Here is a 72,089-nt window from a genome sequence, read left to right on the forward strand (position 1 = left end):
TGTATGTGTGTATATATATATATATATATATATATATATATATATATATATATATATATATATATATATATATATATATATATATTTATTTATTTATTGATTTATTTATAGATTTTTTTCTTGCAGTAAATGTATTTAGACCCTATTATTTTTTTATGGAAATAGTGGCAGGTTTGGCTACATTATGAAAGCTATGCAAAATAAATCAATTAATTAATTAATCAATTAATTAAACAGTATGCAGTATTTGATTACACCGCATTGAATGTAAATTTGAGTATTAAATAGATGCTGCCTTACTAAAGGCAAAACAAAAATCTCTCTCTCTACCCAAGCCAATTTCTTATTAAATACAAATAATGCTTTATTTACACTTTTTGGCTTTATTTACACTTATTTCATTTTATTATTATTATTTTTTAATAAATGCCTTTGCAAACTGCTAAAGAAAGACAGATGAACAGAATTAAAAAAAAAAGTGGAATGGGTTTGACAAGAGGTGAAACCCATGCTGCTTTAACATTACAGAGTCAACCTCATGCTGATACAAAATTAATACACAATGCACAATGTTGTAATCGGTTGCGAGTGCATTATAATATTTCACAATTTTGCACTGGAGCAATTGTTTGCACCACAGGAACTGGCAATTTTAGTTTTAGAAATGACATTCTGAGAAATATCCCTGTTGGGTAAAAAGCTTGTTAGGTATGTTTTGAGGCATGGCTGCTGCTTTGCTTTCTGGTTTAAACTGGTCAAACTGGTCATCTGGTTCAAACTGGTCAGGACGATCAAGTTGCTTATGACTAGGGTCAGACAGAATCTGCAGACTTTTTTTTTGCTATTTCTGCACAAAGTTTTGTAAAATAATTGTGGATTTATGTGGAATGATTTTTGGGAGTATCGTAACTAAAAAACTTAATATATTAAACTAAAAAATAATGCCTTTTTAACTTGTATTTAATGTTTACAATGCAAGTCCAATTTGATCCACTTATTTGGTAAACAAATAAACAAATAAAGTGTTTTGGTAAACAAATCAACAAATAAAGCAAGTGTCTCATATAATATATCTAGTAAAAGACCGAAAATATTGCTTCACAAACTGTATTGTAAATAAATCATATGAACATTTTTATAGTAGACAATAATATTAATGAAATACATTTTAAAACTGAATAAATATAAATTTACACACATTTACACAAGTAAATAAAGAGACTCAATGATGGGCTAGAAATCTGCGGATTTCTGCATGTGCAGATTCCATGTGGGCCTACTTATGACCATCTTTATCCAGCTCATGACTAGTTAAGAAAGAGGTCAAGCTGCCATGCCCCAAAACATACCTAACCAGCTTATTCTGAAATTAAAACAGGGTAATTAGTTTCTACTTCAACGCAGGGTCTAATTCAACACAATATAGGACAGTGATGTAAGTGTAGCCTGGCTAGGTGAACACATACCATATCAATCATCGGCTCCTTATTTAAATTGTTACTAGCAAAACACATTTAAAAAGGCAATGTTAGCAACATTTATGTATTGTTTGTTGTATTCTTTTCCACAGCGTAGTCCTCCTTTTTTAAATGGCATAACTTCTACGACAATGTTGTATCTCCATCACCAAAGAACACACAACCTGCAATGAAAACACAGCTTTGATCCCAGTGTTTCCAACCTCTATTTGTTAATTTTGTTTAATACAGTGATTGATGTCACTGTCATCCAGCTTACAACACATCAGAGTTCCCACTGACAGTGTGAATGCGACCAGGGAAATGGTCAAGGGGGAAATTAATCCTCAGCAATCATGCCTTGCAGTTAGTTCCTATGACTGAGTTCCCGTAATTACCTGGTGAGAAAACCCTATAGTTGCAAAGGTGTTCTGAGAATGTTCTAAATGGTTTCCATGGCAGTGCCAAGTGGTTACTATGGTGTTTAATGTCCACCCTAAAGTCTGGTTATACCTTTGTCCCACCTCTTTCATACAAAGCAAGCACCACTAATAAATAAAATAACTGCCTAGCACTTTTGTTCCCCAATGTGTCTAAAGTGTGTTTTGATTGAAAATTGTGACCCCAAAGAAGGAAGCATGTGAAATAAAAATAAAAAATAAAAATTGCAGCTGCTTGGCTGGCACTAAGAATTAATTTTGAATACTATAAAAAGACAATTGCAATTTTTTTCTGCACCCTCTTTATTTACTGTCAAGTATTGCTGTCATGCTTGATTTCAGCCTTAAATCCAAGACTGCGCTCAAGGTTTTGCATTTAAATGATTTGTTAGCAATGTTTTCACTATCTTAACCACTGCAGTCAGATGATAAATGTCAAATATTTTATCATTATTGGCTTGATTGAGCACTAACAGCATCATTGTCATTTCAGCTATGACAGTGATTAGTTTGGTAATACTGGGAGATTAGTCTAACATTTCCACAGAATGTTCAGCCATTTATATCTCTAGTCAGAGTGAGTATCCATATATCATACAGTGTAAAATTATGTGTATGTGAGGTTGAAATTCCTTATCATGCGTCCTCCAAATATGCCACTATCCAATAGAAGAATTAATAACCAAAAATCACAAAATAATTTATTTGGAGTGGCTGTTTGAATGAAGTTAATTTTTTGAAAATGCTCTATTGCACTGGTTATACTATAATTCCTCTGTGAAGGACATCTTATGACTCCATTCTGCCACCCATCTCTCAGCTCCACACTGTGCTGTTCTGCCTGCATTCTGGCTGTCCACCAGTCTCTAGCTCCAGCTCCTGACCTGGATCCTCCCTCTATCTACTCTTCCCAGGCAATCTTTACTGCCAGTCCAACTCCAGTATCCCTCCTGGTTCTTCCCACTATCATCACCTCCATGGTCCTATCTATCACTTGTCTTGTCTCGCTAATAAAAGAATATGTCTGGACTGTGTTATGTGATTTCTCTGTGCATGTAATGGGTATTCCTGTATTCCCCCTTTATGATGCACATTCACTTAAATGTTTTTTGAAACAAAACAAAACAAAACAAAACAAAAAAAGCAGAGCGGTGCCTCTTCCTTTGGTATATTGAATGTATTGTATATTGGAAGATGGGTGTTGCGAACAAAATTGAAAATTTGAATGCCTGTTTATACTAGAATCACCATTGGCGCTCTGTCCTGCAGAATGTTTTCAGATGCTTGAGAATGAGTAGGTAGTTTTTGAAAATCATATTCACTCGAGCCACAGACACATACTGATAGCCCCAACACAATCTCACAGCAATTCGTAACTTTTTGATTTAGTGGCTAATTTGTATGAATTCGTACAATCTAATTCGTACATTTTAGTACAATTTGCTCATCCCCCAATGACGGTTAGGTTTAGGGGTGGGTTTAGGTGCCACGCCTCCTTTTTAAACACGTACAATTTTGTACGACTGAACTCTAAACTGCCACTAAACTGACAAAACATAAAATACTTAAGTTTTATCGTGAGATCAGGCTGGATAGCCCTGCCCTAAAGGCATTACATGTGACCATAAGTAAAAAAAAAAAAAAAAAAAAAAAAAAGTTATTTTTGTAAGAAGGGAAGGTTATGGTAATTGATTAAAGATTATGAGGGCAAATCATTTTTTTACAAAATAATGAAGTGCACAGATACATTGCACTTAAAAAGCACTGCTAATTACATATGAAACAAGAACAAGAGCAAGAAGAAAATTTTTTATTTCATGCTGACTTTAAGGATTGTTTAGTACCTTCAACTTGATCTAGTTTTCTGTTGTTCAACTGTCATGGGCTCTTTTTATGTTTGTGGGTTTCTCAACAGTGGATTCTTTATAGATGAGTAAACATAACACAGTGAATGGGAGAGTACAGTTTTGCATTCCTGTTTGCTCAAATGATAAAAGAAAACTCAATGACAGTGTTATCAAGACTTTTAGAAAAAGAAAAAAAAAAATTGTGTGAGACTGATAACGGCAGCCAGAAGAGAGAGCAATGTCAAATTTACTGCCCCTTCCATAAATGCTGTATTTGAAACACCTCGCATAAGCACTGCTTAGTTTGTTTGTAATTTGATGCAAAGATCATACAATACAACGTACATATGTTTTTTTTTAGGAATTAAGGTGATGATATCTGTACAAGGCATCTTGTGAACGGTCCATTAGATTTACCAGTTACAGTTGATTACCTGTGTTCATTTGGCTAATTACCTGTGTGTGTGTGTGTGTGTAAGTGCCTGTTTTGCCCATGTTCAGAGTCCATTACCATCTTTCTTATGTGTTGAAGCTGGATATGTGAGTTTGTCTACTCTGTTGTCTCATGGTGATTCAAGCTGAACATCTATGACAATAATTCTTGGACACCATACATGAAGTAATTGAAAATGGAAACTTCCAATTGTTACAAATTTGTGGTGACTCCTGATAAATAAGGAACAAAGGAGAATAAATGAATGAAAATTTAGACTTTAAACTTTTAATCTAGACATAATTCATTGCAGGGGCGTGCACAGTGGCTCAGTCGCAGGTTTGAGTCCCAGCTGGGTCAGTTGGCATTTCTGTGTGGAGTTTGCATGTTCTTCCTGTGTTCGCATGTGTTTACTCCAGGTGCTCTGGTTCCCCCAGTCCAAAGACATGAGCTTAAATTGAATAAACTTAATTGACTGTAGTGTATGTGTGTAAATGAGTGTGTAAAGATGTTTTCTAGTACTGGATTGCAGCTAAATGGGTATCTGCTGTGTAAAACATATACTGGATAAGTTGGTGGTTCATTCCGCTGTGGCGACCCCTGGTGAATAAATCGACTTAGCTGAAGGAAAATGAATGAATGATTCATTGCACCTTTTTTCAGTACATGAAAATGTCATGCACTTTTTATGAAAAGTACAGTAAAAAACTGTTTCAATTGGTGGAGCAGAACTGAATGTGTAATTAGGCTGTGTGGAAGTAATTTTATTTATTTTTCCTTTAAAATGGAAGTAGATGAGCATACAGAAATTTACATTCAAGCTTGACTCCATTTAATGACACCGCAGCCAACTACACCACCTGGGATACTAACCCAGCAATTGAAGTATAGAAAGCCCTCAAGATCACACAGATTCATTTCTCATATGTAAGAAGCAGGCAGAAGACACGAGTATCATATAAAAGTACAAATCTATTGACTAGATTTAAAACGAGATCACTTAAAGGTATCGAGGACAATGCACCTCTAGGGGCTCCCTTTTAAATGGCACTGAAAGACAGTAGATCTATTCAATACACAAAAACAAAACAAAACCTAAAACACATACCCAACATATTTGATATAGATAATGTAGATAAAATATGTAGAATTTATAAACTTTATAATTCTAGATGAAGTCCAATTGACAAGAACATTCATTTTGGATTCTTCTCATAACGTTACGATGATTATTCTAAATGTATAGTTACTGTAATATTAAGCTTAACCATTAAGAAGCAGCTAATCAAAAGTGACCTAGCCTCAAATAAGGTTCTGAAACCATTCAAATGCCATCCAGTGGGGCTGCTTTTTCCTTGGGTTGCTACGGTTACAGTGCATCGCTGTTAAGTCTGAATTAAAGTGGAATAGTGTTTCTCCCAGCTCCTGAAACTGTCAGATGAAAATGATTTGCACTTATTTACTACACTGGTTATCAGAATTTCAACTGTTAAGGGCAATAATTAATAACTTGTTTCAGAATGTGCCTTGTGCAAAAAAATTAAAAATTAAATAATAAAATAAATTAATTAATTAATTAAATAAATAAAAAAGATATAAATGGGACATTTGAGTGGACAAATGAATCGAAATCAATTTAAAAGAACAAGACAATAGACTCGGTAAGTGAACAGAAGTTGCCACAATTATGCAGTGGTCTTTTGGGAACAGGTTGTTTGATAATGCTTCAAATGAACCTATTCATGTTCATGTACCTTTTTTCAAGTGCATCAGAATGAATGCCATATACTATTTGAGCAAAATCCTGTTCATGAATGACACTTCAGACTACAGTAAAAATGAGAAGGTATAAACCAAGAGACTTTCATTGTGAAATGATGAGAAAGAAAAAACTGAAAAAAGGGCTTGAACCACAAAGGAACAAGAAATACTTATTGAGGGTAGATTTTTTTTACTTAAACCAATAATCAGTCTTACAGAAAACCTCATAGCAACCACTTTTACCTTAGCAACGCATCAATGTTATGTGAGACTTTTAAAAAAATTATTATTGTTAGGCTTGTACTTTTATTGCTATTGTATGTATTTATAGCTTATAGCAGTTCTCTCTCTCTCTCTCTCTCTCTCTCATCTCTCTCTCTCTCTATATATATATATATATATATATATATATATATATATATATATATATATATATATATATATATATATATATATATATATATATATATATATATATATTTTTTTTTTTTTTTTTTTATATATCCCCTTAAAGAGAATGGGCTCTCTTCTTTTATCCAGAAAGCAATAATCTCTGTAGAAAGCTTTGGTCTTGAGATTTCTCAGAATAAATCAATAAATGTATTCTTGAGTGCATTATATGTGAGTGCTAATGACTACAAACTAAGAACAGATAAATAAACCCACAATAAGATTTGCTTTTTAATGGCACTTACTCAATGCTAGTCATTTACGGAGAATTTAATGGTTAAAATGCAAGCATACAAACAGACATTTAATTCTGAGACTCCCCAGGAGCCCCACAGAAAAAAAAATCAATCTTTCTTTTTCAACAAAGTCTATCTATCTATCTATCTATCTATCTATCTATCTATCTATCTATCTATCTATCTATCTATCTATCTATCTATCTATCTATCTATCTATCCATCCATCCATCCATCCATCCATCCATCCATCCATCCATCCATCCATCCATCCATCCATCCATCCATCCATCCATCCATCGTTCTATCGTCTGTCTATCTATCATTGTTAGTTCATTTGTTCTTTCTTTCTAACATTCAACACATTTTTCTTTCTCTCTATTTATCTAAAAAAAGGAGAAACAAGTTTCGTCCCACCCAGTAGATTATTGGAAAAAAAAAAAAAAACAAGAAGAGAACTCACAGTAAATGGCTGTGAAAAAAAATTACACATGAAGGCTTCATCAGTGTGCTTCATATGAACCTTTGGAATATAAACACACACACTGGCTCTTCTGTGAAATGAGTGGCCAGAATGTGTGAGAAGTCAAGAGTGTGGCAAATCTGCTTTGACGTCTTGCTCATCTCAAATCCATCTGTTTTGCTGTGTAGTATGAGTGTCTGCTGGCGTAAGGAATGGAACTGGAAATCTCACGCTTTCTTTTTTCTTTCTCACACACTGACAATGTTTTGCAATAACATCATTCATATCCAGGATGACTTGAGTTTGACTCACATGATTTGACATGAAAAGAACAAAAATAATTCAAAATGAACATGCAAAGAAGCTTTCCTCGGTGTCTTGGCAATGACTGACATAATCAGGTGAGAGATCTTGATGCATTACATTTTATGGAGTGTATGTTTATGTTCTCTGCAGCTTCCAGCTACATTCTGTCTCTCCATCTTGAGTGTTTCATTCTGGATTGTCTCTCTGTGGTCTCCAGATGGTGGCCACTCAAGAGGTGTATGTCTGTGTAAAACTGGCAATAGAGTCTGGCAGAAGGGCAGGACACCATCAGTAGGATTATCTCTCATCTGTGCTAGATGGCAGGCCCAGTGATTTAACATGGAGTGTGGTTGAATAAAGGTCAGATATTCAAGATATTCCTCCACCTTACACATAGTTTACATACAACATCATTGTAAAATAACAAATTAAGTAAATGTCTCTCTTCTCTCAAACAATTAATCATATCAGTCAGAATATAAATAGACTGATAGATCACTGCATTAACCTCTGTTGCATTCATTCAATCATTTTCCAGCATTCAATCATTATCCAGGATTTGTTTTACAGCAGATGCCCTTCCAGCTGCAACCCAGTACTGGGAAACAACCATTCACATTTACAAACATACACTTCGGCCAATTTTTATTCAATTCACCTATACCGCATGTCTTTGAACTGTGGGGTAAACTGGAGCACCCAGAGGAAACCCATGCGAACACAAAGAGAACATGCAAACTCTATCTATCTGAATAATTAAATAAAATAATTATTTGATGTTCAACTTGCAAAGACATCAGTCCATACCTCCAAATATACTAAAATCACTTGAATATAAGATCACAGAAGTTTGGAAAACTGTCTCTGAACATTTTCATCATAGAGAAAATTTTGTTGTACATTTCAATGGCTTTTTATAACAAAATTAAATAAATAAAAAAAGAATAATAATATCAAGATTTAGGCTAAAGCACAAAATTATAAAACAGAACTATAAGAAAAGTTGTAAAAACTTGTTAGTTGTTAGTAAAGTTGTTAGTAAAGTTGTGTAAAATGTGAAAAAAGCTTCCCATTGTTACCCCATTAAAAAAAGATTATAGAAATTAAAGTAAAAAATGAAACAAGAATGTTTTTCAAAACTTCAAAAGTTTTTTTTTTTTTTTAATTATTTTTATGATAGGGTAGACATTAAATCATAGCCAGCGTTAAACGTTACAGATACAGTGTTATGTCCATTTGACTTCTAGTAGCCTAATTTTACCCATTACGTCTAGGGTTATTCTGTGCTGCTATCAAACGTCTGCTTGTTCATGATGATTCCCGTGGGGAGTTTCATTATATAAGTAGTCAAGTGTATGTCGGGAACCCGAATACAGCAGGTTGACGTAGTAGAGCCCTCATCCCTCTCTCATAAGACAGCAGCACAAGTTCGCGCCATCGAGCAGATCAGAGCACAGCACAGCACAAGCTCATCTCACACCTGTGGATGGACGGCAGCTGAACCGCGGGAAACTTTCGTTCTCACTCTACCTAGATGAACTTTAGTTTATATTAAACGACTCCCACGCAAACCGTGCTCGTTTTACACATTTGTCTCCGCTTTGAAAACGAGAAGTTGAATTCGCAAGGCGCAACTTTCCAGCCCCTCATTGAGCGGGCAGCGACACTGAAGCGATGGAGCCGTCCGTCATTCCCGATGCCGACATGCCCGACCTTTACTCCATTAACCCGTTTAATGTCACTTTTCCCGACGACGTTTTGAGTTTCGTTCCCGACGGGAGGAACTACACCGAACCTAACCCAGTAAAGAGCCCCGCGGGAATCATCATCGCCATTTCCATCACCGCTCTTTACTCCGTTATCTGCGTGGTGGGACTCTTAGGGAACATCCTAGTGATGTACGGGGTGGTCAGGTAAGCAAGACAAAACGTTTAATTCCGTCTGTCCGTCCGTCCGTCCTCATGTTTGTCTGTCTATCTATCTATCTATCTATCTATCTATCTATCTATCTATCTATCTATCTATCTATCTATCTATCTATCTATCTATCTATCTATCTATCTATCTATCTATCTATCTATCTATCTATCCATCCATCCATCCATCCATCCATCCATCCATCCATCCATCCATCCATCCATCCATCCATCCATCCATCCATCTATGCTCTTAATCTGCATGGGCTAGCCTGAATTAAAACCTGAACCACTTTTCAGTTAATGGCTTAAAAATATATTACAGTTATTTTAGTGAACTCTGACCTTTTGTGACATTGACCCAGTATTAATGCAGGTTGTCAGTGGACAGTAAGCTGTCACTATGAATTTATTTTAAAACAATATTTTTTTTTATTTTGAATCAAAATGTAAACATTAAATAAAACCAGTAGGCTACAAAATATATGCAATAAGCCAGCACACACATAAATAAATAAATAAATAAATAAATAAATAAATAAATAAATAAATATCCCACTATTGTTAAATTCTAAAACAAATAAAGTGCATAATTAAAACTTAAAATCATGTACTAGCCTTTCTAGACATGACATTTGAGATAATTACTTGCCTTAAGAACTGTTCAACCTTTCTGTCAAAGCAGCACTCATTATGTAATTGTCTGTTGTCTGGCTTTTAAATTGACCCTTTTCACCCTATAGTTTCTCTACTATTATAAAATTATGAATTATAAAACAAAAACAATTAAACATATTAAATTAACATTAAAGTTAATACAATGAAGCAATGGTGACTATTTTGCCCTGATCTCTGTATTCTACTCTGTGTTGGTTTGATTTATTAAATTAATGTGTGAGTCATAAATCTTGCTAGAAGGAGCAAATACAAATTGTGAAAAATGATTCATAAATTCTTCACCATTATTAAAACCTATTGTGTGAAACCAGAGCACAGAGGTCATACATTATGGTACTTTACTGTAATTAGTTACATGTCTTAGACCACAAGGATTACAAAATCTTAGATAATTGCCACAGGCTTTTTTTCTGGAGCAGATTGTAATGAGAGGAGGGGGGAAGAACACATACGTTATCACTTATTGATTGTTCATCCCATCCATGATTGTAATAGATGTGCATCTCCTCCTGGTGTTAATTGAGCTGTCTGCAGCTGTCTGCACTATAGATTCTCTTATTTATCAGGACTTTAAGTATGGACAGAGGAGAAGCTCAGAGATGATCCTGGTAAGACATCAGTAAAGGAGAGCTAGGACAGGAGTGACCTCATTTTGGGACCATATGATCAAAATAGCATATCTCAAGAGACAGCTCATCTCATATTTTTGTGCAGCCTGATTCATTTTATTTCAGAGTGTGGCATTCAGATGTGATAAATATCTCTCTTTGAGCTAATGTATGCTCTCTGTGAGTGGAGGCGAAGAGTAGGTGCTCAATTGACATTTCAAAGTGCACCCTTTTAAAATAAGATCTATCAAACACCACTACAGGCCTTGGCTCACCATTTTAATAGCTTTTACATTCTATTACTAAATGCACCAATCTATGTGCATGGCAGAGTATCATTTTAATTTGTCAGCTTCTAGTTGACAGCCACAGTGAATTTTCAAGTCGCTGGGTTGTCTTGAAAATGGCATGATGTAAAAAGGAACAGCACCAGCTGTGGGTTTTCATGATGACAGTAATTGCTCTGTTCTCCTGATACTGAGGTGCGTCTACACAAACAGCTTTAATCAACACACTAATTGAACGCTAATTCTTCTTTACCTCAGAGCAAAAATCGAGCAGAAGATTTAGCACAAGATGCATTCACTTTGAATAATTAGAAAATGATAGGCAGCACAATAATAAAGATACATTTATTAAATCACTCATTCGTTAGAATTGAAACCTGAATGATTTTTTTGGATAATCTTATATAAAATATTAGGTGTTCAAAATGAAGCATTGAACATGCAACAGAAACACAAGTTAACTTCATTTCAATCTGTTTTTATTTATTAATTAATTAATTTATTTATTTATTTATTTATTTATTTATTTATTTATTTATTTATTTATTTATTTATTTATCTCATTCTAATTAAAATTCTAAATTCAACATTCTCTGCAATGTAGCCAATTTTCAAAACCCTTAAATTATCCTCAACCCGTGCTTCAAAGTGCTATTAAGGCTCTCCTCTCATACAAGCAGTACCTCACTGTGAAAAGCACGTCATTTAGTAACAGTGGTCACAAGCAACAAAATGTGCTGAAATTGCAGCAGTAAAAAAATTCAATCTTCCAAGCATTATTTTATGAGCAAGCCTGAACACAGGAAATGATAGATTGAGGGAGAACAGAGAGTAACATAAAATGGGCTCATTTTGTAATGGAGGGAAAAGAAAAATATACAGAATTACAACCAGACCATACCGCCTTGCAGTCAGACATCAGAACAAGGTGAACGTCAGCGATATAAGGCTGATAATGATTTTGGATCACACAGTTGAGCAGTAGCTCAAGGCACTTGTCAGTGGTCTATCTGAGGGTCTTTTCATCAGCCGTCACTGAGAGCTCTGCAAATGAGAAAGTCTGCTTCTGATTATTGAAATGAGACTGCACATGAAAGCCTGTGCTGGTACAATCTTTAAACAACAACAGCATTATTCTGTCCAGGAAATTAGTCTGTCTTTTAAAAGTATAGCATCACTTCACTATTAGGAGGAATTGGTGGAGAGGAACACTCTGTAATAGAGTTGGAATTGGTGTTCACTCTGTAAATGTCACATATATTGTTGCTGTACCACCATAGTGGTGGCTGTTAGTAGCAGATAGAACTTACAGCCAGTTTTACAAGATGTATGCCCACAACATTTATACTTTGATCTATAAAGCCAAATGCCATTTTCTTGGAAGAAGAGAAAAACCTTATGGATGGTTGTTCAAAATTGTTAAATAAAAATTGTTTTGTAGGAATTGTTTATTTTCCCATGTTTTTCAAATCCCATTTAAAAACAATGTGCCTAGACTAGAGCTGCACGATATTGGAAAAATCTAACATTGCAATATATTTTTTATTTTATTTTGCAATATTTTTTGCGATATTAATACAATTTCACCAGCAGTGGGAGTGCATCTCTATAAAATCGAATAAACAATCTTTTTGTGATCTCCTGACACATTTTCTTTGTGGTCTGCTATTTGCAGTGCATTTCTGTTTTTGTATTTCTGTATTTGACAAAACCACATGAAAATTATCAATTATAATCCAGACTAAACATTTCTTATTGTGCAGCCCTGCCTGGACTTTCTTTCATATTTGTGACACTTTCAAAATGGTATGTCCTGAAAGTGGCACTAAAATCATGTTAGGTTTTATCCAAAATATACGAACAAGAATCAGGCAATGCTTTATTATATTATGGTGGGTTCAGACACAATATCAACCTGATTTTGGCACTTTCTATCAGATGTAGGATGCTATGATTCATCTGTGGATGTCAGGATTCAAGAGTTTGATCTTGTCTGTGGTTGATATAGTGGGCGACAACTGATGACATGTCGGGGTTAACATTTGATCATAAAGCAGGGATGGGTGAAATACATGAATCAAGTACTGAATCTGCTAGTATGCTAGTAGCTAATTTAGGTACAATGTCTTATTATATGAGGTAAAGTATCATATACATACATTAGGCAACCTTTCTATTGCTTTTTAAAATGATGTTTTCTAAACATGTTATTCATTCCCTCTGCTGTCTATTTGCTTAGTGATTCCTTTGGCTTTCATCTCCTTCCTAATGAAATCGTTCATGTTCTTAAAGGGGTGGTCTAAATATATATTTTTGAAGGATTGATTGTGTTTCGGTGGGCGGGTACATTGTTTGTTGATTGTTTGGGTTATATAAGAATAATTTCTGAATGAGACATTGAAGTAATGATGAAAGCTTTGATCACAATAATAATATTTTAAACTACATTCAAATAAAAAAAAATATTACTTTAAATCAAAATAATTCACAACCTAATAAAAATAGCCTATATTTGATCAAATAATTGCAGCCTTAGAGAGCTTTTTTTAAACTTTTTACTTGTTCAACTACAGTAAGATAAATAAATAATTATAAATAAATAACTTACGTGTAACATGCATTGTGTTCTTTACATGCAGATTACAAAACTAGACAATATTTTTTTCAAAATTGTTGAATTGTTCAAAAGTGTACATTTCAGACTTTATACAAGTAATTGTTTGACAATTTGCTAAAATTTGTGATCACAGGGGGTTAAAAACTCATTATTTTTCACATAACCTGCCCTAATTGTACACTGTTTTTCAACTAGCATCAAAATGACAGGCTTTTTTCCTGATTTTATGAAGGCTCCTCAATGGAACATCTCTGCTACATTTTCTGATAATTTTATCTCTTTGTAGGCTGTGAAGATTCTAAATGTACATGTTGACTCGTGGTATATAATTTCTAGACATGTTCCCCAAACTATACCTTAAAGGTGCAGTAGGTGATTGTCTTCAGAAACATTTTTTGTTGTGCTGGTTGAAAGTCTCTTCAAATTCCAAAAGTAATGATTAAAGTAAATTATCTAAATTTATTTATATGTATTTTTATATTCTGGGTAAGGCATATGACTAAAAAATGTTCCTCCAATAAAAATAGCCCAAACTGTCTGTCAGCAAATGTAGATTTTTACAACTGCACACCTCTGTTCACGCAGATCCACCATTTGCACGTACACGCACTCCGCGGTCAAGTGGACACGAGTGACAGTGGTAAAAACAAATGCTCAATCAAAACTTTAAAATCCTGTATCAATATTGGAGTTACATTTGCAAGCTGGTGGAAGGATGACACCATGGCTGAAGTATTCTTTTTAGACAGGTAATGTTATGTTTTAAAACTATTTTATTTGCGCAAAGCTTGTGTAGATTTTGTTGTTACAAATGGGCTATATTCACAGAAGTGTTGTTCAGCCACTGAAATCTTCCGGCGATTGATTAATGTAACTATTTTCAGTTTCATAAGGGACCTTTTACAGCATCGACAATGTAGATTTTTATTTAGTTTAACAACAAAACATAATTGAATAGTGCTATTCCGCCTAGCCTGCTTTACTGAGGTGAAGTTGCTTTTATATTCACATTGGTTCATTTTTGATGAACATATATTATCTATATTGTTTACCACGCTACTTTGAATATTCGGTCTGAAATAGCTGAAGTATGGCTTAGTAATAAGTGTAATTCCTGCAAGCCGCTGGCCAACCACTAAGCATACAGTAGTGGCTTTAGGACAAAGCCTGTGAGAGAGTAAGACTAGCGATCCTTGCATGCATGAAATATTGCACATTATGACAAGATTTGCTTGCTAACTACAAAACTGAAAATGTGCATACATTTTTTCATCCAGAATTGTATTATAAAGTTCTATGAAGTTTACTAACTGGTGAATGACTTGATCTAGTGGGTCTTTGTCATCTTTAATATGCACATTCGTGATTTAAGGAGGCGTGGCTTTGGACGGAAGAGGAGGGATTGTATTTGAAAGATATTATGCTAACCGGTTAGCATTTAGGCAGATTGCCCACTGCACCTTTAAAGAGGTTGCTAAAGGTATGCCTTTTTTATGTGCCACATTGTGATGCTATGTGGTCTCTCTCCCTAATCTTGAGTCTCGATTCATCATCAGTGAACTCTGACTCATGTGCGGCTGCTTTTAAAAGGCTCAATGGTCGGTTAAAGGATTTTAATATTGTGTCAATTCAATTTTAATATCCCCTTTATTTTTATGCCAAATACAAATGTCATTATTTATAGATTGATTACAAATATTAAGGATACAAGAAAATCAAAGTAAAACGAAAATACAATAGTTTAATAGTGCCAGAAAATAAAATAAGCTTGAATTGAAATTCTTATTTAAATATTTTACTTTCTGTTTGTTCTAAAACTGCATGTTTCATTTTTCAAATCTTAAGAAACATGTCAATGGAAAATGTGCATAACATTGGAAAACATGCCTTTATTGCAACAATATTTGCATTGGTCTCATGGACAGCCCACTAAAAGCAACATGTGAAACATATACTGTATACAGCGGAAAAAAGAGAAATTGTGTTATGTTTGACTCAACAAAGTGAGAAATATAATATTATGCCAGCCAAAGGACTTTTCTTTGATTAAATGTGCACACATAAATAGTGGAGGTGCCACCAAACTTTAAATCCTCAGACTCCGAAACCTAACTTCATAATTATTAGTGTAATGCCAAGTCTAATCTTTGTAGGACAACATAATTAGCCTAATTAAACACTGGGTGTATCACAATTTAAAGAGTTATATTCATAAACTTAGATGTAAAGAAGTGTGATCCAGACCAGCCTTGCAAAATGATGACTTACATGAGGTATACTTTACCAAGAAGAGTTGGGGAAAAATGATAATGGTACAACATAAGAATGATGTTGTATTTCTGAAGGTTTCAGAAAACATGGCCCTTATTATTTAACTGGCCAATTGTGTTATGATATACTGATTGGCTAGTGCTCGTTGTCCAGAAATGTCATGCCTTCTAACATAACTGACATCCCACTCGCCAAAATCTTACTTCATGGGCCTCTACATTTCCATTGACTGCAGTTGGGATCCCTGAGAATGATACTAGCAAAGTGAAGCGGTGAGGGAGAAAGGCATGGATGCATGCTGCGATCTGTATTTTGAGTAGAGCTCGATGTATCTTAACGGCTTTATTCAAGGAATTTAAAGCTTATCGCTAAAGCTATATGTTATACTTTCTTGCTCCAGTGGAGTTTGTTTCCTCTGGTTCATTTTCTCACTTGCCTGGAGATTGCATGTAATTTGCAGGCATCCTAGAGTCTCTATGAATATAAGGAGGCTCCTGGAGCTTCCAGGAGAGTTTGGATGTTTGTACAATTATACTGTACACCGATGCTCGATCAAACTCATGTCCTGCTGTGAGACAACAGTGCTGGCCACTGAGACACTGTGCTGCTTCTCTCAGATTGTGGCAGCACTCTTCCATGAAATGTTGAGCCAAGATATTATTTTATAAAATTTTAACCAACAGCATTTGGAAAGCATATTTAAAACACTCTGTGTAAAAGAAGCGTTGTGTGATATCTTTTCTTGTAGTTCCTTACCAACCATTTGCTGTGGGCTTTACTGCTTGACGCAAATCAGCAGTGATTGGTCCAATGACCCAGTCGGTCTACTGCATGCAGCGCGTGTAGGAAACAAAATGCTCATCATGGCTTATCAAGAGAATTTTGAAGCAATAAACAGCCATGGTACAGAGTATATGTGTGAGCCCAATGCCACATTGAGAAATCAATGCGGTTACACTAAAATATTGCTCTATTCCATAAGTAATATCAATGACAAGTAATAACCATAAGTAATATCAATGACATGCAGTCAGTATTAATCAACACATCGGCAAAAGTTGAACTATTTTGAACATTATATTTTGACCACAAGCTCTTTGGAGGTGTGTTCTAGTCAGCATGACTCAAACTGTGCTTTCTGTCTTCATTGACAGATGGAGTATGAGCGCAGAAGTGCATTGAAATTGGTAACTGAAATAGGACATCTCGTATTATCCACGCAGTTTTAGACGGTATATGTGAATAGCCCCATGGTCAGTTTAGCAGAGAGATACAGTACAAGCACGAAAAAATACAACACACAACTAAATACATATTGTGTTTGCAACAGAAAATAAGGAGGCAACAATTTTATCCGCACTTTAATGTTGTGATTCAGAAGAAGCTGGTCCAATTAAACGGTGTACTAACAAAATCCTTGTCAAGGTCTGACAAAGTTCTATGTACATTAACAGTCTTTGGTGCTGATCTTTCCTGTAATAACAAATGGCTAGCGAATCTCGCATTATAGGGTAGGTTGCTGTAGCAGTCTCCTATAAAACAACAGGAACACAGCACAAGGTTGGGTGTACTGTGGTTTGTTGCAAGAAAAAAAACATATATATATATTCCTCACAGCCTCATCTCTACGCCATAGAAAACTATTTTCCTCATAGCCCAGAACCTCTTTAAAATCATAGTCATACATCATAATGAAATCCCATCCCCTGCAATCCACTACATTGTTTGAGGGAAGGGGGTTCAGGGTTTCCAGGGTCTTTGCGCAACGAGTGCACGGGTCAGTAATTGATTGGAAAGCAATGGTAATCAACATGTCTTGTTCATAACACAGTGAAAGTTTTGTAGCTAAATTAAACAAAGTAACATACAAAGAATTTTGACATTAGCCATTGTATATACAGTAGTTGTATCTATAACATCCAGCAAGTTTGCTAAAAGTTCCTTTAAAATGATGCATGTGAGCTTACATGTGAAAATTTTTTTTATATGTGGGGCTGATTACTTGATGCAGAGATGAAACCGTTACTTTACAAATCATGCAAAAGTGTACTGAGGTTATAACTGCAAGGAATTATATGAAATTAAGTCCTCATTTATTAATAATGTACACTTAACCATAATTTGTGTAAAAGAGGCTATAGATTGTCATTTATGTTTTGCAACCACAAGTGTTAGATTTTTCTGAAAAATTGAGTGGTTTTTTTTTTTTTTCTGCATTCTGTTCCAGTTTCGTGCTGGTTATTGTGCTGATATTCTTTTTAGAGGAAAATCCAATGGCTTAAATTACTCATTACTGATTCGTGAATGTCTCTGAAAACATTTTTCAAAACTTTAACCATGATTCATGACAAACTCTGGATTTAATATGTCTATGTTATATGTTTATTAGTGAGCAATGTTTATTGTTGCAAATATAATTTATTATTATTTTTTTTTTATCTGATCAGACTTGTTTCATCCTTTTGACACCTTTTTTATATCCGCCCAAGGTAATTGAATATCTGCAATCGATTAACCAGTTAAAAATTTCCTCTCTTTACCCATTTTGTAGGCTACTGCTGGTTCTGTGCGCGTGAGAACTGTCAACTCTCCCACAAAGTCACATGCTCTGTAGACCCACATAGACCACATAGAACTTTTTGGCACTTAAAAATGCATCTGGCCGGGGTTTCTAAATCTCCTAATGTCTGGAATTTGGCTTTTACATTACCTTTTTATTTAAACCTACTTTCGCTTGCCTTTGCAACTGACTGAGCGCAAAACTGTGATAGAGAGAGACACATTGAATAATTCATTCTTTAATAAATGACTCAGAAAAACTTTACTACATACTCAGAGGGGACCAAATGACATCTAAACTGAATCTTTTGAATGATCCAATTTTACTGTTATTCTAAACTGTTTTACATCTGTATCTTTTTTTGTGTAAAGTGCTTTTAGAATTAAGTTTTAAAGGCGCTATATAAAAATAAACTATTATTATTATTATTATTATTAAACTGGCTGCTAAATATTTGAATACTAATTCGCCTTATTTAAATAATCTACACTTATAGGTATATATTTTTAGAGATATTGTCTTTTTTTATTTTTTTTGTTCTGTCATTTATTACTCATTTGCTGTATATTTTATTTATTTGATGATGATAATATATAACGTAGCTTATTATATAACAAAGCTTTATAAAGCTTTAATTAGTACAAGCCACTTAATGAGTTTTCAACATAATGTTTGCTTTATGTGACCTGAAACCGAAAACAGCCTTTCCTATACAGTATTTAAAGCTAAAGTACATGTAAATAAAAAAAAAAAAACTTTTATTTTTAACTATTTCCAGACCCCCCCAAACCCCCCCCCCTTATAATCTGCACCCTGTAATTCGTCCATAACCATGAATCAAGCAAAGGTGAGTGATTCTTAGTTTGACTTTTTGGTATCGTCTACTCTTCCCTGTTGATCACCCCTGACCTACTTTCTGCTGAATCTCAATTTCACAATCTGAATTTTTGGTTTCGAGATTTAGAACATTAAATTTGATGTTCTGAATTTATTCATCTTGGAAATTTGAGACTGTATTTTTACAAACTGGATATCTGCAGTCTATGAATTCAGAACACAAAAAACCTACGAAGAAAATCCATCTTTAAAAAAAACCTGCCTTGAAAAATTCAGTTGTTTGACATTTCAGATGTTCAATATTCAAGTTATGAAATTCAAATTCAACTTAGTAAATTCATATTCAAATTAAGAAATTCAAATTTAAAACAATTTTTATATAAAAATTCAGATTTATTAAATTACAATTGTCAGTAATTCAAATTAACACAATTCAAATTCATATTGTTTTGGAATACTATTAGCTTCATACGATGCGAAACGTTGTATTTATGGAGAAAATTAAAAAGCACTGTAGTGTTTAACGGATGCTTACTCAGCTGTTTAACTGTCAACTTAGGATTTTTGAATTCATCATTGAAATCCATTTTTTTTTTTTCAAATGAGATATTGCAAATTCGTAACAGTATTTTTTTTTTTTTACTTAGTTTTGTTGGTTCAAAATGTTGCATAATTAACCCCATAAATTACATTTACATTTACATTTAGTCATTTAGCAGACGCTTTTATCCAAAGCGACTTACAAATGAGGACAAGGAAGCAATTTACACAACTATAAGAGCAGCAGTGAAAAAGTGCTATAGAGAACAGTTAGTGGTATAGCCAGAGAGGCAGTTAAGATTGGGAAGGAAAGTGGAGACTAAATAGTTGAGTTGCACAAATTACACTAAATGAGACTGTGGACACATGCCTGTGTTTACATTTAGTTGGGAGAAGTACAGTGTGTTTGTGCATGTTGTGGTCTGACTCATCATAGCACTCTCGCAGCATGTTCCCTCTTACCGCAGTTTGTTTCTGTGTGTGAGTTCAGACCAGCCAACCAGGCATACGGCCCCAACTTAACATCCTGCTCATGACGTCAAAGTCAGCCTCACTAAGAGCATAGTTGCCAGAAAAATTGCTCACCGTTCGTTTTATTTTTCCATACGGCTTTTTTTACCATCACAATGAACCCAATAAATTTGTGCCTCTGTCAGCAGTTTACATTTGATCACATATTTTAGAGATGTGCTTTTCCATGTCAACACTATGTCAAGAAATGCCTAGTTCCACCCACTGCCATGGTCCACAACAAATTATGCAACCGAGTTATTCTTCCTACACTTTCAGAATACACTTTAAAAATAAAATAATTTCTTTAGATTAAAGCAATAACATCAAATGGTTTATATTGTTCAATAATTTTAATGCAAATGAGTCATTCACAGTACTTCATATGAATGTAGTTATTTCCCTCAATCCCAGCCATGCTTTGCTTGAGTTTCTGAACAAATTCAGAGAGAACAGCATATGGTGATGTGCCATTAATAATGAAATGTCATTAACCATGTAACTCTTCCAATATATTCTTCTATCTGCATATATAAAGTTGTCATTTTATATATATATATATATATATATATATATATATATATATATATATATATATATATATATATATGTGTGTGTGTATGTATTTACATTTTAAAATGCTGTATATCAATAAAATACTTACACTCTTAATTTGAAGGCTGTGTATGTAATACATCCATATCAAGTATATAAATAGCTCAAAAGTGCAATAAACCAGAGCAAAAAAGAAGAAGAAAAAACATTGCTCCCATTTGTCATTAGCTGAACAATGTGCTGATTAGGCAGCATGATTATTGCACAATATAAGGCCACTCTAATATCACACACTACAGTGGCACAGATGTTGGAAGTTTTGAGGGATGTTGGGATGTTGACTGCAGGAAGATTGGCCAGAGCTGTTTGTCATGAATTTAGTTTTAATTTCTCTACCATAAGTAATTTACAGAGGTGTTTTCATAGAATTTGGCAGTACATCCAACTGGCCTCACAGCCACAGACCACATGTAATCACAAAAGCCAAGGACCGTCACATCCAGCAACTTCACCTCCAAGATTGTCTGAGACCATCCACCCAGACAGCTGCTGCAACAATCAGAAGCTCAACATGTCTGCAGTTCACCATTGCAATTGACTTGAGTGAGCACATGCTCACATTCAATTGAGTTTGGATCTTTGGAGAGGTGTTCTCTTCAAAGATAAATCCCAGTTTTCACTATACAAGGCAGAGGGCAGACAGTGTTTTTCCATTGTGTGGGTGAGCGGTTTGCTGATGAAGTTGTAAATCGAGTGGCCCATGGTGGTGATGGGGTTATGGTATGGGCAGAAGTACATTATAGACAATTAAACACACCAGGGGCCAGTTTAAGAAAGGAGGTTAAGTGAAAACAAAGTATTTTAACCCTGAAATGAGAGAAACTCCGGGTTTTCCGTTTCAAAATGGCAGGTTTGTTAAACTCGAGAAAGCAGGGTAAGTCAAGCCTGTTTCTGAAAGAGAGGTAACTTTTAACTCAGAGTCAGTTACCATGGAAACTTACTCTGTGAACCTAACCTGTTCAGGAGCAGGTTTTATTCTCTAAACTCTGAGTTTCTGTCAGTCTCCTCCCCGTTTTTAAAGACGAAGCGGTATTTCTCGCCTTAGCCTTACGTTTCCACCCACCTATTTTAATTCTCATTTTGGAGATGCACATAAAAATGATTGATGGAAACGTCATGATGCACATAACTTTTAAAAATATGCATAAAAACCTATGCGCATAACTGGATAAACGTTTATTCAATAGAAAAGATGCACATAAACTACGATGTAAACACTTTTACTGAGCAAATTCCAGTATGTGCATTAAAAAAAAGGTTTGTTATAAGAGCTCATATGATGATGAAAATATGTGTGAATGGACAAACCAGCAGGCCGAGCACACTGTACCACATCTGAAATGTTGTTTTGGTCATTCATTCTAAAACGCCTTAATCGTTTGAGTATTAATGTATATTTTATTATTAATGACCTCCAGAGCGACTGTTCTCCACGTCTCATAGCTTCAAATGCCCCCACGCGTTCATTGTGTGTCAGCATTGTCTTCTGAGGCGCAAGGACATTTATTAAATAAAGAAAAGATTAACGTAGCTTCTTCTACTGCAGTAAAATCTGTTTTTACTGTTGATATTTGGCGCCCGTTTCATCAGGAAGTCTTGATTTTGTTCTCTTTGACTCATCGGATGGAAACGCTGCTTTATTCGCACATCTGCGTTATTCCAGTTTTGCACATAAAGTTAATTAATATATTTGGATGGAAACAGCTATTGCCTACATTTCAGTCACACAAAGAGCAAAGTCACGTAGGAGAATGGCTTGTCCTTTTTTAATGAATAATTACCTTAAATTCACTGACCTTCGACAAGGACATGTACTGTTACTAGATTAATTATTATTTTTTCTAAAAACTATTGTTTAGTTCTGCTTACATTCTAAATGTCATATCAACCTCTATCACTTGATAAATAAAAAAGGCACACACACACAAGTGCACTTTTACATCTATTAAAACTGATCAACGTGTATAAAAGTGGGAACGTGTGTAAAAATTTTAGAAACATCACACATAACATTACTTATTTTATTATAGACTTAAATAAGTAATTACTTTAAATGTAAAATTACGCAATAACTTGAGCTGCTATGTTTTCCCACGCTAACTGTACTCTGTCTTGCTTTTTAAAATATATGGTGATATTTGCTATAACTTTGAATGAGCACATAAACTTCAGCTGGATGGATGGCTGATGGGTTGCAGCTGGAAGGGCATCCGCTGTGTAAAACACATGCTGGATAAGTTGACGGTTCATTCCGCTGTGGGGACCCCAGATTAATAAAGGGACTAAGCTGAAAAGAAAATGAATTAATGAATGAATGAATAGTTTTTATGTGTATAAAACTGCTTAGTTGCTAGAAAGGCACATTGCATTGGTTGCATCTGTACATTATGGCTAAACCAATAACGTAAAATTAAAATATAAGCAAGCTGAGTTATCCAATTAATAAATATGCTTAAATGAAAGTAATGTAAGACTTTGTGAGGAGATGCTAACTAGCTAACAATGTAGCTTTCAAGTACAAAGTTCAATATAACAACAATTTAATAATTCTTATTTAAGGCTTAAAACTTGTGCTGTGATAAGTGAAAAGCTTAGGTGCTGGCTAGGCATGTGCCGGTATCACATTTTCATGCTGCGATTAATTGATTGAGCTTTTATCACGGTATACGGTATTATCACGATATTGTAATTTTACTAGAGAAAAAGGTAAAAAAACACAAAAAACTTTAATAACAAAACTTTAATAACTTTTTAATTAACTAAAAGTACTTCAAACATTTAAATACAAATAAATATAAATAAAACAATACACAATATAAAAGTAAACTTGAGCAATTATATCAAAGTGAATGTGCAAAAGGGAAACCGTCTTCGTAATCCCTCTGCATTTTTTTGGAACCCAAAATATTTCCAAACTTTTGACTTTAACCTTTTTAAAGGGGGATAAATTGTCGGCAGCGTTCCTCCTTATCAACTCATATTCTATAAAACACAAAAGCCATATATATGAAATAAATAAATAAATACAAACTTTAATCTCAATTTAATTTCTGTATGCTGTCCATAAAGATATTTGTTGAGTTCTAAAAAAATACACTATTCATTCATTTATTTTTCTTCGCATAAGTCCCTTGTTTATCAGGGGTCGCCACAGTGGAATGAACTGCCAACTATTCCAGCATGTTTTATGCAGCAGATGCCTTTCCAGCCACAACCCAATATTGGAAACCACCCATACACACTCATTCACACACACTCATACACTACAGCCAATTTAGCTTATTCAATACACTATTGACTCAGCCTATATTCAATAATAAACATAACAAAAACTGCCTGATAATGCATGGGTAAATCTTCAAAGGGAACAGTGTTACATTTTAACCTCTTTCACCTCATCCTGCTTGCTGTTTCACTATCTAAACAATGAAAACATAATATAAGTCAAATTTGTTTCATTTTGATATTATGATTAACAGACACCAAACAGCCTCGTGTAGCTGCATATTTTTATGAGCATCATCTTCACACTGCATATTTATAACAAAACAAGGCTTAAATATAACTGTCTCCTTTCATTTCCATTGAAAAGAATGAACTTTACCCTGTCTCTTTTGCAGAATATCAGTTTTAATAATCAATAATGGCCATTATAACAGTATAACGTACATTAAATTTAAACGATAAAGGTTAGCAATCAGTCAATGTGCAGAATCAGTGTATGTGGTTACATAAATTAATATATTAGCTTATCTTTGCACTCAGCCAAAACAGTTAACTGAGAACAAGTGATTCAAAAGACATAAGAATTGTTAGATAGAGACAACAAGATGAATTCAATATCACGTTTAACAACTATAGTGAGATGAGATCATCCAGCAGATGAACTGTCTGACATGCACTATACTCTGACCTGGGGTTTATGCTTACCCGCTGAACTAGTGGCTGCAGCTCTGGGCAGAGAGTGTGTGCTCACGTGATTTGCGTTTTTAGCCGTGTACTAGAATGAACAGAGAACTTTTCAGAATCGCTAAATGAAACGCCGGTGTATTTCCCGCGATTTCTCTGCGCCTCCCTTGCGTTTCGTCTCTCTGACTCTCGACTATTTTGACAAATACACACAGACGACGCACAGTCACACGGAGTCCAAAATAGGAGTTTGTGATTGGGCCAGCCCAATGTCAATACCGAAAAGAGCCAATGGGCTGCAGGGTGTCACATGGGCCGGCCCGGTCTGTCTGTCCGGGAAAAAAAGCATCTAGTTTCAGAGAGTCACAGATCACAGCAGCGTCAATCAATAAGGCAGAAAAAAACGATAGGCTGCTAAGCCTTTTATGGGCCGATCAAATCATAAGACGATGATCAGCCCGGCCCAAAAAGTACGTCGGCCCACCGGGAAAGTGCCCGGTCTGACAGATGGCCTGCGTGTGAGGATTATAGTGCGGTGGCAGCGGCGGCGCGCACTGCGCACACAGGGCTTCTACATGCGGGGATTGTTTACATCAGAGTGCGCATCAGTTCTGCGCAGCATATACGCAGTGTTTCTTCAAGCGGTTGATGGAAAATAAGCTAAGGCGCGTTCTAAGAATATAAATTCGGATCTAATATTTTTCACGGTATTTTGAAGTGCCCGCGATAACAATATCGTGCATATTCATTACCGTGATTTATCGCATTACCGAATACCGGCACAAGCCTAGTGCTGGCTCCAAACAGTGCAAAATACAGGTAGTGCAAATACAATGACAGTGCAAAATACAGACAGTGCAAAATACAGACAGTGCAAATACAACTATAGTGCAAAATACAACAACATACAACAGCATGTTGACAGCGATATGTACAATGAATAGGTGTACACATAGCTGTAGGCAGTATTGTTTTAAGTATGGAATGGTTAAAGTGGAGTGCATGCTACATATTGATGGTGTGCAGTGAGGGGTGTGGAAAAGTTTGTGTGGGGTGTGTAAATTGTTTATTAGCCTGATAGTCTGAGGGAAGAAACTTTCCTTCAGTTGGCTGGTGAATGACCAGATGCTGCGCAACCATCTGCCTGAGGGTAGCAGAGAGAAAAGTCTATGGCTTGGGTGGCTGGAGTCGCGGATGATTCTCTTGGCAGAGATAGACAGAGAATGGAGGACACTCGAAAGCAAACGGATCTAACACCTGGCTCCCTTAAAGAGGCAATATCTTTGTGTTTAGAATATGACAGACACCCTGTGTTTGTGTGTCACTGACTAAATCATTGTTTTCTGTCTTAAGATAAATGCACTTCTACATAAATAGCAACATACTGTAAAGCATCAGAGTAGACTAATTTGCCATTTATTGTAACAGTTACTTTTCACAATTTTATACAAATACTACTCATTGTACAGTAAAATACTGTTACATTTTTATTACAGCAAAACACTGGCTATTTTAGAGTTATTTACTGCATAATCTACAACATGGGTTAGTGCTGTTGACACATTGAAACTCAAGAGTAAGGATTAGGCATGGTTGAATATTTTTTAAATAGATGCTGAGCGCATTGCTTAATATCTTATACAATATGTCTCTGAAAACATTTTTCAAAACTTTACCCATGATTCATGACAAACTCTGGATTTAATATGTCTATGTTATATGTTTATTAGTGAGCAATGTTTATTGTTGCAAATATAATTTATTATTTTTTTTTTTATCTGATCAGACTTGTTTCATCCTTTTGACACCTTTTTTATATCCGCCCAAGGTAATTGAATATCTGCAATCGATTAACCAGTAAAAAATTTCCTCTCGTTTACCCATTTTGTAGGCTACTGCTGGTTCTGTGCGCGTGAGAACTGTCAACTCTCCCACAAAGTCACATGCTCTGTAGACCCACATAGACCACATAGAACTTTTTGGCACTTAAAAATGCATCTGGCCGGGGTTTCTAAATCTCCTAATGTCTGGAATTTGGCTTTTACATTACCTTTTTATTTAAACCTACTTTCGCTTGCCTTTGCAACTGACTGAGCGCAAAACTGTGATAGAGAGAGACACATTGAATAATTCATTCTTTAATAAATGATTCAGGAAAACTTTACTACATACTCAGAGGGGACCAAATGACATCTAAACTGAATCTTTTGAATGATCCAATTTTACTGTTATTCTAAACTGTTTTACATCTGTATCTTTTTTTGTGTAAAGTGCTTTTAGAATTAAGTTTTAAATTTATTATTATTAAACTGGCTGCAAAATATTTGAATACTAATTCGCCTTATTTAAATAATCTACACTTATAGGTATATATTTTTAGAGATATTGCCTTTTTTATTTTTTTTGTTCTGTCATTTATTACTCATTTGCTGTATATTTTATTTATTTGATGATGATAATATATAACGTAGCTTATTATATAACAAAGCTTTATAAAGCTTTAATTAGTACAAGCCACTTGATGAGTTTTCAACATAATGTTTGCTTTAAATAGATGCTGAGCGCATTGCTTAAAATCTTATACAATATTTGCTAATTTACAGAAAACATGACAAGAAAATCTAAACTAAATTTTAAAAATGTTCCTCATTTAAATGCTAATTCAATACTCTGCATATCAATAGCATCCTCTTGATGAGCAAAAAAAAAAAATATAAACAACATTAAAATTCCATAAAGTGGACTAGAGGGAGATAATTAATAACAGCTCCTCGCAATTCCCTTTCAGGTCGGGAACTTCAACATTATGCCGCAGTCACACTAGTTTGAGCTTGCGAAATTCTGTTGTACAGCGCTACAAAAAGGGGTGGGTTTAAAGAAGATGATTAGACATTAAAAAAAAGTGAGCGATTGGTCCAATTTTTTTTAATCAGAGAGGCCATGTTTTGATCCTTTATTGGTCTCACGCAATCATATGATGTGATTTTGTAGGTCAGAGTTCACCAAGCTTGAACTTTCCAATGCAGCGAGCTGCGAATCTTGCCGCACAACCTTACGTTTCCGGTTTGACACATTCACGTGCGTATGAATGGAAGTCTAAACATTATTGGTTATCGCCAGATGACCAATCATCCTGAAGAGTAAGAAAACGAGCCAATGAATGCCTGGGAATTGGCAGAGAAGCTGCTTCACAGGTGGACCTGCTTATTAATTAAGGGAGTATATAAGCAGCACCTGGAAAAGCCTTAAGCTGCGGTCACACTGGGCTTTTCCTCCCATAGACTTCCATTCATACGCACGCGAATGCATCAGACCGGAAACGCAAGGTCATGCGTCAAGTTTCCCAGGTTGCTGCGGTGCAAAGTTCAAGCTTGGTGAACTCTGACCTGCGAAATCGCATCACTTGACTGCGTGAGACCAAGCGAGGATCAAAACATGACCTCTCTAGACAGAAATTTAAAACATGGAGCAATCGCTCGCTTTTTTTTTATGTCTAATCATCTTGTTTAATCCCGCCCCTTTTTGCAGCGCCGCACGACAGAATTTCGCACACACAAAGCCCAGTGTGACCGTAGCTTTATTCAGCCCGGGAGTCAGGGAGTAGGAGGCTATCCCCCAAGTAGAGCACACCATTGTGATCAGTCTTTGCATGTAAGTTTTTCTGCATTGCTTACAGTCAGATGTACACTGCTGTGACCCAGGCCGCCTCTGCTGTCCAAGCTATGGCCACCTACCAGTGCCACCGAGTGCAGGTGCTGGTCAAGCTGCATGAGGGTAGTTTCTTCCCAATAGCCACACTTGTGTTCCAGGAACACCACCTCTGGTTTACCCTGGCAGATATGTGTGATGTCGACAAAGCTCGTTTACTCAGGAGTTCTCGGCAGTGAAAGAGCAGACGAATGTGTTGGGTAAAATCATCCACCTGCAGGCTCAGAAGATTGCTCCCCTGCCGGGTTCATCCGCACTGCCTGCTCCTCACTGAGGGCGTCCTCCTGTGGCTTCTACATCAGGTCCTCCAAGCAATAGCGTTGAGCGCCATCCAGAGACGAGGGCAACTGCCCTTTCCCCAGTGAAGGACTAAGCATATGGCATCCCCACTTGGTAGTAAATCGATGATCAGCGGTAAAGTCAGAAACTTGTGGAAATTCAGTAGTGGAAATGAATTTCCAACAAATGCTGCAGCCAGTTAAATAACACTTAACTTTGGCCCTTTTGTTTAAGCTTATCAGTAACAGTGGCAATAGCGACTGCGAAGTTTGTTCTTCTGAAGGACAAAGGTGTTAAGAAGCCAGAAGTTGCCAAACACATTTTTGACCTAATCAACATTTCTTCTAATCTACATTGCCTCAGAAAGAGAGACACACATGGATTACAATATTTCCATCTAACAAAGTGGACACAAATAATCATGTATATATTTAACATGCACTGTTTGAGAAACTCCACTGTATGAAACGTTGCTTATTAATGTTTATATATAAATGCTTAGGTAAAGATCAACATTACATAGTGATGTTTAGACTTTATATATTCAGCACAATACTTGGATAAACTAGAAGTGGTTTGGAAAATGAGTTATGCATAGGAAAATATTTAAGACTTTTAAATATAAAAATAGCTTAACTGTACTATAACTATGCAAATGCTGGGCACACAATGGATGACACACTCCAGTTACCACCTCACAGGATCATCCAATCACTATGCTGAATTTGAAAGGTGCCATCTTGCCAAGGTGCCAAGCATTCTCTCAAAGAAGTTAATGTGGTAAGGATACACAGAATGGTTGTGATATACAAATAACTGATAGTACAAATTTTTTGTGGATTGCAAGAAGTGGTAAACAGTTTGTCTAGTTCACAGTTTGTGCGGTTTTCAATGCAAGTGTTACACCACTGAATGCCTGCAAGGAGAAACAGAAGGATTATCTTAACATCCTATCCGAATTGTTCAAAGACTTCAGAACTTTTCTGCATTTTCTGATATTTATTAACAACAAAAACTTCTTTAGTTGTTACTTTAGAAGTAGGTTTACCTTATCAGACTCTTAATTACCTTTATTATGATTCACTGCCACAGTTCCTGAATCACCAGCTGAATGCTAGTGCGATTGGCCCTTCATTGGTAGGTCTGAATGAGGCTTCTCCAGATGCTGCTTATATACTTTTATGATCAGTGAAATGCCAGGGGACAGGAAAAAACCCAGCTTAACCTCCAACACTGCGCCGTTCACTGCTGGATGCAAGCTGGAGCTTTTTCTAGAGCTCTTCAGTTGGTTTGGGTCTGAAGCAAATTCTGAATGAGGCTTTTCCAGATGCTGCTTGCATACAACCTTAATTAATAAGCAGTTCCATCTATAGCGGCAATATTTCTTTAAGCTGCTATCACGGTAAGGGTAAACAATGACGCGTGAGTCCGCTGTGAATCCTTTTTTGTCATGTTTATTTTATCACATCTTGTGCCATAACATCAGTGAAATAGCTCGTTGTTCCTCAGTAGCACCCATCACCACAAACAAACTCACGGTCTGAAAATTGTTTCCTCTTCCCCTTCCTCCTCCACCTACTACCTGGCTTCCTTAAATCCCAATTTTGACAGAATAAAAGTCTTCATTCACAAAATCACAACAATAAAGCTAATACTTAAACATGAATAATATACGAATACAAAATACAAAATGCTCAAATCTAAATACAATAATTATCAAATGTAAACTTAATAATAATAATAATAATAATAATCGTATCATCCAACCAACCCAAGTCCAAACATAATAATAATTAAAGAAAGAAATGGCTCCAACATTCCGGCCCCTAATTGTCATCTTGTGACAATTCTGATTTCAAAAAAGGAGCCATAAATTGGAGTAACAAATGTCCAAGACATTAAAAAAGTCTTCTGCCTAGTTTCTTTAAATTCTCACGACATGTCTCTGAGAAAGCATAATTTGCTAATAGGTCTTTCCAGGATACTGCTTTTAGTTCTCACTTTAACTCTGCGTACATATCCTTTGCTGTCCTTTGAAACGTCTCCAAAATTCGACCTATTGGCCAGGAATTCCGTGGTGAAGTATCATCGATAATGAGAACAATATCTCCAATTTTGAGGTTCTGTTTGGTTTTATTCCACTTCTGTCGTTTCTGCAATAACGGTAAGTACTCTCTAGTCCATCGTTTCCAGAAAAGATCACAGATATACTGTACTTGTTTCCATCTTCTTCTGGAATAGGTGTCGTCCTTCTGAAACACTCCTGGAGGGAAGATGGGAATTCCTTTCAACTGAAGTAAATGGTTAGGGGTTAAAGCTTCTGGATCTTTAACATCCTCAGAAACTGTAGTAATTGGGCGGTCATTGAGTATAGCTTCCACTTCACATAAAGCAGTCTGTAAGCCTTCATCATCAAGGGTCTGCTGTCGAAGGACGGAGCATAGGATCTTTTTGAGAATTCGAATGATTCGTTCCCATACACCTCCATGATGAGAACCTAAAGGAGGATTGAATTTTCTGTATTTTCTGTATTTTGTCTTGGTTGATGTCAGCAAGTGCCTGCCTTAATTCACGTTCCGCTCCAATAAAGTTGGTTCCATTGTCAGAAACAAACTCTTTAACTTGTCCCCTTCTACACACAAACCTTCTAAGAGCACAAATACAGGAATCTGTGTTTAATGAATAGGCCATTTCGAGATGAACAGCTCTGCTATTGAAACAAGTAAATATCACTCCATATCTTTTGACATGCGTCCTCCCCCTCTTTACCTCTATAGGACCAAAATAATCTACTCCAACGTGACTGAATGGTGGCAAGTCAGGAGTAATTCGATTCAGAGGCAAATCTGCCATCTTTTGTTCGATTGGAGTTCCATGCCAACGTCTACAAAATAGACAATCTCGAATTACTTTTCTGGCAGTAGCATTACCTTTAGTAACCCAGAATCTTTTATGAAGTTCAGCAAGCAATTGGCTTCTACCGCAGTGTCCTGCCATCCTGTGTGTATAGTCCATTAATAGTCTGCACAAGCGACTTTCGTGGGGCAAAATTGCTGGATGCTTGAGTTCTTCTGGCATTGCCATTCTACTGAACCTTCCACCAACTCTTAAGACGCCATTGTCTAGAACTGGATCCAACTTGTACAATCTGCTACTGGTTTTCACAGCTTGACCTTTATTTAACAGAATTATCTCATCTTGAAAGCTCTGCTGTTGAACATGACGAATAAGAAACTCCTCAGCGTGTACCCGATCCGTCACTGACAAAGTCTGGACCACAGATTTAATCTTATTTGTGTGATTACCCCGCTTTTCTTGAGATTTAGAATGTTTTATAAAAGCTGCTGCGGCATCTTTCCGCTTTTGACTCAAGTGCAGAAGCATACTTCTAAATTTTAGCAACCATGCTGTCGCTCTTTGCAGTTTTTCCCATGATGAAAAATGATCAATTAACTTAGTGAATGGACTTGAATTAGCTGTGGTGATGGAAAAAACAGCAGTTGTTCTCTTTATTTCTGGGTCACTATCTGGAATGCGAAGTGATTCTTGAGGCATTTCTGGCCAGTCCGAAGTTGAACCTTTCAAATACTCTGGACCTGTCAGCCATCTTCCGTCATTCCTAAAAGCGCTAGACTTGACGCCTCGAGAGGCATCATCAGCAGGATTGGCAATGGAATTAACATATCGCCACTGAAACTTCTGTGACAAATTTCTAATAGTGGAAACTCTGTTGGCTACATATGTCTGGAATATGCTGGTGTCATTCAAGATATGTTTAAGTCTGAAAATTATCCACGAGGAGGCGGACACGGCCCACGTTAAACGAGATGACCGGCATATGATTTGGATGTCTGCGGCTGTACTGCACGGAGAGATGATTCAGCGAACAAGTTCACTTTATTAGGACGCTGTATGATTGTGCTGGACCGTGAGTAGCCATCTGGCAAGTTTATTATGAATTATGCTGGCTTTGGAGCTGCGATGGATTTGCTTTTAAGCTTTTAATGCCTGATACGACGTGAATTGAAAGCCGTTGATGAACTGAACAGTAACCATTTGCCCATTGCCCATCTGCCCATTTTCTTACTCTTCAACCAAGATCCTGACTCACTGTGGCCATTAAAAATCTTGGGATGTCCTTTAAAAAAGAGTAGGGGTTTAGCCTTGGCATCTTGGCCAAATTTGCCCACTGGCTTCTGTCCATCATTGCCTCCTAACCATCCCCATATCATAATTGGCTTCATCACTCTGTCTTCTTTCCAATTAAGCTGGTGTGTGCTTTGACGCAAAATGGCTGTCATCGTGTCATCCAAGGTGGATGCTGCACACTGGTGGTGGATTTGAGTGTTCAGAAAAGTGCTATGTAAATTTATGGAATTATTAATTATGAACATAATGTCTCCGTTCCCTACTTCAAAGAAAGAGGGTTACGATAGTAACTGAGATGTTTTACTATTCATATCAAACAATTCAGCACCACCTGCAGTGACAGCACTTACCAATTCATACATAAGAAGGTAAACCTTAAGCAACTTCTTTAAGTTAGAGTTCACACTTAGGTATTGTTTGACAAATGATAGCAGGTTTGGCATGCTGGGGTGGATGGTTTCTAACTAGTGGCTAACTAATGGCTAACTAGTGGTTGTAGATGAGAGACCTGCTGTGGTCATTCATATCACGTGCTCCTCTCGATATTATTTTGTAAAACTTCACTTCAAGAGTTCACACTTAGATATTGTTTGACAAATAATAGCAGGTTTGGCATGCTGTCCCGGGAGGGAACCCTGAGCTCAGAGATAATTGAGCACAGGGCTCCCGCCTGGTCAATTGAGCATGTAAGGGGAGTACGAGATCAGGTAGTTCTCGAGAGCTCCCCAAAATGCTTAATGACTCGGGACAGCAGCCGTGTATTCGAACTCCCTAAAAGGCTAGAAATGCTTTATTCAGCTGCTGGATATAGTGGTTGAGAAAGGGAAAGTAAAGAGGGCTCCTGCTGGAGCAAAGGGTGACACAGACTCCTGCGGGAGCCCGAGCAGGGTTGGCATGTTGGGGGGGTTTGGGGGGGGGGTCGATGAATACTCAATTGCTCGAGGAACACTCCTGACGGAGATAGAGCTGGAAAGTGGCAGCAATATATATATATAAATAGTCAAAGCTTGTGGGCACTGCTGTGGGAGTTAGAGCTGTATGTGCCATCTCCAGCTGGAATCGGAAAAGAGGAAGGGCAGGTGGAGACCCCAGCTGGAGTAGACTGCCTCACTTGTCACTCACTTGTGTTGTACACTACACTTATTTCCAATCATCATATCCATCTGTGAAAATTCTTTCATTCATTCATTTTGTTTTCAGCTTAGTCCCTTTATTAATCTGGGGTCGCCACAGCGGAATGAACCACCAACTTATCCAGCATATAGTGGATGCCCTTCCAGCTGCAACCCATCACTGGGAAACACCCATACACTCTTATTCACACACATACACATTGACCTTTTTAGCTTACCTAATTCAGTATTGCTTCATCACTTTGTTTGTTTCTCTGGCCAAAGACCCAGAGAACATTATTAGCATGTCTGAATCATTCTTGTTTACTTGATCATAAGTTTACTTGATTATTTGTTGTTTAGACGTGGTGTTATTTATTCTGAAATATAATATATTCTGATATTCAGACAGCAAAATATTCTGGGCACCTTTTTTGACAATTATCAAAAATGTAGGATCTGGCTGCACAATTTTAAGTAACAAAACCCTGAAAATCACTCATCTAGGACACAGAAATGTTAATCTAAATTTGAAAAGCTGAATTGTTTACAGGGGATGCTAACACAAAGGCACGAAACTACATTATTATTAATCCACATTGTAAAAAAACACTAAGCATGTGAGAACTTAGTGGAGCTGTCATAGTGGAGTGGAGTTTACTCATAATATGCATCCCATACAAGAAATCCTGGAAATCAAGGAAATTCACAGAGAATGGATTGGTTTTATGCTCTTATTAACTTATTTATTTGTATGCACAGTTACCATTCATTTATCAACTGATTCACAAATATGAATTATGCAAATGAGACAAGGGTGCAGATGTGCTCAATAAATAAATGATCACAATTTGCATGTGCAGTTCTCCATCTTGTAAGCTGTATAACACTAGTTTTTTTAGAAGATGTATACTAACAATTTGTCATACTTTACTGTTTAGTATGACTTTTTATACATATCTTTATAATGCCACGTATTAACATTCTCCATCAATTTCTGCTGCCATGATTGCTACAAAATTGTTAAAAATGTCCACTGTTTATTGTCAGTGATGTAGCACAGCTCACACATATATCACTTTCCAACCAATCAGATTTTCATTAATCAACAAAGAAAAATTGAGAAAATGTATTGCTAAATATAAGTGCATAAATCTCTTGCAAACTACTAGATTCATGGTTTCATATAGAGCACTGTATGAATTACGTATTTTGCAGACCAAAACACAGAAACACATATTTAAGCAATTCTGATTACATAGTTCTGTAGTCAAAGTTTTTGGTTTTTAAAGCTTGAAAAATAAGGTTAACAACTCAAGCCCATAGCCAGCCTGGCGAAAGGGGTAGTTCTTTCTTTTCTCAAAATGTAGATGTTTTTACAGTTATTCGCCTCATTTTCTATTTAATTATGAGATTTAAATACTGCATTTAAGTGACATTTTAAGCATTATTTTTAGCTGAATTAGCTTGTCAGGTGCTCAACATAAACACACTTTTTAATGTACCAAAATATTTCCTAAACATTTAGAATAAAGAAATGTTAATAAATACTTGATAAAATGTTAATAAAATACAAATATTATGTCATATATCATTAGAAAAAATAGGAATCTGTTAAAGTTTAAAAAAAAAAGTAGCATATTGTCATTTATTTGGAAAAAACAAAGTGGCCAGCACATTCAACTTTTCTAAGTCAGAATTTGGCTATTTGAGTAATAAAAAAAATTAATAAAACAAAGAATACAGTAGCGTAAAATTTTATGTTTTATGTAAAATTGTATGTTTTCTTGCAGAACTGGATATTGCGAGTCATGAAAAATAATTGTGACAGCCAACAGAGGATTCTGATTGGTCTTAAAGCCTTTTTTGAAGGGTTATTTTCACTATTTATGATGGCGTAGCAGTCTAAATAGGATACAAGAGCTAATGTATGGGACAAATTCTGGACTGTCATTGAGGAGTGGGTCTTTCAAACCACCTGAACCCCCCCTGGCTATTGGCCTGCAAGTGTCTAATTGGAACAAAATAGGGACATTTATTGTCCATAGAAAAAAGAACACTCTTCTAATCACACCACTTTCACAGCCTTGATGTGTTTATAATTATACAAATTTATAATAATGCACCCACAATAAATTATAATTGCACTCTCTGCTTAAACACTATTTGAACACATGCAACCGTGGAATAATGCCAGCACTTAGCTTTTTGCATCTGCCAAGGTTGAATTTATTCAAAATTAATTAAAGTTATGTTCATTTGTGTTGATTATTATGACAATCAAAACAAGAAATAGTCTTTTTGTTGTTGTTTGTCACAAAATGTCAAAAATCCTTATATTTTATCACCACAGTGCTCTATATTTAAATGGCTATTCTGCCTAGCAGAATCTGTTTAACGGTGATAAATGGGACCATACCTTAAGACAATGTTTTAGCCTGACACAACACACTTTAAAGTTCTAGAGCACTTCAGTGAATCCACCCTGCACTGTGTCCTCACACCACAGGTCATTCAAATGTCATCATCCCATGGGTCTTTAAAATAACTGCTCAACTGAATCGCAGCTGACTGTTTGAGATGTCAAGAGATGAATGCTTTTTTTGACAGTGGTTTAACATGCTTGACTGCTGTGTTGGCACAGAGGACAGTTAGAGCTGTTGTTGGTGATTCAATGTGACAGTTATCAAGAGAAAACAGAATAGAACACATGCAGTCCAACTTTAATAAAAAAATAAATTAATAAAAGGTGTACATTTTTGAAAACATTAATGCATAGTTTTATGCACAAAACAAAACAACATTACTTCCCCAGTGGGAAGGGAACTTCAATGCTATGTGGAAACTTCCACTATGGGGATTTTGTCAGAAGCCAATCATCTTAAAGAGTAATAAAACGGAAAATGAAATGACAATCAGTTGGCAACATCAGCATACACAGCTGGCAGCAATTACAATCATTCGTGTATAAAGATGCCAGCCATGCATCGCAGAGACACCTATTCGCTTTCAGAGCCTCTGAGAGAGTCTTCGGGTTCCTCCAAACCTCCTTCGGAGAAAGAGAGACAGAGAGAGAGCGAACAAACAAGTAAGCTGCTTTAAGTGTTTAAACAGGCTGTTTCTCCCGGTTCCAGAGTGTGTGACATGCAGTGGCAGATAGTCAAGCTGTGTGTATTTTCCCTTGCATGGTCATTCTCTGGGTCCGGTCCTTCCTATTAGTATAAGGTGCAAGTTTCCTAAAAGAGCAACACGGTCGTGCAGCACGTCTTTTTAAAGATGTCATTCATTTCTGGATGCGGTGGTTCCCTGTCCCAGGATGATGGGCATTCTTAATACACCCATATTCCAGGCTGGCCTGTTCAGGGACACCATTGGTGATTTCACCCAGGAGTTTACCACAGTTAAGGAGCAGTCGAGTGCGATGATGAGGTCATCTATCGGCGGGCTCTTAAGACCGCTCCCCTCGCTGAACCATCCACCTCAGCTGCTCCTTCCCAATGGTGCCCGCCTGCAGCTTCAAGACCTGCTCCACCGCCCCTGCCTGCTCCTCCGGCTAAGCGGCAGCGTCGAGCCCCCTGCAAGTATCCAGCACCCTGCCCAAGGGCGCCGTTAACTTCCGTAAAAGGACCGCGAAACGTTCCTGAGACAGGTCATCCGGAGAAGAGGGAACTTGCTCTTTCCCCGATGGAGGACCAGGCATCACAACATCAAACAGCATTTTCCAATGCCAGGCTGCTGGCCTTGCAGCCGGCGGCCGCCAAATTCTCCATGAAAGAGCATTTTTCCTCTTCCCTTGCTCGGATGTGTCAGCCCGAACACTGCCAGTCTTGAACAGTGCCCTCTCAGGACCCTGGGAGGAAGGTGAGAGTGAATCTCTTGCCTCCTACTCTTCCGCGGGACCCCAGCTGAGCCCTCCCACTCCGTGCTGCCCCACCGCTGAGTGTGTTAACGATTGTGGTGAACAATGATGCCACTTGCGCAAGCTCTGCCAGCCTGGTTAGCGCTTGGCTACGCGATTCAGTTTATCAAACGACCTTCCAAGTTCATGGGTGTGTATTTCCCTAGGGTCAGCCCTGTGTCCGCCCATGTCTTGCACGAGAAGATTGCTGTCCTCCTGGTGAAGGATGCAATTGAGCCGGTCCCTCCAGCCGAGATGAGGAGCAGGTTTTACAGCCCGTACTTCATCAAGCCCAAAAAAAGAGCGGTGGGCTACGGCCAATCCTAGACCTGCAAGTTTTGAACCACTGTCTGCACAAGCTGCTATTCAGAATGATCACGCAGAGGCGCATCCTCCGAAGTGTCCATCCTCGGGATTGGTTTGCAGCAATAGACCTGAAGGCTGCGTAGTTTCATGTCTCCATTTTTCCACGCCACAGTTTCTGCAGTTTGCGTTCGAGGGTCGAACTTAGCGGTATAAAGTCCTCCTCTCTGGGCTCTCTGTGTCGCCACGGGTTTTCACCAAGCTCACAGAGCCCCTTTGGCTCGCAGGCATCCGCATATTCAATTATCTCAACGACTGGCTGCTTCTAACTAACTCGCATGATCAATTGATTATGCACAGACAGGGTGCTCCAGCACCTCGACCTGTTGGGGTTTTTGGTCAACCGAGAAAAGAGCAAGCTCGCCCCCATCCAGAGAATCTCTTTTCTTGGGTTGGAGCTGAACTTGATCACCATGATGGCGCGCCTCTCCTGAGAGTGCACGAGCTGATGCTGACCTGTCTGTGGGAGTTTGACAGGAAAACTGTGGTCTCTCTAAAATTATTTGGGGAATATGGCATCTGCAGCCGCTGTCACGCGGCTTGGATTGCTCCATATGAGACACAAACTGAGTGACTGTCACTCAGCTGTGTCGCTGTGCCCTCAGCCCCTGAATGGACCCTGCGCTTCTACAGGCCAGAGTGCCTTTAGAGCAAGTGTCCAAGCGTCCCGACAGATGCTTCCAGCATGGGCTGGGGGGCCATGTGTTGCGGGCATGCAGCTGCGGGTCCGTGGAAAGGAAGCCAGTTGCATTGGCATATGAATTGCCTGGAGCTGTTGGCAGTGTATCTTGCTCTGCACCCTTTTTTACCGGTGCTAGAGTGGAAGCACGTGCTGGTCAGGATGGACAGCACAACGACGGTTGCGTATATGAACTGTATAGGGGTTATCCTCTCCCGCCGCATGTCTCAGCTCACTTGCTGTCTGCTCTTCTGGACCTGGATATCAGAACTCTCCTTGTGATCCCCCCCCACCCCCCTGGCAGATCCCTTTCTTTTCTTCAGGATAGGTTGGAGCAGAGGCTGTCACCCTCCACACTAAAGGTTTATGTTGCTGCCATTTCCGCTCATCATGACGTGGTGGATGGTGGCACCGTGGGAAGGCATAACCTCAGAGGAGCGAGGCGATTAAATCCACCCCGCCCCCCTCTCATTCCCTCTTGGGATTTCTCTGTAGTGTTTACGAGCCTACAAAGAGATCCGTTCGAACCACTCGCCTTGGTATCCTTGAGATTTCTGGGGGGCATGTTGGAGGGCTGCGTCTCTGGTGATCACAGTGCATTCACGCTGACAGCCTGGCAAGCCTCTTACCAGTGACGTGGTAAGGTTCAATCACTGTGGCGTTTTCCATATATTTCCCTATAATGAAAGTTTCCACATAGCACTGAAGTTCTCCCGCTGGGGGATGAAATGGCTGCTTTGTAACCCTCTTTCCTCAAGGGCGATGCTATGTTCCTTTGCCACAAACAGTTGCGCCTTAGCTGACAGCTTAGTTCGGCTCTTCAGCTAGAAATTACACAAATAATTGTAATTGCTGCCAGCTGTGTACACTGACGCCACCAATTAATTGGCATTTCATTTGCCCGCTTTATTACGCTTTCAGATGATTGGCTTCTAACAAAATCCCCATACTAAAAGTTTCCACATAGCATTCCAAATTGTATTGATTCCCCCCTCAGGGAACGAGGGTTACATATTAACCATTTCGTTTTCCAAGGTAAAATAAGATATGGGTGCGTTATCTCCCATTCCCTTTAAGAGGAGTTGTGGTCGCACCAAGTGAAATAGCTATTTACATGGCGGATATGGTACGTAAAAAAAACTGTACATTTTATTGCTTGAGAATAATTAACAGTATTGTCTTTTTTGCGCGGGGGGGGTATGTGTGAACTAAGTCTTTATTAAACAATTAGCTATAGAAACATTTATAGTTAACTAAATAGCTATGAGATGTTACACTGCTTTTAGTACTCTTGTAAATAGCTTTATAGCAACTTTACTCCTATCATTTTCTCCCCTGCTTTTCTCACTTTGCAATGAACTGGTTTGTATTGATTTCCCCATATGAAGATGAAAAAGTGTAGAGTGCAAGACCATATATTGCATTGTCAATTGTTCTGGACAATTGCTCTGAGAATAGAGGTGAGATGAGATGTTTTTTTCTCTAGAGCTTTCTACAGACTTAATGTGATTCAGAGACATTTACATAACTGCCTAATTCCTAGGGGAAAAAAGGGAAGATCAAATTCTCTGTCTCGTGGATGACAAATTCATTTGAGAAGAGACCCCTTGTATGAATGTTTAGTGCTTCAATTAATTTACTAACTCACAATAATTCATTTTCAATCTTTTTTTTTTTTTTTTTTCAATTATTATTATTACCATTATTATTATGGGGCTGCATGGTGGCACAGTTGGTATCACAATGACCTCACAGCAAGAAGGTCACTGGTTCAAGCCTTGGCTGGGTCAGTTGGCATTTCTGTGTGGAGTTTGAATGTTCTCCCTGTGTTTGCGTGGGTTTTCTTCAGGGTGCTCCGGTTTCCCCCACAAGTCCAAAGACATGCGCTAAAGGTGAATTTGATAAGCTAAATTGTCTGTAGTGTATGTGTGTGAATGAGTGTACTTGGATGTTTTCCAGATATGGGTTGCAGCTGGAAGGGCATCTGCTGCATAAAACATATGCTGGATAAGGTGGCAGTTCATTCCGCTGTGGCGATCCCAGATTAATAAAGGGACTAAGCCAAAAAAGAAAATTAATGAATATTATTATTATTCGAATCTTCATTTGGACAAAAGTTCTTATGGACCATGATTTCTACCAAGGCTGTATAAACAAATTATTTTTATTTATTTATTTTTACGGAGGGGATTTCATGTCAACCAGAGGAGAAATAAATGAAGCTGTAATAAATGTAGTCTTTGAAAATGGCCATCTCCTTTGGGAAATCAAAATCGCTTCAGCACTGCACAAAAACACCACCACCCACAGTCACAATTCTGTAAATGATCGGCAAGATATGAGATCTGCTCTTGCAACTATTATATAATACCAGCTGTCTTTGTGTTAAAAGAAAATGTTATGCCTCATTGACCTGCACCAGGCTAGATGATGTTTCAATTCAAGATGAAACATTTCTACATTTTTTGAGTCATATGTACTGTATATTGCACATTTATGTGTTTTATGTATTTATGCATTTATGCAATAAAAACTATAAATTGCATTTGAAAAGCTAAATATCCAGTGCTTTTTTATTGTATGATTTTGTCTATTTTTGCAACATCAGCTGATTATAGCACACTGTGAGAGCTTTGATTGTAGTTTAAAAAGCTAATAAGCTCTTAGCAAAGCATTCTAATTGACCTAATTAATCAAGTTCAAATTACTCATCTACCTTGAATAAATATTTGGAGCGAAAACACAGTTCTCACACATTGAATAACATTAAATGTTTTTTTCATGATGTTAACTTTGGTTAAACAAATTTTCTACTTTGCAAGCACATGATGCATAAAGTATCTGGTAATAACAATAATAAAAAAAGATAAGTGAGCTATCCAAAGATTTTCACCTCCGCCTTGTAGGCACACCTGAAGGATCTTTTTCTTTGGTTTATCTTAGTCATCAAGCACTACGCTTAGGTTCCTGACTAATGTGGTTATCATTGTGTTCTGAATGATTCCGTTCAGTGGCATTCTCCTTGTATTACCCCAAGGGTAGCTGATCTGACACCTCTGCGTCCTTAGAATAATCTAAAGCTGTACATCAGAGTCTGGAGTTTCAAAACACAGCAGAATAAGAATGAATTTTTTGGAGTCAAGACACTTGGAGGCCACTGAGTTTACCACATATTTACTTTTGGCTATTAAAAGCTTTTATTTGTGAGTTCCATACCCTGCTACCTTCAGCTGTTTTAAAAAAAGCACCTACAAAAAAAGTAGAAGGCCACACAAGCCACACATGTGTCCTAAAAATTGCTCTGTTGATTATGTCTTTGCAGATACACAAAGCTGAAAACTGCCACCAACATCTACATCTTCAATTTGGCCCTGGCAGATGCACTGGCAACTAGTACACTTCCATTCCAGAGCACCAAGTATTTAATGAACACCTGGCCCTTTGGTGAGCTTCTGTGCAAAGTGGTTATAGCCATAGACTACTACAATATGTTTACCAGTATCTTCACTCTCACTATGATGAGCGTGGACCGTTACATTGCTGTTTGCCACCCTGTGAGAGCACTGGAGTTTCGTACCCCTATCAAGGCCAAAATAATCAATGTGTGCATATGGATCCTCTCCTCTGCTGTTGGAGTGCCAATCATGATTATGGCAGTCACCAGAGTGACAAATCAAAGTGAGTACATATTTATAAGCTAAATTCATTTCAACACAAGTTGTGTTTGTTGAATAATGTCTTCTTAGATTAAGAAATTAATTGCACATCTTCTTCTACAACTTATCAGAACTGTTTAAATTTATTCCCTAACAGATACAACAGTCTGCATGCTGAAGTTCCCTGATCCAGACTGGTACTGGGACACAGTCACAAAGATTTGTGTGTTTATCTTTGCATTTGTGGTACCAGTCCTTGTTATAACAATCTGCTATGGTCTGATGATCCTACGCTTGAAGAGTGTCCGTCTTCTCTCAGGCTCAAAGGAGAAGGACAGAAACATGCGGCGAATCACCCGAATGGTTTTGGTTGTTGTGGCTGCCTTCATTATCTGCTGGACACCAATTCACATCTTCATCATTGTGAAAACACTGGTAGACATCAACCAAAAGAACCCCTTTGTGATTGCTAGCTGGCACTTGTGCATCGCACTTGGCTATACCAACAGCAGCCTCAATCCTGTGCTTTATGCTTTCTTGGATGAGAATTTCAAGAGATGCTTTCGAGACTTTTGCCTACCTTTTCGAACGAGGGCTGACCAGAATAATCTGAACCGAGCAAGGAATGCCACAAGGGAGCCAGTTTCAGTTTGTGCCCATTCGGATACAGGAAAGAAGCCGGTATGACTAGGCCTGGACAGGATCCCACGGGGGTCCCAATCTAGAAGAGTTCAGCAGGACCTACAATCTGAGGTCACCCAAATCTCCACTACTGAATTCTAGGAACAAAAGGAAAATCAATTGATTGCAGCTTGAATACTCAAGTTTAGCATTTCAAGAAGAGACCTAGTTAAGCATCTCCTCTACTGCACCATTCTCTTCCCTTCAGAAGAAATTCAAACACACTGATGATCTTTTTCGGAATGCAATGATATTAAACTAACCAGGGTAAAAACAGGGGAAATTATGTCAGCATTATCAGGCACACAGTGTCTGGTGGACTTTCCTGGTGTGAAATCTTACTGGTTCTGAGAACATAATACTAATGTGAAAGAAGGACCAGGCATACAATGGAAACAATGGAAGAATCAATTCCCTGTGAGTAAAAATAATGATTACATCAAGAAACGAAACCCTGAAATTCACAAGCTACAAGCAAATAGTGGAAATGGGGTCCAATTGAAGGACACTGACTGAAAAGGAAAAGCATTTTCAGTAGTTTATTTTATATTTACTTTCTTCTATCTTTCAGAGATATTGAATCGTAGAGCCTTGGGGACGCAGAAAAAAACAAACAAACACTGGAAATTGATGTAAAAACTTTCCTCTGACATATTTTTACTCCCAGTGAATGATTGGAAATCATCTTACCCCAGAATAGATGGGAGCAAATCGAGTGGAGAAACATGATGTATTGTAGCAGACCAGAGAGTACAGTATTGTCTTAAACTGGTTCTGGTGATATGGACAGATAAATAATGGAAATAATAGTGATGGACTGCTTTAGGCATCATTGTTGAAGATCAGCTTATTGCACCAAACTTTACGCCAACTACCCAACTTTACTGACCATGAGCACCTCGTCAGACAAACTCCTCACTTTACTTATGAAAACCTCAGTTGCAAGGATATACTCAATAAGTTTTATTTATAAGGAAAATGAATCCCATTTAAAGTAACACTATAAGTTTATATTTAATGTGTTGAAATAAAAAAACATTAAATGTCATGGTTTTAACTTCAACAGAAATATTGATTGTGTCCAAAAAGCAAAACAAAAATTGTATAAAGTTGTTTTCAATAGAGTTTCTAATAGATATCCATTATATTACTGACTTTTAAAAATAAGTAAAACATGTTAAAGCCCTAAAATCCTACAATCATTTTTGAATGTCTTGATGTTGAGCTTTAATAATTGCGGTGAGCAATTTAATGATGTATTATACTGTAGCTTACATTGCTTTTTATACCACCGTGCTTTTACAGACAAGTCAAAAGTGTAGCAAAAGAATGTGTGTAGAAAGATGTCTTTTATCATTTGGGATCTTCTGTTGTGGTGCCTTTTTTTGTTAATTTTAAAATATTAGTCCCACTTTGTATTAAATGGCCTTAAGTGAAGTTTAGTTATTAACTAATTTCGAGAGGATCACATGCTTATGATTGCTAGCGGCTGGATCCGCATTATCCAATTCTCAATGCACCAATCAGACAACTCCTAAGCTACTACAAATACCCTGGGTTACGTACCACCGCTATCTTCATTTTGAAGAATCCCCCCATCCACCCCTACTCCTCCTTCTTCCTAGATGGGTGACATGGTGGCCCAGTGCTTAGCACTGTTGCCTCACAGCAAGAATGTGTCTGGTTCTAGGCTTTACCAAACCAGCAGACATTTCTGTGTGGAGTTTGCATTTTCTCCCCGTGCTCACGTGGGTTTCCTCCGGGTTCCCCGGTTTCCTCCCACCGTCCAAAAAACATGCAACATAAGTTAATTGACTAATCCAAACCGGCACTATAGACATGCTCCTAGTAAAGAGCAATCACTGGCTGTTCATTGGTTATTACAGCGGGGGAGTTCTCGAGATCTACCTGAGCTCAAACTCCCCTCTCGCCTTGCAACAGGAGGGAGCCCCGGGCTCGAGGATCTTATGAGCTCAGGGCTCTCTCCCGGGACAGCATGCCAAACAAGCTTAAAATTAATCATCTACTAAGTGTGAACTCTTGAAATGTTACTTTGCACTTTTAAATTAACAGATTGGTACGATGTGCTTATTGTGTACATTCATGCTTTTTTTTTTTTTTTACATTGCTATATTAAAAAAAGGGGGCTGCACGGTGCCTTAGTGGTTAGCACTGTCTCCTCACAGCAAGAAGGTTGCTGGTTCGAGTTCCGGCTGAGCCAGTTGGCATTTCTGTGTGGAGTTTGCATGTTCTCCCCATGTTTGCATGGGTTTCCTCTGGGTGCTCCGGTTTCTCCCTCAGTCCAAAGACATGCACTATAAGTTAATTTATGTAATTACATTTTTAATTACATTTTGACCCAACTCTTACCCCCACACCTTAGCACAGCCTTAAAACTACCCACTTCACCAAACCTGACAACATTAACCCTATCCTAACTCAAAAGCCCTTAAGCATTTTGCAATAGAGTCTGAACCAAGTAAGTACACCACATTTGCTGACTTATTTGTTAAATTTAAGAACATATTAGCAAAGGCCACTTAATATAAAGTCAGACCAAAATATAAATGATGGTTTTGCCGTTTAAGAGGTGAACTCAACATACCTCATAAATGCTTGGTCAGTTTTAATTTAATTATGTGTCGGCTAACTGGATTCATTTTGATCTAAACCAACAACAGCGTAGGGCTACTACATGACTCACAACTCAAGAGTAAGTAATGTTGATGCCTTGCCCCTGGATATTTTCTAGTTGTGCTAGCTCATTGAGTCACTAGTTTTGCTGTTATGATGCTGATAATTGTACCGAGCTGTAATTTTGTTGAAAAGTGATTCTAGTGGAATTGTGTTTGTGTTGCATTGTTTGAATAAGAAACAAAAAATGTGTTTTTATACATCTGCAGCATAGTATGATTTCAAGTTTCATATTTGGTATTAAACTCAGTTGAGCAGTTGAGTCAGTTTGTAGGTTTGTGGTTAACACAAGTGAAACCGAAATTCACATTTTAAACTGCACAACAGTGAACACATAGTTTAAGTACCTCTTAAACCATTATTTAAATAAAAAAAGTACTTTTAACAGATATTTCACATAAAAAAAGGAAATTTGCTAATTTACTCACATCATTTATTGTGTAGTTATTTTATTTTTTCATTATTACGCAACACAGGGTCATTCTGAATACGTAGCCCTATATACGTTTCTGGAGACCATGAATTATGTAGCCAGAAGTACGTATTACTGTATTTCACCCTTAAAACAAATGCTACGGGGCGGTACTGCCGGTTCCAGTTTGTCCAGTTAGCTCGACATGTACATCGGCAAATTTGAGACACAGAGAGGAGTTGAACACAATGATGGGGTTCGAGTCTGGTGAAGAACGGTTCCATAAAGCGGGTAAGACAAAAACAAAAGCCAAAAGATAAAATAAGCAAGTAAATAACAGGGTGAGTAAATAAACAAGTAAATAGCGTGGTAAAAATCAGGCAAGGACTTTTCTTTGTTTTGAATTGCTTTTTAAAAATGTCGATTGAGTTTATGGAATTGTGTATGCAAATCATTCGTTGCTTTTGAAAACACTAATGGTTGGATTTGGGAAAGGAGGACCTCTGGTGGATTAATGTGAGAAGAACAGGTGCAAATGGCACTCACGAGAGAAATTTGAGATCTTAAAAAGTGTACATAGCGGCCTCTGGTGGATTCACGAAAACAAAACCTGCAAAAAAAAAAAAAAAAACAACGTAGCTCCTGGAACGTATTTGGCACTCTCCAGAAGTGTATATAGCGGTACGTTTTCAGAATGAGCCTGGGTTGTTATTATGCTTAAGAAGATTTTGGTCCTTGGTGATTTATAAACTGTAAGCCTACTAGTGCAGAAAGAAAGAAAGTTCTCATTTCATTTTTCGTTGATGTGTTATAAAAGATTTTTTTTTTAAATTTTGGTTCAGACAGATGCAGACACAGCCAAAATGAGGTGATAACACAGTTGATTTTTATCACAGCTAATTCTTTGATATGAGCTTGGTGTTTTCATGGGCTTTAGAATGTTCATCAGCCAGTCAGAATCACTTGTTACTATAGTATAGTATTTATAGTAGGTATTGTCCTATAGTATAAGCTTTTATTAGATCAACTAGTATTGTTACAAGTATATGGTTTAAAAACATTCTGATGCAAGTTTACAAATAAATGAGATAATAAAACCTGAAGCATGTGGCTCATTAATATAATCCTCAGTGGACTGGTGAGTATCGGAATGGAATGAACTTTAGTATTTGAATGTGACCAATCAGACAGGATCTTAATGAAACACTCTTATCTGAAGGCAAAGCTGTGTAACCTTTAAATTGCTCTAAAAAAAAAAAAAACTAATAGTATCAGTAGTCTTCTAAAAGGGCCATGGCGTAGTTCTTGTTATTATTTTATTATTCATTGAGAGTTGGTTATATTATTTGTTTATTAAGCAAAGAAAGCAAGAATGAATGAATAAAAGCAGTGTATTATTATTATTATTGTCGTTATTATTATTATTATTATAATTATTAATAATTAACTATTTTGAATCATGCCAAACGGTTCAAGGAACAGTCTAATTCCAGTTGTATTTCTACATGAGCGTAAATGGCACAGCATGAATACAATCTATTCTCAGCCCAGAATTCTAGGCAATGTACACAGGCAGTGCATCCAGAAAATATTCATAGCGCTTCAAAATTCTACACACAATACCCTATAATGTTAAAAAAGATTTTTTGAAATTGTTGCAAATTTATTAAAAATAAAACACCTGAAAAATCACATGTATATAAGCATTTATAGCCTTTGCTCAATACTTTATTGATGCACCTTTGGCAGCAATTACAGCCTCAAGTCTTTTTGAATAAGATACCACAAGCATGGCACACCGACGATGATAGTGTACAGCCGTTTTCAGATCTCTCCAGAGATGTTCAATAGGATTTATGCTGCATCCCAATTCGCATACTTATACTACACCCTAAAAGTGAAGGAACAGTATATACTTTTGAGTGTGTAACAGAAGAGTATACAAGCTTTTGGGACAAACTACTTCCTCGTTAACAGATCGTTGTGTTGCTTAGTTACGAGCCCTGTCAATCATCCACACATCATCCACATTTCTTTCATATTTAATTCCCTACCTTATTAAAGAAGCAGCAGCAGCAGGTTAATCTCCCATTCACAAGTCTTTTATGTAGAAAAAATCTCCTCAGGTGTTTGGATAATTCGGCATTCAGACGTTGATGTCCAAACACGTCTTTATATAAGTTCAGTATTGTTGTTGCAGATGAAATTTAACACTGAAAACGCGATTAAAACATTTTCTAGTGGGCTAGATATTAATTAACAGTCATACAAACATCTTTACCGAAGCCTCTCTACTTGACGGTTGGTCTCGCGCATCCATCATGTTTGTAGTTTGTTTACACTTTTCACCCACGTTTGTAGTTCTAAAACGAATTCACGTCCTTCGCGCAATGTATTTTGGACAATATCAGCGGTTAGAGTATGGACGCTTCTACACTTCGAGTTTTTACTGGAAATAGTTCTACTTTCAAATACTATTTAAGACGGATAGTATGCGAATTGGGACGCAGCATTAGGTCTGGGCTCTGGCTGGGCCACTCAAGGACATTCACTTAGTTGTTGTGAAGCCACTCCATTGATATTTTGGCAGTTTGTTGGCCCCAGTCTGAGATCAAGAGCACTCTGAAGCAGGTTTTTTATTCTGTCTCTGTACATTGCTGCCTTCATCTTTCCCTCTATCCTGGCTAGACTTTCAATTCCTGCTGCTGAAAAACATCCCCAGAGCATGATACTGTCACCACCATGCTTCACTGTAGGAATGGTATTACCCTGGTGATGAGCGGTGCCTGGTTTTCTTCAAACGTAATGCCTGGCATTCACTCCAAAGAGTTAAATTTTAGTCTTATCAGAACAGAGAATTTAGTTTCTTATGGTCTGAGAGTCCTTCAGATGCCTTCTGGCAAATTCCAGGCGGGTAGTGGCTTCCTTCTTGCCACTCTACCATACAGGCCTGATTTGTGGATTGCTGCACAGATGGTTGTCCTTCTGTAAGGTTCTCCTCTCACCACAGAAGAACGCTGGAGCTCAGACAGAGTGACCATCAGCTTATTGATCACCTCCCTGACTAAGGCCCTTCTCCCCTGATCACTCAGCTTAGATGGCCGGCCAGCTCTAGGAAGAGTCCTGCTGGTTCCAAAAATCTTCCACTTACGGATGATGGAGGACACTGCTTTCAGAGCAGCAGAATTTTTTTCTGAAACCTTCTCCAGCCTTGTGGCTCAAGACAATCCTGTCTCAGAGGTCTACAGACAATTCCTTTGTCTTCATGCTTGGTTTGTGCTTTGACATGCACTGATTTTCCAGGTTTTTTATTTTTAATAAATTTGCAACAATTAAAAAAAAAAAAATTCAGGTTGTCATTATAGGGTATTGTGTGTAGAATTTTGAGGAAATGTGGAAAAAAGTGAAGCGCTTTGAATACTTTCCGGATGCACTGTAGGCATGGTTAAGTGGGTTGCACAATAGACAGAAAGTTAGTTAATGCATTTAACAGGAACAAACAATGAATATTCATTACAGTATTTATTCATGTTTAACATTAGTTAATGAAAATACAGCTAATTGTTGGTTTGTTAACTCACAGAGCATTAACTAATGTTAACAAGCATGAATTTGGATGTTAATAACGCATTAGTTAACATTGAACTATATGATTAATTAATGATGTACAAGTATTGTTCATCATTAGTTCATGTTAGACAATACATTAACTAATGAAACCTTATTGTAAAGTGTGACCAATAAGTTGTAAGACTTTTAAAGGTGTGCAACCTGTTGAGCATGTGTTTCGCCACTTTTTGTGTTTTGCTTTGCCGATTTGAATGTTGTCGCTCGATTGAATGGGCATTATCAGTAGTTATTAGCTGATAGATATGGGCCAGTAGGGGTCTTCTGTCATCCATCCACATGGTTAATCAGCTATAGATCACAATCGGCTACAGCCAGAAGTTAACGAGAATTATTTATACTATTTATTACGTTTCCCATTAGTTGTATTATATCAACGTCTAGCCCTACCCCAACCCTAAACCCAAATGTCACAGTAATGTAAAAAGAGATTTGGAGTCTTCTCTATTAGTACAGCTGATTAACCATGTGGATGGATGAAAACAGCCTTCTGAGCCAACCAGCAGGGGAAGAAGGCATCTACTGGCCCATATCTATCAGCTGATAATCATTGATAACGCCATTCTATCGAGTGATAACATTTGAAGTGGGTGGTTTTGGCAGTTTTTCCTTAGTTGGACGAGTACACTATTTTTTTCTGTTATTTAATGAAAAGTCCCAAAACATAAATGTCTGATTATCATCAATATCATGGTTTACATTACACTGCTGTTACAAAGCCAACAACTGACACATTTTTGTATCACAATCCAAAAAGTTTGGTTATCAGTACCATCAGGAAAAATGAAACTGTATTTGTGAACTGTTCGACATGGTAGTGGAAAAATGGCTTTTGTCTGTTAAGACGAAATAGGCTGTATAAATAGCAAAGGGTTTTAAAGGTCTGATATGATATAGGTATATGCTAATATGCTAATTAGTGTATGAAATCATTCATCACAATTTTGCAACTTCTTTACTGACATCTATAGCTAGTTGTATTGTTATACCATTTATTGTGTGATCTTAAACAGGAAAACTTCATAGATTTCCAATATTTGGTATACATCCTTCTCAACAGCAAACTCAATCTATAGACTACCACAATCATACTTAGGACAAATGGGTAAAATGTAATAATGTTTAATTTCTTAAACAGATAATTCACTTGGCTTTATAATACCTCATCATCAATGTATCATCAGGAGCCACAGATCTTAGGTTGGTTTGACTTTCAATGTAAGGTAGCACTTTTATGAAATACCAAGGACCACAGTTTCAATAATAATAATAATAATAATAATAATAGTAATAATAATAATAATAATACTAAACAAAGAATAATAAAATAAATCTTCATTAATGTTCTACTAAAGAAAAAGTCACCATCACCTTGGACTGTCTGAGGTGGGTGTAAAAGAACAGTAAATTAAAATGTTCATTTCAATGCTAGATCTCTGATCTAGATAGATCTAAAGATCTAAACTGCTGACTGTAAAACCATAGACACAACATAATCTGTTGGCTATTTAAAGTGATTAATTTAATAGTCTTTGACATCATGACATCTTCATTTGCTTAAACACACAAGATAACAGAATATTCAATCTTGTTTCTTTGAACAAACTTGTTTCTTGCCTTGTTTCTTTTCTTTAAAACATTTGTGGCATGATCTGCACAGTTGTTTTGGGTTTTTTCCCCTATTTATTATTTATCATAAAAAAAGCAAAGAGTCTGATTCCTGTTATCTTTGCTGGTTGTTTATATGTGGCAGAACAGAAGGTATATATTTTGTTGGTTGCATACTGTATCTCTAGACTGGTCGTGCTGCACTGCTCAGTGTATACTGTAATTGCATCAGTCTGCAGGACATAATTGTAGAATTTCTCATTAGCTTGCACAAGAACTGCTTATACTGTATAAATCCTTGAACATATTAATAATTAAATAAAAGCATATGTTGTTATGATTAGCTTCTGTCTAGTAAATGATAAGTGTCAACTTTTTGAAGTCTTGATTAAGAATAACCAGTCGATTTGAATGTTATCACTGGATTGAATGGGCTTTATTAATGGTTATTAGCTGATAGATATGGACCAGTAGGGGCCTTCTCTGCCTACTAGTAGGCTCAGAAAGCTGCTATCATTCATCTGCATGGTTAATCAGCTATAGATCGTATACGACTTCATTAAATTTCCCATTAATTGTATTTTATTAATGTATACCCCTACCCCAACCATCATAGTAATGTAAAAACAGATCTGGATCTGGGGTCTTCTCTATTAGTATCTCTGATTAACCATGTGAATGGATGATAACAGCCTTCTGAGCCTACTAGTAGGCGCAGAAGGTCTCTACTGGCCCATATCTATCAGCTGATAACCACTAACGGCCATTCAATTGAGTGTAACTATAGGTGGGCATAGATAATTAAAAAAAAAAATAGATTCATCTCACTGTAATCTTGGAATTAATCTAGATTAAAATGGTTCATTTGAATTCTGCTGAAGGCATTCAGAGTATGTGTGCTACCCAAATAATGACTAAAAGTAAGTCTTTGAGAACGGGTTTCTCAAGCCAGGTGGCACATTAGACCAGGGGCTCATCTCCTGTTTCCAAAATGCATCACAAACTGCTTGAGAATCTGTTCTACTATGAAAATTGGTGATGCAAATAAATTATGTTCAAGAAGATGTACTTGAGTTTAATAACTGTTTATTCGGTTAAATATGAATTTTGAACTGTAGGACTACATAAGCAGCGACTTTTTAATTACCTTAATCCAACTAAAGACAACTGAACTAAACAGAAAATGGAATAGAAATAAACAGAAATGGAATTAAGACATGGAGTATGCATATATTAGTGCCATTATTGAAGTAAACACCGCAATCAAACTATTACCTATTACTATTACTAGGACTTTTTGCCATATTTTCCCACAAGATCCCCACACGCGGCTGTCAGTAAAGGACCACACACATACACACACATACATTGCAAAATGCTGAAGTTTTTTTCTTACCATTTGGCATGCGTTATTAAATTCCATAACACTCTCACTCGTTTTTACTCCTTATTTGCGTCTAATACCCCAGTTTGTCACGGGGGCATGAATGAAATGTTCATGAGTGAATGTAAACTGCCGAACTGCAGTTAAAGTCACCCAAAATTACAGGAAACTCTTACATGAAAGCACTTCACGTAAACACCTTAATAATATTTTTGTCTATAAGGCAAATAACTAGATTACAGATGTCCATGTAAACGTAGTCAGTAGTGTCTTCGAAGTAAGTGAAAGATACAGAAGGGCATCCTGTTGATTTGATTCAGAAGGGCTTTTTTATTAGACGGCTCACTGGTTTGACACTTATTTACAGTCATTCATTTTAAAAAGCACCCGGTCCATTTTATTTGTATATGTTTTACTCGAACGCATAAACTACAGGTGCCTGATAGTTAGATGTGGAGCTAACATTACTCAGATTCACTCTAGTGAAATGCATCCTCGTCACAGTAGGAATACACATAGGTTTAAAGACTCATTCTCGCCCCCAAAATTGTGACATGAAAAATTGTGACATGTTCAATATTGTATGTATTTCCCCCACAGATAAGAATGCTTACATTTTCTTATTTGAACAACTATCAATAATTCAGTCTTTGCATTGAGTTTTCAATTAGGTTATGATTAAGAGTTATGCTTTGAATTTGGATGTATCGCATTTAACTTGCAATCGGAATTTCTTTCTGTGTTTCCTTACTTAAAATAGGTTCTTCCGGGTTTGCAGAAGGATAGTGACGTCTTGGCTGGATGAGAGATGCAGAGTCAGCTTTATGGTGAATACAACACTAAGAACATATAGGAAAGTGTGATGAGGCTAAGACTAGACTCACTGTATGTCTTCATGATAGTATAAATGATCAGAAGGCAAGGGGTAGGTCAGCATGAAGTGAGAATGAACCAGGGTGAAGGGCTGTTTATACTTAGCACTTATCACCTCTTAGAGCATATTTTGGACCTTTTTGTGTACAGTGCAGTTCTGTCAAAAAGTCAACAAGGATTCTAGATGTGCCTTTCTGTCTGGAAACAAGGGAAAAACATGCAATTTTATTAACATATAATTTGCATTGCGAGATGCATGAGGTATAACTTCCAATGAAAAATTTGTCATTGTAAAGTGTTTATAAAGTTGTCAATGCTAGAGAAGATATACAGTGCATCCGTAAAGTATTCATAACGCTTCACTTTTTTCACATTTTTATGCTACAACCTTATTCCACAATGCATTCAATTCATTTATTTCATCAAAATTCTACACACAATACCCCATACTGACAAAGTGAAAAAAGATTTTTTTGAAATTGTTGCAAATTTATTCAAACTAAAAAACCTGAAAAATCACATGTACATAAGTATTCACAGCCTTTGCCGTGAAGCTCTAAATTGAGCTCAGACACATTCTGTTTCCACTAATCATTCTTGAGATGTTTAAGCAGCTTAATTAGAGTTCATCTTTGACAAATTCAGTTGATTGGACATGATTTGACCTGTCATACACCTGTCTATATAAGGTCCCAGGGTTGACAGTGCATGTCAAAGCACAAACCAAGCATGAAGACAAAGGAATTGTCTGTAGACCTTCGAGACAGGAGTGTCCCGAGGCACAAGGCTGGGTAAGGTTACAGAAAAAATTCTGCTGCTCTGAACGTTCCAATGAGCACCGTGGCCTCTGTCGTCTGTAAGTGGAAGATGATTGGAACCACCAGGACTCTTCCTAGAGCTGACTGGCCATCTAAGCTGAGTGACCAGGGGAGAAGGGCCTTAGTCAGGGAGGTGATCAAAAAGACAATGGTCACTCTGTCTGAGCTTCAGCGTTCTCTTGTGGAGAGAGGACAACCAGGAAAATCTCACAGAAGGACAACCATCTGTGCAGCAATCCACAAATCAGGCCTGTATGGTAGAGTGGCCAGAAGGAAGCCACTCCCCGCCTGGAATTTGCCAAAAGGCATCTGAAGAACTATCAGGCCATAAAAAAACAAAATTCTCTGGTCTGATGAGACTAAAATTGAACTCTTCTGAGTAAATGCCAGGCATTACGTTTGGAGAAAACCATGAACTGCTTATCACCAGGCTAATACCATGCCCACAGTGAAGCATAGTGCTATGAATATTTTCCGGATGCACTGTATTCGAACAAGCTTGCTTTGTTTTAAGCTATAGAGGACTAATGCTGGAGGATTTGCTTTGGGACTGCAGCAAACCACAGTGTGAGCCATTATCTCCAAATGGTAAAAACATAGAACACTGGAAAACCCTTCAAGGAGTGGCCAGCCGACCAAACTTACCCCAAGAGCACATCAACAGCTCATCCAAGAGGTCACAAAAGACCTTACAACATCCAAAGAATACGGTAGCCATTGGAAGTCAGTAGCTATGGAAGTACTATGGAAGTCAGTGGTTATCATGCAGCAGTCTTGAAAAATACATTTATTTTGTTCAACAGGAAATAAATATTTTTTAAAAAGTTTGGGACCATTTAAGGTTGAGTATGGTCATTTTTTGAGTGAACTATTCTTCAATATTTTATTTATATAAAAAAAATGTAAATAAATAAGAAAAGTGCCATTATTACCACTTAAGCTCCTGCCCTCCAAAATATGTCTGCATGTCCCTGTCCTTTCCTATTTCCACATGTCTTGCAATGATGATAGTTGGCAGAGAAGAAGTGATATTATATGTTTTAAGAGTTATAAACATCCATACATACATTACAGGATTTTCGGGCACTGCATAATATTTTGCCTGATGTAACCATGGTATGGCAGCAAAGTTTGCTGAATATTACGCTGAATTGAGAGCTATATTACCTACAAAATAGTACACAGTACACAGTGTACACAGTGACTATGTTTACATGGACATCATTAATCAAAGTATTTGCCTTAATCTGAATATGACAATCATATGATTAAAGTGTTTACATGAGTTGCTTTTGAATGGTCCTGTTTTACATGTTATAGCACATAATTCGATTATCGTCATTGCGTCACCACAAATGAGACAAACAAGATATTGGATGCAAGTATGAATTGTTGGAGGAGGGTTGTTTCAATGAAATTTGATATTGCATGCTGTATGGGGAAAAAAACCTCTGCATTTCGTGATGGAGGGGTCGGTGGCCCTGTGTATGTATTGACTATCCTGTCGCAAAATGCGACAACAATCCTACATGATGGTAATAGTTTGATTAAGGTGTTTACATGTCTATACTGCCGTTCAATAATGTGACTACAATTGGCATACTCCATGTTTTCCTTGATTTCTGTTTAGTTTGATTATGACCTTAATCAGATTAAATTCATAAAAAATCACTGTTGACGTTGTAGACTCTTAGTGAGAGTATTATCTTAATTGTGTTAAAATTGGATTATTGGTGTCCATGTAAATGTACTCAGTGTAACTATATAAGCATTAAGCTTTAAATAGAACTATTGAAACTTTTTGGTCATTTTTTGAGAGCTAGATGCCGATGGTCTAACTCGATTCAATGATCTATACTAAGCTAAGCTAAAAATACTCTTGCCAGACTCTGGGCTCACTGAATAGATACAAAAATGGTAAAAGTCAACTGTTTAACTCTAGAGGGCCTGTTCCTTTAAATGCACATAATATGAGAGCATATCTTTATAATAAAACAACATAAAAATAGATGACGGATTGCGTCCTGACACTAATTGTAGTGCTCATTTTATTAATTAAGAGGGCCACTCTCTTGGTTAACTTTAAAGTTGCTGCAAGCTTTTTAATTAGTCGTCCCTTCATTTGATGAAGGACACACAAATGGAAATTAGGATCTTTTACACAGAGGAGTAAGCTGCATAAAAATGAATAACACTAGAACATTCTCTTTAATCAAGAATTCTCTGGATGAAACTACCACAGCTATAGTAGCGTCAGCATCATTTAACTGCATGTTGGAAATATCTGTGCCCTCTACTGAAAGGGTAAGAAGTGATTCACTCTGAATCATTATTTATTACCGCATTCTATTAAATGACACAACCAGTCATTCGGAAAGAAACATCAGTGAAGATAAATGAGCTCAACGTGCCACATAATGAACAGAATTATTAGCATCATGCACCCTTGTTCATAATCCAGTGATACTTCACAAAACATGTCTTATTGATCCAAGAGAGGGCAGATCATTAACAAAATGTAAACGAGACATATTCACGATGAAATATAAATCATAAAAGTCCCTCATTCTTTTAAGTCTATGAACAAAGAAAGAGTGTCTTGAGGCTCACCAGGAAGGAAAGAACAGGACTGATGACAAAGGCAAAAGAGAATATATCATTAACACAGAATTGTCATGTATATTTATGCATATCCCCATGTGCTTGAGACACACTCGCTAAGCTACTGGTTAAATCTGTTCAATAAGCTAATTGTAAAGTGCTATGCAACTGATCTGCACAGAAATTAGTAAACCGCTACAGTGTCAATTGCTGATGCAAATAAATTAGGTTACTTAAATTAGTTGATGCTGCTTTACTTGCAAATGTTCTGTACAATATCTGTTACAGAATTATCAAAATTGAAGAAAGCCGCTTTGAAAATGTATCCTCAATGAACTCAGAAATGAAAAGATGTATTCTGCAAGCATATTCTGTTTGGTGTAATTAGTCCACTGAAAGGTAAATTACAGGATTATTAAGATACAGTTTAAATCTTGTAAATAAATAAATAATAAACCAGTATGCATTTTCTTTTTTTATGTACAAATATATATCAGCACCTCCAAGTCCAAGGCCATGGTGCCCCACTGGAAAAAGGTGGTTTGCCATCTCCAGGTTGGAGGAGAGTCCTCACCCCAGGTGGCGGAGTTCAAGTATCCTCAGGTTTTGCTCATGAGTGATAAAAGGATGGAACATGAGACTGACAGGCGGATCAGTGCAGTGGCAGCACTAATGTGGTCGATGTTCCGGTCTGTTGTGGTAAAGAAGGAGCTGAGCCGAAAGGCAATGCTCTCCAGTTACCAGTCAATTTACGTTCCTACTCTCACCTATTGCATAGTCATGAGCTTTGTGTCCTGACTGAAAGAGCAAGATCTTGGATACAAGCGGCTGAACTTTTACACCCTTATAAATAAAGGGAGGAGCTCTGTCACCTTGGAGGTGCTTGGAGTAGAGCCACTGCTTCTTCACATCGAGAGAAATCAGCTAAGGTGGCTCAAGCATCTGTTTCGGATGCCTCCTGGATGCCTACCTAGGGAGGTGTTCCAGGCATGTCCCACCAAGAGGAGGCCTCGGGGAAGACCAATGACATGCTGGAGGTACTGTCTCTTAGCTGGCCTAGAAACGCCATGGGATCCCCTGGAGAAGCTGGAGAGGGAAGTCTGGGGTTGCCACAGTCATGTCATCCTGCAGCCCAAGACTGGTTACTCACTGAAGCTGAGCAGGGTGGAGCCTGGTCAGTACCTGGATGGGAGACCACGTGGGAAGACTAGGTTGCTGTTAGAAGCGGTGTTAGTGAGACCAGCATGGGACGCTCAACCTGTGGTCTGTGTGAGTACTAACGCCCAAGTAAAGTGAAGGGGACACTATACTGTCAGTGGGTGCCATCTTTCAGATGAGACGTTAAACACTTCACTCATAGCTGGTGTGTGTGGTGAGCGTACTGGCACCATTGCACCAGTGGATGCTGCACACTGGTGGTGGTGTGGAGAGACCCCACCCCCCTATGATTGTGAAGCGCTTTGGGTGTATGGCCATACACGATAAATGTGCTGTTTAAAAACACATATATTACATTTATATTAAATCGTTTTCTTCTGAGAACGGAAAAGTGGATGAAAATGAATGATATATATATATATATCCCAATAATTATATTTCTCAACTAAAAAAACACTAGACAGTGTTTATACACATAATAAGCAATGACTTGTGTAAGAACTTAGTCAATGACATTATATGATATGTATGAAATATGGTATCATTGCTTTGAACAATTTTATGTTTTATAAATGTTGAACTTTTTTTTTTTTTTTTTTGCAGATTAATTTCATGTAGAGGCTGGACAGAATACACAGAACAGCTAATACCCAAACACAAAGTTTATTATAAAGTTCAAAGTGAACAAAAGCAGCTGCCATTCGCCAGCAGTCAGTGGGGAACGCAGACTGGTCTTTTAAGGTAACAGAATCTTCACCCTCGGGACCCATGGTGAGGGGGGCTGAAGGAACAGGGCGAGGGGAGAACCTCAGTTGCAGGGGAGCGCTGAGGTGGAGGCTGGAAACCGCAGGATGACTGCTCAGATTACAGGTAAGACGTCAAACAATGAACGAGACTTTGACAGGACAGGACAAACTGGTAACTGTAATAGTGAGAAGAACAGCACAGAGTTTGTAGACACATAAAAATCACAATAATCTGGCAATAAATTTTCATAAGGAGCAAGCATAAGTAGTGGAGAGAATCAGATCAAAAGAGCAACAGGCATGTAATTGTTGCGTATGGATGCTATGCAAACAGGGGTAGTTCCAAAAGCTTTATTATGAGAATGGTCTGACAGACAGGGGTCAAATACCAGCATAAACAGTATAGTTGACAATCCAGAAGCGTAATCCAAAAACAGGCGAGTGGTTCAGGGCAGGTAGCAAAGAATCAAAACACGATAAACAGTCCAAAGTCAAAAAACCACTGGAAACAAGGAAAAATTATTCTGTAAGGACAGCAACAGCTTAACAATACTCAGCAACATGTGTGGAACAGAGGGGTTAAATAGTTAAAATAATCAATGGACATGAGTATCAGCTGTGAGTGTCTAATCAATGGAGATTTGGAGCAGGTGTATGTCTGTGTGGTGCATGACTAAAGTTGCGGTCACACTTGACTTTTCCTCCCATTGACTTCCATTCATACGCTTGCGAATGCGTCAGACCAGAAATGCGGGGTCATGCGTCAAGTTTCGCATGTTGCTGCGGTGCAAAGTTCAAGCTTGGTGAACTCTAACCTGCAAAATCGCATCACTTGACTGCATGAGACCAATCGAGGATCAAAACAGGACCTCTCTGGACAGAAATTTAAAGCATGGAGCAATCGCTCGCTTTTTTAATGTCTAATCATCTTGTTTAATCCCGCCCCTTTTCGCAGCGCCGTACGACAGAATTTCGCACACACAAAGCCCAGTGTGACCGTAGCTTTAAGCTGTGGTCACACTGGGCATTGTGTGTGCGAAATTCTGTCGTACGGCGCTGAGAAAAGGGGCAGGATTAAACAAGATGATTAGACATTAAAAAAAGCTAGCGATTGGTCCATGTTTTAAATTTCTGTCCAAAGAGGTCCTGTTTTGATCCTCGATTGGTCTCACGCAGTCAAGTGTTGCGATTTCGCAGGTCAGAGTTCACCAAGCTTGAACTTTGCACCACAGCAACATGCGAAACTTGACGCTTGACCTTGCGTTTCCGGTCTGATGCATTTGCATGCGTATCAATGCAAGTCAATGGGAGGAAAAGCCCAGTGTGAGCGCAGCTTTAATCTGTAGTCCTATTAACGGCAGATTAGCAATTCTTTATGTTTACCAGCGATCTTCACATGCTGAATCACTGATAATCATAACAGTAATGCATTCGCATCAGAGCTGATTGTAAGAGGCAACAGCAGAAACAGAAAACAGACCATGACAGAGAAGCCCAGATGAAACCTGGGGTCCGTACTTTGTACCTCGCTTAAATGATCTAAGATGATTTGACAGATCCTGGATCTTTTAATCTTGATAACTGATATCTGGCTAATATGGTTCTTCAAACTATTCGCGAATCAGATTAAATGTCTGGATGAACTGATCTGAGATCGATGCTTGTATTGTGAAGGACAGATCTATTGATCTTCGAAATCATGAACAGCAATGCAACGATTGGCTGATGGCACAGCAGCGTAATGATGTCATCTGATTAATATTCACTTATCCATGTGAGAAAAATTACATCAAATTCGTAGTAAACTTAAATATGATACGCAATAACTTTCCACATTTGTTGTGGACTGCAGGCTTTACACTTTCATGTGTCAAGAATATTTAGCGATCTTATTTAGTTTTACATTCTAGAGAGGATTTTCTACTATAGTAGCTTAGGCCTATTTTAGCTTCTTAATAAGCGTAAGGAATTTAAATTAATTTTGCATCAAAAAAGCATTTTGAAATTGGTAAAGGTGTCAGTCAGCAACTTTTGCAAAGCATCAAATCACCGGCATATTAGCTGGCAAAACATGTGCATAACTGCATAAATTATTATTCCTTTATAAAAAAAAACAAACAAACAAAAAGCAGTTGAATATTGTGCATGTCTATTATCTTACAGAAATTGTATCAAAGCTGGATCGGTACCTTTAAATAGTACGCATTTGTATCTAAAAAATCCATATTAATAAATATTCTCTTTGCTACCCTTGGGGAGAACCACCCTGTTTTTGTACTTTTATTTACTAGGTTTTATACATTATATATATATATATATATATATATATATATATATATATATATATATATATATATATATATATATATATATATATGCAGTTGAAGTCAGATGTATTAGCCCCCCTGTTTATTTTTTCCCCAATTTCTGTTTTACGGAGAGTAGATTTGTTCAACACATTTCTAAACATAATAGTTTTAATAACTCATTTCTAATAACTGATTTATTTTATCTTTGCCATGATGACAGTACATAATATTTGACTAGATGTTTTTAAGACACTTCTATACAGCTTAAAGTGACAATTTAGGTGACAATTAGGCTTAATTAAGTTAATTAGGTTAACTAGGCAGGTTATGGTAATTAGGCAAATTATTGTATAATGATGGTTTGTTCTGTAGACAGTCGAAAAATATATAGCTTAAAGGGGCTAATAATTTTGACTTTAAAATGTTTTTAAAAAATGTAAAACTGCTTTTATTCTAGCTGAAATAAAACAAATAAGACTTTCTCCAGAAGAAAAAAATATTAACAAACATACTGTGAAAATTTCGTTGCTCTGTTAAACATTATTTAGAAAATATTTTAAAAAGAAAAAAAAATAAATGGGGGGCTATTATTAATATCAAATATTAATTCATTCATTCATTTTCTTTTCGGCTCAGTCCCATTATTAATCCGGGGTTGCCACAGCGGAATGAACCACCAACTTATCCAGCACGTTTTTATGCAGCGGATGCCCTTCCTGCCACAACCCATCTCTGGTAAAAATCAAATATTAATAATTATTATAAATTATAAATGTGCATAAACTTTTTTTAAACTATTTTACCTTTTTTCCTAAGTGTATATAATCTATAGGTTATTACTGTAAGAACATATCAGCATTCAGTAAATACTTTCAGTGTCACCTTTGCTTGAACTGACCCGATCTAATCCTGTTTATATGAAATAAACCTGCCCCTAAGCAGGTTTGAGCTACCAGAACTGTAGCTATGAAAACAACTCTCAGATGAGTTTCTGAAGAACGAAACGATCCTGGATCGTGTCAAATTATCAATAACCAAATCCAGCTAATTGAGTAATCCACGTACAAAGAACGAACCCCTGACTCACGACATTTTGTTTGCTAACTAAGGAATGTTGTTTGTTATTAAATTACCCGTGTAACTTTTTATTAAAGATAAAATGCCATGTTTGATGTCTCCATAGAGGAATGGACCACCAACTATTCAAGCATATGTTATGGGAAACCTAGTAATGGGAAACACCCATACACTCTCGCATTCACACACTCAAATTTACACTACAGTCAATTTCGTTCACCCAATTCACCTATACCGCATGTCTTGGGACTGTAGGTAAATAATCATACTTCATTTGTCAAAAGTATAGTTGAATTTGTCAAAAGTATAGTTTTGTATAGTTGTATTTTAAAGCTTTATTGTATATGAAAAAAAAACAGGCATGAATTAATATCAACCTCTGCAATTTGTTAGTCATTTATTGGCATATTTTCACTCCAGAACAGAACAGTAGAGTTGAGTGATATGAATGTAATATAATTTTGCAGCAATGCCACCACACATTTTCCCAATAGGCTTGTGTTAATATTGGAACATTCAATGCCTCAACTGACTAATCTAAATTCAGTGCATTTTTTGACTGATTGATTGACAAAAAAATGATTGACAAAAATAACATATCTAGAAAAAAGAAGACCTAAGAGTCAAATGTAAAACTAAATGGCAAGGAAAAAATAACAGTCAGTAAGGCATGATAATGACGGTAATGTAAGGATAATGACAGTACACGACAATGTTCATGTGTAAAATATGACACAGCCACCTGTATTGGTCTCCTCCCCATCCAACCATGAAATATTAAAAGAAAACTTATTAGAATTAATAAATCACTTTCAGCAGACCAGGGGAAATTGAGCTTGTTTTTTTATAAATTGTTTCTTTAAAAAGCCAAGCTTAGTGCTGTGTCAAGACGGGTAAGAAATAAAGCCAAAGGAAAACATCAATTATCACTGCAGAAATAGACAGTTTGTCTTCCATTTGTGCACAAACTTATCACATGAAATTATTTGTTTATTTTTATTTTTATTTTTTTATTTTTTTCAAACTGGAAACAGATTGAAAAAGGTGGATATTTTGATCCAAAGACTTATTAAAAGTATAGGCCAGATATACTGTAAGAATAGGTTTTAACCACAGTGGTTTGAACTGTAGTCCTGCCGAGCAACTAAAAAGTTATCATCGTGATAGTAAAAAACTGAACATTCTAGTCAAACCATTCTTCTGCAATCTTCTACCAAAAACAGAAATAAGGGCAGTATTAATAGCTTAAAATGTGGGAGAGCGTTGCTAATATGTGATTGTATTGTATTGAAATATGGAGCAATTAAGTGTTGTTTGTTAAAGGGCACATAGGTTACCCCTTTTTTCATATTTAATATAAGTCTTTTGTGTCCCCAGAATGTGTCTGTAAAGTTTCAGTTCAAAACACCCATCAGATTATTTATTATAGCTGTTTGAAGTGTCTATATTGTAGCTGGGAAAAAGTTTTTGCTGTTTTTTTGTACTGGACCTTTAAGGCTAGTCCTCCCCGCCCACTGTTCCCACAAACCTGTCAGCAATCGCCACCCTCGGCTGCCTCAGGAAGCAGATCTCACGTAACGTGTGTGAGAAATACTACAGTAAGAACTTTAAAAATCAATATTTGATGCATTTTTTTGTGGAGTTGCACATTACAAAGTTCACACACACACACACAGCGAGGACACATACACATAGCGCAGACACATACACACACACACACACACACACACACACACACACACACATAGTGTAGACTCACACACACACACACACACACATAGCGCAGACACACACAAACATAGCGCAGACACACACACACACACACACACACACACACACACACACAGAGACAGAGACAGCGCGTTAAGCTTTGCACTCATTTTGCACGCATATGTGACATGATACTGGTAATCTCTACTGCTTTATGGATATCTGTTATGTTAATGTACAAAATAAATCTGATTAACGTCCACAAACCGGGATTGAAGCGTCTTCCTTTATAATTGTTCTGACACGCGGCTGTGCTGATTAAGTGAATCTGAAGTGAATCGCTATAATTCATTACACACATGCTCTGTTTTAAAACATTTTGAACTTGTAAAACTCACTCTTGATCACGTTTGATGATGATAGATGATCCTAGCGAACTGAACAGACCTTTTATTCCCGGTTGCTTTGCGCTCGTCCTGTCTTGTTGATATGATTATACACGTGACTACCGGACATGTTAATGCGCGCAGCTGTCAATCAATATTGGTGGGCGGGGGGACCGCACTCCTACGTAAAGTTGCGGTCGATCTGAAAACCGCTCCAATTGGTCCACCGTTTTTATGTTGTTAAATTTGAAAAAAGGACTGGGTGTGTTTATTTCACCCCAATATGACAGTTTATACACTATACTTACGCACATTTTTGTCCAAACAGCTTGTAAAGTAGATTTTTTACCATAGGGGCTCTTTAAATAAAAAGTAATTCACAAAATTAATGACAATAATTCTCTATGGTTCTAACTGAATTAAGTACAAATAACTGTATAAAATGATAAAATATGAAATGATAAAAACATATGATAATAATTGTAACCAGCTTAAATGTAAAAATAAAGTTACCTAAAAAAGAGAAAGACTGGGAGGGAGAGAGAGAGACAAAAAGAGTAAGTAGGCCTCAAAGAGCCTGGGAGTAGTAGAGCCAGAGAAGATAACCTCCAGAGAAGGAGAGGAGCAAAGCTCAGGAAAGCACAAAGAAGAAAAAGTGACAGAGCCAAAGTTTACCAGCTATTTTGTATCTATCTTGACTATGTGACCAAAGCCCAAATACTGAGGCATTCAAACTGTCCAATCAACATGTGACCACATCGTAAAACCCCCAAAGTCCATACACCAGGCCCTGATCAAATCAGTATCTGTCTTTGGAATTTGTGTGAGCCTTCTATGGTGAAAAAGACATATAAACAAATGGATATGATCATTTTCATTCCTACAATACCAATCCAGGCTCATTGTGATTACGTACCCCTATATACATTTATGGAGATAGCAAAATACATCCCAGGAGCTACGTTTGTTTGCAGTTTTTGTTTCCGCGAATCCACCAGATATCAAATATCTCCTACGAGTGCCATTCGCACCTGCTGCTCTCATGTAAATCCACCAGAGGCAGCTGTTGACCAACTCACTGGCCAATCGACCAATCCCCCCACCCTCTTCCTTCCCCAAAACCATCCAATAGTATTTTTAAAAGCACCGATTGACCCGCCCACCCCCTTTCTTAAACCTAACCTCAGTGTTTTGAAAATCAATCCAGAAAAAGAAAAGCCCCCTGATTTTTAACACATTTTCAGATTTAACCACATTCTCACCTGTTATTTACTTATTTTCTTTTTTGGCTTCTGTTTTTGTCTTATCAGCTTTTTTGGAACTGTTCTTCACTGGACTCGAACCCCATCGTCGCAGTCAACTTCGCTCTGCCAAGTCTGCCGACTGGTCAAAGTGGGAAAGCTGTGCACATGGAGGTAAGCGAGAAAAGGAACGGCATCATACCACACTGTAGCATTAGTTTTAAAGATGAAATGCAGCCATCCATCGCTCTGGCTACATAATTCATGATCTCCAGAAACTTATATAGGGCTATGTTTTCAGAATGAGCCTATGTTGACATATACTTTACCCCATGTGTAATGTTCAATTTTACTACCCTTTTGTTATGTTTGTGGCTGTTTTTGCCCCACTGACTTCCTTTATAAATGACATTTTTTGAATGCAAAGCTATGACACTATATAATGATGCATTCTTGATTGTTGGTGGCTTTCATTGTTGGGAAGAGGTAAAATGTGTGATTTTTACTGTTAATCATCAGTTGGCAGCATTAACCCTTTAGATAGGATTGTGCAAAAAAGTTTATGGCTTTTATATTGAGTTTTATAGAGAGAAACAGCGGATTATAGTGTGTGTGTGCATAAATACACTTAGGCCCAATCCTAATTCTACCCCTTAACCCTTCCCCTTACCCCTACCCCTGATTTTGCGCATTCACGTCAAGGGGTAGGGGTGTCCCAATTCTCTTTAGCTTGAAAGCGTAGGACTAAGGGGAAGGGGTAGATACCCCTTCGAATTAAGATTTTTCAGGACCACACTCGAAACCAAGGGGTAAGAAAATTTCCCAGAATACACCAGCCACAATGGCAGTATAGCTGAATCCGGAAATAAGCTTCACAAATTTGTATTTTTTGTCATTGTTATGAATTTTTACAGCAAACAAGCTGATGTTTTAATATATTCAGAACCGCATTCATGTTTTACCGTCATGCTTTAAAAAAAAACACTAAAATAAAAAAGCTCCTGTACAGTAGTCCCACAACATTCTGACACTCGATGACACTCAAATACCCTGTCAGTAATGTCTAGTGGCTTGGAATGGGCTTTTTACTGTGTCTGCTATAATTTTAATGTTGTTTTTGGTGTGTTTACATAGATGAATATGGCCACTGTGTAAATGCACAGTATAGTTAGGATCTTATTGCCACATTAGATTCTTATGATAACATAATATATACCTTCAGTGATTTCCTGAAGATAAATTGCAAAAAATAAAGCAGCTGGAATCACTGCAGCAGTCGCGATCGTCTGACCTCATATGAAGCATGAGATCACGATGACATATGATAGCTGTAGTGCTGTCCCAATTCTTAGGGGTACATTTTGAAGCCCTTCTCCTTCTCCCTCGGTTGTAAGAGCCAAGGGGAAGGGGTAGGGGTACAAAAATAGAATTGGGATTGGGCCTTACTGTGTTCACTATGTTCTGAGATTTGAGCTGCTTATTTTGTTTTTCTTAGACATATCAAGATAAGTGTGCAAAGGTCTCTCCCTCACACACGTGGTGTGCATTTGGGTGAATGGGAGCTGAGCTTCTTTGGAGAGCATGTCTGCAGGGTTTTTCTTACTCTCTTTTTTTCTAAATGTTTATTATTTCCCCGGTTTCCTTTGTAGTTTAATATTGTTATCTTTTTCAAATAACATTTATAAAACTTTGAGTACCACAATGGCAGCTGATCCCAAGCAGGAGAAGCATTCATTGTCACTCCGAAACAGATGCAGGGAGCTGCTTTTGGTTTTCTGAGAACAGGTAGGCTTTGAAAAAATTATTTCGGCCTCCCGCTTGAACAAAGCCATCACTGTATTCCTTATATCAAAATCTTTGGTTAAACAGCTGACTGTGAGTGGAATTTGGGTACAAGAATCAATTGTTACATTAAGCCAGCTGTCCACTCCTGCAACCAAAATCATGATCTCAAATGTTCCTCCGTTTATATCAAATGAAATGATTACATAAGAGTTGCAAAGGTTTGGAAAAATCACAGGCCCCATTAGAACGTTTCCCCTTGGGTGTAAGAATGCCGCTTTACAACATGATTTCTCATTCAGACGTCAAGTTTAAATGTTTTTTAATTCACCAGAATGTACATTAGAGGCGTCCTTTCGCATAATCCATGAAGAAAAATGCTACATGGTTTTTGCTAGTACTGAAAGCATGAAATGTTTTGAGTGTGGAAATTTGGGGCACAAACGCTTTGCATGCCCTCACAAGAATGGAAAACAAACAATTGATTCAAACATTGGGACAAATATGTACAGAGAGGTAGTGAGCAAAGGAAGAACAACAAGAGGTGAGTTAAACTAAATATAGTTTAAATTGTGAAACAACCTGGTTGTTGCAATGCTTCAGAGATGTCTGTTACTTTTAGTGAGGCTATTGAGAAGAAAGACAAATAATTGTATGGCAGAAGAAGGTGAATTCCCACAAGCTATAATTGATGAGTTGGATGACTTGTCACAGTATATGGATGATAGTATAAGAGATGATGACCAGTGGTCAGATGCTGCAATGGTGAACAACAAAGGATTGTATACTGTTGAACAAATTAAAGGAAAAGTGGATATTGAGATTAGTGACTATTTTCCTAATACTGAAAAATCTATAGATTTTATAATGTGGGCCACAAAAGTGAGTAGCCTTGAAGAGCTGTCACAACAGAAACGGTTTTGACCAAAACATTTCACTAATCTAACAAGTGTAAAGAAGACAGGGAAAGCGAGGAGGAAAACTAAATGTAGGTGTTTTTTTTCTTTTCTTTGCTGTCCATTCTCTTTTTCTCCCTTATGCATGGATGTCTTGAGAGTGGGGTCAGTTAATGTAAATGGAATGAGGGATGGGGAATAATGTGGTCATATTTTGAAAATGATAAAGTTTAAGAAGTTAAGTGTGTTGTTGCTACAAGAAACTCTTAGTAATCTAGATAATGATGTTGATTGGGGATTATGATGGAAGGGGGAGAAAATCCTTAGTCATGGAACTAATTTACGTGCTGGAGTGGGTGTACTTTTCCTCCTGACTCTTAAAATTAAAAATCCTGCCAAAAAAGGAAGAAGTTATTGGGAGGTTATTGGTTATAAGCGCTGAAATAATGAGTATTTTCTTCACTTTTGTAAATGTTTATGTCCCTAATGGAGGAGCAGACAGATTACAGCTCTTCACTAAATTAGACCACATACTAAAACAACAAAAAGAGGGAGACATTGTTATATTGGGGGAGATTGGAATTGAACAATAGATTTTATTCAGGACAGAAATGGCAAAGAACCTCATTTACAATCAGCAACGTTTTTAGCAAATATTATAAAAAATGTTTGCTTCTCAGATGTTTGGAGAGAATATAACCCATTAGAGAAACAATATACTTGGGTAAACAATTGTAATGGAAAGGTGTCTTCTGGGGCTCGATAAGACAGACTCTATATATCACATACTTGAAGAAATTAGGTTGCTAATGCATCAATCATCCCCATACGTTTTTCAGGTCATAAACTAATAACAATTGAATGTATTCTGGTAGAACAAAAACATAGTAATTATTGACATTTTAATGTTAAACTTCTTGAAGTTTTTTGGGAGACCTGGTAAATTTGAAAATCTTGCTTTGGAAATGTTATTGAATGGTGGGAAGTGGGGAAAGTGCATATCCAACGTTTTTGTCAGCAATATACATCACATTCCTCATTGGTTTTAAAGAAAACTTTGGAGGGGTTGGAAAATGAAATTATTGACATTGAAAAGAGCATGAATGAAAAGATACCTTGACTCTTCAAGAAAAGTGGACTGAGAAAAAGAATAAGTTGAGCTCTTTTTAAATGAAAAGGTTAAAGGAGTGCTAATCAGAAGTTTTTTTTTTAAGAGAGACATGGATGGACTCTCTTTTTCCTTTTTAGTATGAAACAAAAAGCAGGACCAGAGAAACTGATGAACTTCTTAAAGAATAGTAATGGACATAATTCTTCAGACCTAGTAATGTGCAGACTTGCTGTGGATATTATGATTTTTATTCCTCCAAACCTTCTGATGAACAGTGTATGGGACTTCTATTGAAGGATCTTCCGGTTTTAACTCCAAGACATAAACTTGCTCTTGAGGCTGATCTCACTTTTGAGGAAGTTACTGCTGCAGTCATGGGGCTTTCCAGGGTTGGTTGGACTGCCTGCTGAATTTTATAAGGCATTCTGGACAGAAATAGGAAAAGATGTGTTTCAAGTACTACAAGAATGTATTTACAAAGCTGTTTTACCTTTAAGTTGTCAGAGGGCAGTTTTAATATTTCTTCAAAAAAAGGTGACTTAACTCTCTTGAAAAATTGGAGACCTGTTGCTTTTTTAAGTTCTGATTATTATTATTTTTTTCAAAATGTTTGTCAGATAGATTAAACATTGCATTGCACACAATTATACATGAGGATCAGTCTTATTGTATAATGAAAATATCTATTACAGACAATTGAATTTGATCCGGGATGTGTTTGATTTTGTTTCATAATTTAGATTTAGGTTTTCTGTCATTAGATCAAGAAAGGTCTTTGACAGAGCTGACCACATCTTTCTTTTTGACAACTTAAAATTTCAAAGATATAACTGTTGTATACAGGAGCAACAAGTATGATTAAGGTTGCTAGTGGTTTAAGTATTCCTGTAAAAGTGCAAAGGGGAATAAAACAGGTTGTCCTCTCTCTGGTCAGCTTTTTAGCCTAGCCATTGAGCCATTGTTCTGTAAGCTAAGAGCAAACTGACAGGACTAGCAATTAAAAAAAAATAGATTTTATGTCTACTGTAAGCTTTCTGTTCATGCAGATGATGTCATGGTTTTAATCAAAACGGATGATCATTTTCAGGTTAAAAGTGGTTTTGGAGTGCTATACTAAAGCATCATCAGCCAATGGAAAAAAAGTGATGCCTTATGGTGTGGACGAGATTTGAATAGTCCGTTGCTACCTGGTTTAAAGTGGGGAGGAGAGGGTTTCAAATATTTTTATGTAGTGATGAATATGAAAATAAGTATTGGGAGGGCCTTGTAGAACAAGTGTGTACTTCTTTGTGTCACTGGAAATGGCTAATACCCTAGTTGACCTACAGAGTAAGAGTATTGGTCTGCAGTAACTTTGTTGCATCTTCATTGTGGAACAAAATGATGATACTGGAGCCTCCAGAGGATGTGGTGAAGAAAATTCAACAGCTTCTGGTTGATTTCTTTTGAACGGGACAACACTGGCTGAAGGAAGTTGTTCTGTATTTACCCGTACAGGAAGGAAGGCAAGGTTTGGTGGATATTACGTCTAGAGTCAAAGCTTTTCGATTACAGACAGACTTTTGTATGGAAAAAACATAAGCTGGGCCGGAGTAGCCTGTGCTCTCATGAGAAGAGCAGGACAAATGGGACTGGATCGCCACCTGTTTTTAATGGATACTGATAAATTAGACCTGCCTGGACTGACATATTTTGAGGTCATGGACTCTTTTTGGGTTCTCTAGGGAAGACAATGAAGTGAAAAGACTATGGTCAAGAGAATAATCTTCACTTTTCAATCCTGCTCTGGATTTGGCTGTTCTTAAATCACTTGCTTTCAGAAAGATACTTTGTTTCTGAGAATGGCTGGATTACTGCTGGGGATCTAGCATCCAGGCAATTGAAAAAAAGAACAAGACTTGCAGTGGAGGATAGTACACAGTTTTGTTGCTACAAACTGTTATAAAGCACATCTTGATCCTCAGGTAGGGGTGGGCTGTCCTTTTTGTGGAGAACCACAAACTGTTTTCCATTTATTCCTCAATTGTGAAAGGCTACAATCATTATTTTATCAACTGGAGGAGTGATGCCAAAAACTTGGAGAAGTTTTTATACCTGCAATGTTTTTTTTTTTTTTGTGTTATGCTGTTTATGGACCTAAATATACATCATATTGGGACAAGCAAACATGGCTATTTGCCTGTCGAGAAAAAGTAAATTGAATGATTAAGGCTCAACTGATGGTTTTTAATATTAAAATACTAGTAAAATCTCGCATTAATGTAGAGTATGTTTTCATGAAACGGTAGATGATTTGACAATGTTTAATTACAAATGAGGCGTAAATCAGTGTATTTGTCATGCTGACTCTGAAAATATTCTAAATAATTATTTTTAAATACCAGCAATTT

At 37.1% G+C, this 72,089-nt stretch overlaps 1 protein-coding gene across 1 annotated transcript; it reads left to right on the forward strand.

The window, feature by feature from the left end:
* The first annotated feature begins 8,793 nt into the window (after window positions 1-8,793).
* On the forward strand, window positions 8,794-44,303 carry oprd1a (opioid receptor, delta 1a). The gene is made up of 3 exons (XM_056480394.1): window positions 8,794-9,306; window positions 42,252-42,607; window positions 42,743-44,303. Exons 1-3 carry the CDS (start codon window positions 9,068-9,070, stop codon window positions 43,270-43,272), a joined length of 1,125 nt encoding a protein of 374 aa, XP_056336369.1. The 5' UTR covers window positions 8,794-9,067; the 3' UTR covers window positions 43,273-44,303.
* The last annotated feature ends 27,786 nt before the right edge of the window (window positions 44,304-72,089 follow it).

The sequence above is a fragment of the Danio aesculapii genome, chromosome 19, assembly GCF_903798145.1.
Source record: "Danio aesculapii chromosome 19, fDanAes4.1, whole genome shotgun sequence".
Classification (NCBI taxonomy): domain Eukaryota; kingdom Metazoa; phylum Chordata; class Actinopteri; order Cypriniformes; family Danionidae; genus Danio; species Danio aesculapii.

What these genes read in the sequence shown, in the direction of transcription:
- oprd1a (XM_056480394.1), top strand. Translation starts at nt 9,068, where the DNA reads ATGGAGCCGTCCGTCATTCCCGATGCCGACATGCCCGACCTTTACTCC. An exon ending in GTGATGTACGGGGTGGTCAG is followed by an intron (nt 9,307 to 42,251) that starts GTAAGCAAGACA and finishes ATGTCTTTGCAG; the next exon opens with ATACACAAAGCTGAAAACTG. An exon ending in CACCAGAGTGACAAATCAAA is followed by an intron (nt 42,608 to 42,742) that starts GTGAGTACATAT and finishes ATTCCCTAACAG; the next exon opens with ATACAACAGTCTGCATGCTG.